We start from the raw sequence: 72089 nt of genomic DNA, 5'->3' as shown, positions 1-72089 counted from the left end.
CAAACCATTAATCTTCGGTAGAGGGTATTTGTTCTTGATCGTCACCTCATTCAGCGCACGATAATCAACAACCATCCTCAAAGATCCATCCTTCTTCTCCACTAGAAGCACTGGGGCTCCCCAAGGTGATGAACTTGGTCGAATGTAATCTTTCTCCAGTAACTCCTTTATCTGTGTCTTAATTTCGTCCAGATCCTTTGTGGGCATCCGATATGGTCTCTTTGATATTGGTCCGGTGCCTGGCAATAGCTCAGTCAAAAACTCAATGTCTCTATCTAGTGGCATGCCTGGTAACTCCTTCAGAAATACATCTGAATAATCCTTCACCACCGGTACTTCCTCCTGTACAACTCCCGATAAGGAATTCACCTGAGTCCTCCTCGGCGCATGCCATGATACATACTTGATCCTCTTTCCTTCTGGGGTGGTGAGAAGAATTGATTTACTGGCGCAATCGATGTTTCCTTCAAACTTGGATAGCCAATCCATGCCTAGTATCACATCCAATCCTTGTGACTCCAGAAAAATTAGGTCGGTGGGGAAAACATGTCTACCTATGGTTAGTGGCAACTGATAGCATCCCCTACTAGCCATATACTCCGCTCCTGGGGAACTTACTAACATAGGTGACTTAAGGGCTACGGTTGGCAGGTTATACTTATCCACAAATCCCCTTGATATGTATGAATGCGATGCACCAGTATCGAAAAGAACAAGTGCGGTAAATGCATTAATCAAAAACTTACCGACAACTGCGTTGGGTTGATCCTCAATCTCCTCCACGCTGATGTGGTTCACCTGTCCTTTGGTGAAGGGGTTGGGCTTCTTGGTAGAACCTCCATTGCCATTTCCATTCTTTGCTTCAGGACATTCAGTGGCGTAATGTCCGGTCTTCTGGCACTTGAAACAGGTAATGTGGCTCAGATCCCTCTTGGATGGCGTTGAGGGGTTGGAACAGTTCTGGCTGTTGCTTCCTCCATTCCCATTGCCATTCTTGGGGCCACTGTGGTTGTGCGAACTTGCTCCATTGTGTGTGTGTCTTCCATGGTTATGGCCTCCATGGTTGTGGTTATGTCCTCCCGAGTACGGGGAATAGCAGGGCTTCTGCTGAGCTCCTGAAGTGTACCTCCCTTTTCCATACTTCCTCTTGCGATTATCAATATGTTGCTGCTTGCCTATGATCATGAGAGCCCTGTCTACCAACTTCTGGTAGTTGTTGAAAGTTTCCACCATCAACTGCATGCTCAGCTCATCATTGAGTCCTTCAAGAAACTTCTCCTGCTTAGCGGCATCTGTGGCTACATCATCTGGGGCATAGCGTGCTAACTTGCTAAACTCGTCCACATACTAGCCCATTGTACGTCCTCCTTGGCGCAAGTTGTGAAACTCGCGCTTCTTCATGCTCATAGCTCCTACTGAAACATGGGCAGTGCGGAAGGCCTGCTGGAACTGATCCATGTAACAATGTCAATGGGGTAAGTGGCGGTGAAATTCTCCCACCAAGATGTTGCGGGTCCATCAAGCTGATGTGCGGCAAAACGCACTCTCTCTGCATTTGTGCATCCTGCAGTGGTCAACTCTCTTCCAATCTTGTGGAGCCAATCATCCGCAACAATCGGCTCGGTGCTACTAGAGAACACCGACGGATTCAACCTCAGAAAGCGGGCTAGGTGGTCAACAGGGTGGGTGGTGGTGGGTTGTTGTTGTTGTTGCCTTGGTTCTGGTTCTGAACTAGTATCTGCATCAAGGCATTCTGCTACTGGATCAACTGAGTGAGCTCCGGTGGGAAGGCAAATCCATTGTCATGTCTCGGAGGCATCTGATGGGTTAGAAGGGGTGACAAAAAATAGAATAGAATGAGGTCTAAGATATATTCACTACCCATATGCTCATGAGACAAACACAATCAATTTCACTTCATTCAATAGCACACAAAATTCACACAATCAGTCTAACCTATGATTACAAACTCGATCGTTGCTAACTACTTGGAGGAAATACTACTAGTTACATGGTGGTCATCTAGAAATTTTCATCAGAGGAAGACTCCATAATATCTGCTCCAGCTTCGTCGATGTAGTCGTCATCGCTGTCATCATTTGCATCACTATCCATGTCGGTGTCGTCCAGGATGATGTAGTCCTCTGAACGGATCTCCTTTGCCGGTTCTCGCTTGATATTCTCCATTGGTAGTCCTACCTTCCTCTTCAGGTCTTCTTGCTTCTCTAGTAGTACGGCAATCTCTTCCTCGTATCCATCGCGTGTAGACTTGAGTTCCTCTTCTAACTCGTTGTTTCTCTTTACCAGCTTCTTGATCTTTTTCATGTGGATAATTTGTTGATTCTCTTGTCGACGAATATGATCTCCCATCTCTTGAATGTAGGCTGCAATTGATCCATCCCTCCTGGTACGAACCATATCCCATTTTTCATCTCGGCGGCCACATATCTGATAAATGGTATTCTCCAGCTCCTTGTGATACACTTCACGTACGCGTCCAAAGGTGATATGGGCTGCCATGCTCTTTCCTATACTCAAGCTTGGTGCATCCAGGTACAAATCAATAGGCTCCGTTGTTGGTGCAGATGTCCTCCCAGGTACCTAGACTTTGATCTTCCAGTGCTCCTCTTCCGGTACAGATGTAGAGAAAGTCCTCGTGAAGCTTGGTAGTCCGATATTCAAATACTTAGTGACTTCCTTCAAGTGTCGTCCGAAAGGGGTGTCATCATCCGTCTAAGTGAACTTGTTCCTGGGATCCGCCATCTATAGAGTAGAATTAGAGGAGAACTAGAAATGAGCAGAGAAGAGAAATCCTGTGGCTTATTCTAGTGGTCGCGTCCTACAGACAGCGTGTGCTCTGATACCATCTTGTAGCGACCCGACCTCAAACGGTCAACTCTCTATGCATCAGTGTCATCCCTGGATCGGTAATGCTGACACACACAGTACTCGAGGAATTATAACAGAGTTCAATCACACATTTATTACATCGAGTCCTCATAAAGAGTATGATTACATAATAATATCATGGCTGAAGGCCATCTAAACTAAATAACTACGTAAGCTTCAAAGGTAAATAAGTCCATCAACTCCAACGGCATAGCTGAGTGCAAAAACAACAACCTATCGCACCTTATTCCTAGTCTGAGTAGTCTGCAACATGAGACGTTGCAGCCATGTAGGTCAGCACATTGAATATGCTGGCGGAGTTACACTGTAAAGCAATGAAATGCAAGAACTATATCTACATGCAGTATTTGGCTGGTGGAGCTGTAAGTTTGTGATTTTGCATAAAGCTAGTTTTTTCCTACAACAAAGGAATAAATTTATTTAACTACTCCCAAGTTTGCCCAATATTTGAGAAGGTCACCCCAACTCAAATCCCAATTAAAAGTATCATCATTAACCCAATAAATTCATAAGTAAAGTGATGAAATCACATCAGTAGATTCAAGTACTAGATACTCAAGATGTCCATAACCGGGGACTCGGCTAACCATGATTAGTTTATACACTTTGCAGAGGTTTGCGCACTTTTCCCCACAAGACTCGACCGCATCCATGATCGGATGATCGAGACATAGTCTTTCTGAAGCATTAACTCTCTACTCCGGGCGGACCGGTACACCTACTTTCCCCTACATCTGCTAGTCCACCTCTTCAAGAGCTCACGCAACTTACTCAACTATGCCAGAGCCCATAATGACTTGTGGTTGCACACAGAAGTTTCTAGCGTGAATAATCTTATGATCCCTTTGAGCCTGGGTGGCGAACCATAGGAAAAATCACACGGGTACTCCGGGATTTCCCAAAAATAGGCAACATTGGGTTCCCTAGGTGCCTCAACCCTCAACCAATCCACCCAAATGTATATTAAAGTTGCCACCTTAATGTTATGCATGATTAAATAACTCTCAAACTTCCATGTGTGAATCACGATCCAATCCCCGTCTACGAGCATGGCTAAGCAATAAATAAGCATAATGTATATTCCCAGGGTGCTCAAAAGGTATTAGGTTCCTACCTCAAGTACTACAACCAAACCACATGTTGCCAATCCTACTCATGCAAATATTTGAGGGCAATACTAATGCATAGTAAAAAGTGGGTATAAAAGAGTATGATCAAAGTGTAACTTGCCTTGCTGATGATCTGCAAACTCTAGAGATTCATAGTAACAAGCTTCGCACTCTGGGTAATCTAGCATAGACAAACAGTAGCATACATAAGCAATCAATCAAACAAAACAACGAGAAAACCATGAGAAGATGCAAATCAAACACGAAACAAGCAAATGGCTTAAACTAACAAGAAGTAAAACCTAACAGCATTATTATCAAGTGGATTAGATCTCAACAGTAGGTACATGTGATTAGCTACGATTTGCAAAAATATTCCACTCAAACAGAAAAATGAAACTCAAAATACGAATGAAACAAGATCGTTTACTAATCTGTACTAAACTCAAATTTCACAGTACCAAAATCATGTTCAAGTTGGTTAACTGGAAAGAACAGAACAAAACGAAGATTTAGGCGCTAGTTTCATCTAATTTGGACAAACGAGTAAAAATTTATGCTGGTTTTAAGATCAGGGGCTAAATCGTGATAAAACTATTCGTGGATAAGTCACTGGCCGAAAATAAACTAAAAAGAAAAAAATACTACGGCGCGAATGTTTGCTAACAGAACAAATCTAACGAATACCATGTGTTAAAACGAACGAACGAACGTTCATTAAATAAGAAAACCCTAACGAAAATCGATCTAACTAAACCGAACCGAAATAAACCGGGAATAAACCAAGATCCGACCGGTCTTACCGATTCGGCGGCGACGGCGGTCAACGGCGGCGGCGCGGCTTGGCTTGGCGGCGAGGTGGCTACGGTTCGGCGACGGCGCGAAGGCGGCGTGGGGCGACGGCGCGGGCAGCGGGAGGCGGGAGGCGGCGGGCGGCGCGCTTATAAAGGGCCTCGGGGGGTTGCCTTGGGCGAGGGGGCGCGCGGCGGTGGTGCGGACGAGGAGTCCGGCTCGGACTCCTCCGGCGGACGGCGGCGGTGGTGCTCGGGACTTCGGTCCCGAGTTGGTTCTGGCGCGCGGGTGAAGCTTGGCCGGCTGAGTTTCGGTCCAGTCGGTTTGAAACTTAAAAAAAATTCGCCGCGAAGGAAAAAATCCTAAATAAACATAAAAATATTCTAAAAAGTTTCAGAAACAATTTTCATCATCCAAACCTAATATTTAGGACAGGATGAACATTTTTCTAGACTAAGATGCAATTTTTAAAAATGCAATATTTTTCTAATGCAAATAAAATAGCAAATAAAATACCAATAAAAAAATAATCTGATTTTTAAATTCTTTCTCCAATATTTCTCTTAGGTTGAAGAAGTCATATTATCTTCCCTCATTTATTTTTAATATTGGAAATAATTGGAGAGAAAATAATAAAATCAAATTGATCATTTCTTCAAATTTGAATTAAATTCAATTATGAATTTTGTGAAACCTCCAACTCTCTCCGTGGGTCCTTGAGTTGCTTAAGATTTCTAGGATCACACCAAAAATGCAAGAATAAATATGATATGCATATGATGATCTATGTATAACATCCAAATTGAAAATTGGGATGTTACACACTTCTTTCGAGAGAAACTCCTTCTCTAGAAAGGTTCCATTCTTGGCAACAAAGATCTTGCCTTCGGATCTGTGGTAGAAGGTGTACCCAGCAGTTTCTTTTTGGGTATCGTATGAAGACACACTTCTCCGATTTGGGTTCGAGCTTATTAGGTTGAAGCTTTTTCACATAAGCATCACAATCTCAAACTTTAAGAAACGACAGCCTTTGCCAAACCACAGTTCATACGGTGTCGTCTCAACGGATTTAGATGGTGCCCTATTTAACATGAATGCACCTGTCTCTAATGCATATCCACAAAACGATAGTGGTAAATCGGTAAGAGACATCATAGATCGCACCATATCTAATAAAGTACGGTTACGGCGTTCGGACACACCATTACGTTGTGGTGTTCCAGGTGGCACGAGTTGTGAAACTATTCCATATTGTTTTAAATGAAGGCTAAACTCGTAACTCAAATATTCACCTCCATGATCAGATCGAAGAAGCTTTATTTTCCTGTTACAATGATTCTCCACTTCACTCTAAAATTCTTTGAACTTTTCAAATGTTTCACACTTATGTTTCATTAAGTAGATATACCCATATCTTCTCAAATCATCTGTGAAGGTCAGAAAATAACGATACCTGCCACAAGCCTCAACACTCATTGGACCGCATTCATCGATATGTATTATTTCCAATAAGTCATTAGCTCGTTCCATTGTTCCGAAGAACGGAGTTTTAGTCATCTTGCCCATGACACATGGTTTGCAAGTATCAAATGATTCATAATCAAGTGGTTCCAAAAGTCCATCTGCAAGGAGTTTCTTCTACTTTTATTTGCATCTTTACTTTTCCTATCTATATTATAGAATACCAAAAATATATTTATCTTATCATATTATCTCTATCAGATCTCACTTTCGCAAGTGGTCGTGAAGGGATTGACAACCCCTTTATTGCGTTGGTTGCGAGTTCTTGTTTGTTTGTGTAGGTGCGTGGGACTTTTGAGGAGCCTCCTACTGGATTGATACCTTAGTTCTCAAAAAACTGAGGGAAATACTTACGCTACTATTGCTGCATCACCCTTTCCTCTTTCAGGAAAACCAACGCAAGCTCAAGACGTAGCAGACATCTTTCAGCACTCGCCCTTGGTGACGTGCTAAACTCATTAAAATCTCTCTCCTTTTCAGGAGACTCTTGGCCGAACTATGTACGGCTTGAGTGGGAAAGGAACGACGAAGGAATTCGTCACCCAACCACCACCCACTTAATAGCCACTGTCGACGACTTGACCGACACGCTTGATTTCGACTCCGAAGACATTGACGGTACGGACGACGATGCAGGAGAAAAACAGGAACCACCGCCCGCAGGGCGCTGGACCGCCACCTCATCGTACGACATATCCATGCTGGACACACTCAAAGAAAACAATGGCGAGGATCAAAGGGATGCAATGGAGGATAATCCTCTCGAGAAGCAGCCAAAGCACTGACGTCAGCGGCGCCGCTCTAAACCCCGCCATAGCAAAAACAACGATACCGGCACAAGAAATAATAACTCCCTGGACGATGCTCAAGGCCCCGCAGACCCAGCGATGGAGCAGGACGAGCAAGGAGACGGCAAACATAGTCCGGGGCCGCTGTCCGATCACAGCGATGCCAAAGACAAAACTTATAAACCTGTCTCCGGAGAGGAGAACAGTCCGGTCGACGATGCACATATCATCCCGGAAAAACACTTGGAACAAGAGCACCTCCACAAGAGGCTTATTGCCACCGCGAGGAGCTTGAAGAAGCAGAAGCAATGGCTTAAAGCCGCGCAGGATACGCTCAACCACAGATGGAACGAAGTGCTCGACACTGAGGAAAAATACAGCGGTGATCGCCAGACAACGAGCTATCGAAAATGTAAGTTGCTGCCCGAATTCGACGACGAGGCTATCACACTCATTCCGCCAAAAAACAATACGGCCGATCTGCCAGACCGACCACCTCGTGGCCGAGACAAAGCGGCTAATGACGCCGCACACAAATCAGCACACAATCTACATGAGCACCTGGACAAACGAGCTGGTATAACCAGGTCCATCTACGGATCTAGGAAACTGTTCCTATGCAGAATCACGGCCACCAAACCGGATATACTGATCGACTACCAGCTCGGAATCAACACCGAATACTACATCCGTCGGGCTCATGCCACGACACAGCCAAGTACAAGGGTGCCGCACACCCCCTGTGCTTCACCGATGAGGTGTTGGATCATAAATTTCCAGAGGGGTTTTAACCCGTAAACATCAAGGCATACGACGGAACGACAGACCCTGTGGTCTGGATTGAGGACTTTATTCTTCATATCCATATGGCTCGCGGAGACGATCTCCACGCCATCAAATACCTGCCCCTCAAGTTGAAAGGACCAGCTCGGCACTGGTTGAAAAGCCTCCCCGAAAATTCCATTGGAAGCTGGGAGGAACTCGAGGACGCTTTCAGGGCTAATTTTCAAGAGACCTATGTTCGACCTACGGATGCAGACGATTTAAGTCACATAATCCAACAACCCGGAGAGTCAGCCTGTAAGCTTTGGAACAGATTTCTCGCCAAGAAGAACCAAATCGTCGACTGTCCGGATGCCGAAGCCCTAGCAGCTTTCAAACACAGTGTCCGGGAGGAATGGCTTGACAAACACCTCGGCCAGGAAAATCCAAGGACAATGGCAGCCCTAACAACCCTTATGACCCGCTTTTGCACGAGCGAGGATAGTTGGTTGGCCCGCAACAGCACCAGCGATCCAGGCACATCCAAAATCAGGGATGGCAATGGAAAACCACGACGCAATAAAAACAAACGTCGTACCAATGAAGACAGCCCAGAAAACACAGCGGTAAACGCCGGATTCAGGGGCTCTAGACCCGGTCAACGGAAAAAGCCGTTTAAAGAAAGCAGAGATGGTCCGTCCAGCCTAAATAAAATTCTAGACAGGTCCTGTCAGATTCATGGCACCCCCGAGAAACCTGCGAATCACACCAACAGAGAATGCTAGGTCTTCAAGCAGGCCGGCAAGCTAAACGCCGAACACAAAGGGAAGGAGCCGCTAAGTGAAGATGAGGATGAACCTCGCTAGCCGAACACGGGGGGACAGAAAAAATTTCCACCGGAGGTAAAATAGTGAACATGATTTATGCCACCCACATCCCAAAGAGGTAGCGCAAACACGCACTCCGAGACATATATGTTGTAGAGCCCGTCGCCCCCAAACTTAACCCATGGTTGGCCTGGCCGATCACTTTCGGTCGCAGGGATCATCCGACTAGTATCTGTCGGGGGGGGGGGGTCGGTTGCCTTGGTGCTCGACCCAATAATCGACGGATACCATCTCACCCTAGTCCTCATGGACGGCGGCAATAGTCTTAATCTGATATATCAGGACACTGTCCGCAAGATGGGGATAGACCCGTCAAGAATCAACCAAAGCAGTACTACCTTTAAAGGAGTAATACCAGGCGTAGAGGCCCGCTGCACGGGCTCTTTAACATTGGAGGTTGTATTCGGTTCTCCCGACAACTTTCAAAGCGAAGAACTAATCTTCGACATTGCTCCGTTCTGAAGCAGCTATCATGCACTACTCGGAAGAATGGTCTTCGCTCATTTCAATGCAGTACCGCATTACGCTTATCTCAAACTCAAGATGCCCGGTCCACGTGGCGTCATCACAATCAGCGAAAACACAGAGCATTCTCTTCGTATGGAAGAATACGTGGCGGCTCTAGCAGCCGAATCACGGAATGGCCTTTCCAACCCGAGCAATTCATCGGTCTCCAAGACCACGGACATGGCTAGACGAGTTCGGCGCACACCTAGTTGTAGCAGCTCAGATAAACCTGAGCTTGATTAAATGGCTATGCCCCCATATGTGGTGCGGGGGGCTGCCCGCATGTAAAAGGTCCATAGTTCGGCTTGACCCTATTTACACTCAAGAGATTGAATGTTCACGGTTCATTAAGATCAACCGAATTTACGCACGGTCACACCAGATTCTTTCACCTGGGTTTTCTTTCTTTTCAGATGACCATCATGCTATACCCTTCAAAGATACGGCACAACGGAGATAAAGGTGCAGACGTGCAGCAGGGCCCTGTCCAAAGGTTTCTTTTTAGATTAAGACCCTGTGTAAACCTTTTTTATTGTCTCTTGTTGTCTCACACCCTCCCAGCACTTAAAATGACCAAGAGGGATACCGGCGTTATTGGCGAGCGTATGATTTGCCATTCTAAAATAGACGTTATAGAGGCAGCAACCAATGTGTTTTTTGAGATCTATGCTCTCACCACAGGCGATCTCTCATCGTGCCGGATTGATGCACATACCTTGAAATTCAGGGCTCATCATCGAGGGTTGTATTCAGCCCAGTATATGTTGTAAAGTCTGAATACCTTCGGGAGTGTTCGGCGTCGCGAGTTTGGCCTTATATGCATCAGCTCTGAATCATGTCTTTGGTCAATAGTTGTGTTTGCCCGGCTCCCGTGTTTTGCTACCTTACGTTCCGCTCTATCGGCTAAGGTGGCATAGGGAGAACTGCTGCAATTGTGCCCTGGTTCATCCAGATGAGCACCTCAGTAGAGAAAGCCGAAAACTGACTGTCATGATAAAGCGAGAGACTGGTCAACCACTCGATGACTCAATGGAATCTTCGCGATTCCTCCGCATTAACGAAGGACCAGTTTTCCGGTCACGTATGTAAACGCATCGTATTCGGATAAACACGGACATACCAGGGGCTATATAGTAGCCCCACCGTCAAACTCCTATAGCTAAGTGAAAGTGTTAAAGCTATATAGTCTGATTGCCTCGTTCACCGCGCTACCACCTCCTTAACGGACCAAGACGTTGGACCAAGTGTGATTACGCACTTTTACCGAACACCCCCGCGTTATACGCGAGGGGGCTGAAGCCGATGACTGCAAACTTTCAGGAGGCCGCACAGGAGGCACTACAATACCTCACGGGCAAAGGTACAAATATAGCCTTTATTATCAAAAGAATTGTTTTTACAATCAAGAAACATGTCATTTGAACATGACATTCTTTGAGCACTGAGCCTCTATTAAACAGGAACCTTCTAAGACCTCTTCAAAATAGTGCTTGGGCGAGTCCTGGCCCCCGGGTGGACCCCTGGTTGCAATATCGGTGGCCTCCATCCTCGCCCAGTATGTCTAAACACGGGCTAGGGCCATCCACGCACCCTCTATGCACGCCGACCGCTTGACAGTGTCGATATGCGGCACAACACGAATAAATCGTTGCACCAAACCAAAATAACTATCCGGACTTGGTTCCTCCGGCCACAGGCGATCCACGACAACCTTCATGGCAAGCCCGGATAACCTATGGAGCTCGGCCCATTCGGCCATTTGCTCGTTCAACAGTAGCGGACGCCTTGGAGCACTGAACTGCGACCAGAACAATCTTTCCATTTGATGATCTTCTTGATCTTGGAAATATTGTGCCGCATCGGCAGCACTCTTTGACAAATCCAAGTATGCGTCGGGAGAGCTCCACAATTGATCAAGAGGGGCATAATTCGGATCGCCAAATTTAGTTCACAATAAAAAGGGCTTTCCAGCCGCGATCTTACCGGCTTGCTGGAGCTCCTCCCGAGCTGCTCTGATCTCAGAGCGAGTTTCCTTCGCTGCTTGTAAGGCCTTTTCTAGGTCAGCCGTTTTCGCTTGGTTTTCCCTTTCGAGAAGCTCATATCGGCTAGCGGCATTCTGTAGCTCAAGAGCCATGTTGGCCATTCTATCCTCACTTTGGCGACAAGCAGCATGTTCGGCTTTTAATTCATCAGCTGCCTTCTTGGCAGCCGCATTGCTTTTCCTGGCTTGCTCCTTGTACTGGGCAAGCTTAGCCCGAAGGTCTCCACGGTGGCAGCACCATCTGCAATCAAAGCATATTATAAATCCCAGCATCATGCTCTTATTAATATTCGCTGACCACTCAAATATACATACCCTATGCCTCGTCAAGCCGCTTATTCACAAGTGTGATGTCTTCATCCGCCACATCAAGTTGTCGCTTCAATTCGGCAAATCCGGCAACCCGGGCAGCTGCCGGGGCTGCAGCCGCCTGTGTACAAAATTGGCAAAATCATTACCTGAGATTATTTCTACTTTCGATCCTCTGATCGCCCCGTTTGGATGGCAACCAGAGTCTCAGGGGCTACTATCTATACATAGTGCACCTTGCGTTTGCGGTACAATCAAAAAATATCACATTGCGTACCTCAAAGCCTCTTAGCAAGCTCGTAAAAGCTTCATTCAACCCGCTTTTTGCGGACGAAATCCTCTCAATCACCGTACCCATTAAGGTACGATGTGCCTCTGAGATAGGCGCTTGCCGCAGAAGACCCGTCAATGTGTCCGGCTGTATATCGGACAGTCCGGGGCTTTTTCTGTTGGTCTCTTCAGGAGCCGAACACCCCAGACCTCGGCGAGCCAAAGAGTTGCCTTCTGACCTTTGCGGATCGGGAGAGATCCTCCGGGACGACACCTCAGGGTCGTCCGCCTCATGAGGCGGAGAAGTAGGAGGAGGCGTTTTGCTCTCCATCATCTCCAGAAGAAGATCGCCCGAGGACGAAGATTGTTGAGGGAGGCTATAAGCCGAACTGCAAAACATACGTCTTAGTTGCTATTCTCAGAAAAAGAACGGGGTATGCTTACAAAGCACCTTTGTTCACTTATGGCTCGGTTGACGGCTGGCCCCCCTATGGTCGTTGTATAGCAATGTTGCCCTCCGGGGCAGGCCCCCTGATAAAGGCTTCTTCCCTCGTTTGGAGACCTCTGCTTCCAAGTCTTCGGGGGCGGCCCTTTTCTTCTCGTGGGGAGAGGGGATACTAGATTCTCCTCCTCGTTCATCCTCCGACCCGGGAGTACCAATTTCCCCGGTTACAATGCGTAACGTATCTCCAGCATGAAGTCCGCTTGCGGCTTCCCCATTCATCTCCTTGTCCTTCCCTGATGGCACTTGATAAGGTGCACGGGCCAGCATCCTGGTTGATACAGGGTCCGCCGAATCTTCAGGAAGAGGAGCCGAACACCTGATCCTCTCCGCCTTTCTTATCCAGCCCTGGCCCAGGATGGTTTTTCAGGATAATGTTGTGGCAAATATAATGACAGCATGTTCGGTTGTGGAATTATTTACCTGGGTATCTGGATGGTTGCAATCAAGGCATGCATCCTCTGTTGTGTCCGGACACTTTATTCATGATCCGAAGAATAATTGATACATCCCTTCGAGCGTCATGCCGAAGAAGTGCTGAACAGTTCGCGGTCCTTCCGGGTTGAACTCCCACATACAAAGGGGTCGACGTTGGCATGGCAGGACCCGACGAACTAGCATTACTTGGATTACTTTGACAAGGCCGATGTCCTTCTTGATGAGATCCTAGATGCGGCTTTGCAATGTCTGCACGTCATCGACTGATCCCTAGTCCAGCCCCTTGTTGACCCATGATGCAAGCTGTGGCGGAGGAGCAGAGTGGAAGGCTGGGGCGTCCGCCCACTTTCTACCTCGGGGTGCTGTGATATAAAACCACTCCCGTTGCCATAGGTCACAAACTTCCAGGAAGGTACCCTTTGGCCATAAAAAATCGGCACCTTTGCTTATTATAGCACCTCCGCACTCCGCGTGTCGCCCGTTGATCATCTTCGACTTCACATTGAAAGTCTTGAGCCATAAGCCGAAGTGTGGGGTAATGCGGAGGAAGGCCTCACACACAACGATGAACGTTGAGATGTGGAGGAAGGAATCTGGAGCTAGATCATGAAAATCTAGCCCGTAATAAAACATGAGCCCTCTAACAAACGGATGAAGACCGAAGCCTAGCCCTCGGAAGAAGTGGGAGACAAATACGACACTCTCGTTGGGTTTGGGAGTAGGGATAACCTGCCCTTGAGCAGGAAGCCTGTGAAGGATTTCGGCGGTCAAGTACCTAGCCTCCCTAAGCTTCTTGATGTACTCCTCTGTGACAGAAGAGGCCATCCACCAGCCTTGAAGGTTGGATTCGGACATGGTTGAAGGTCTGAAGCGCTTGGACTGAACCTTTGTGTTGGAACTCGAGGTAAGGAAAGGGAAGGATCAAGTGTGGAAAGAAAAGGACTGGTCTTGGCCTCTTTATAAAGGGGATGAATGTCAAGCGCCCTCCGCGCGGCCGTTTGGGACTTGCCTAATCCAAGGAGTCATACTAATGGAGCAGTTGGGTTACCCACGCCTGTATTGATGAGAATCCCATGATAAGGGGACACAATCTCTGCTTCGACAAGACGTGCCAATGAAACCGCCTCGCGAAACACGTAGTGGCAGGTTGAGAAAACGGTTCGAGTAATGACCGGGCCACGGCGTGACGCTGTGAAAAAATTGTCAGCAGATTAGATTCGTGGAATATTGTACTCTCTACGGTGGTATGTGGAATTTGTTTTGCAGAGCCGGACACGATTCTTGTGTTCAAAGTCTACTTTGAAGTATTCGGAGAAGGAATCCGCCTTGCAATGCCGAAGACAATCTGCACGCCGGACTCATCGTCATTGAAGCCTGGTTCATGGGCTACTGAGGGAGTCCTGGATTAGGGGGTCCTCGGACAGCCGGACTATGTGCTTATGTCGGACTGTTGGGCTATGAAGATGCAAGATAGAAGACTTCGTCCCGTGTCCGGGTGGGACTCTCCTTTGTGTGGAAGGCAAGCTTGGCAATTCGGATATGTAGATTCCCTTCTCTGTAACCGACTCTGTGTAACCCTAGCCCCCTCCGGTGTCTATATAAACTGGAGGGTTTAGTCCGTAGGACAACAACAATCATAATCATAGGCTAGCTTCTAGGGTTCAGCCTCTACGATCTTCTAGTAGATCAACTCTTGTAATACTCATATCATCAAGATCAATCAAGCAGGAAGTAGGGTATTACCTCCATAGAGAGGGCCCGAACCTGGGTAAACATCCTGTCACCCGCCTCCTGTTACCATTAGCCTTAGACGCACAGTTCGGGACCCCCTACCCGAGACTGCCGGTTTTGACACCGACAGAGGGAGGGGGAGAGAGGCAGCCCTAGGCGCGCCCAAGTAGGAGGAGTCCTACTTGGTCTCCTAGTAGGATTCGCCCCCCGCTTTCCTTTTACCGAAAGGGGGAGAAGGGAAGAGAGAGGGGAGAAGGAAAGAGGGGGGCGCCGCCCCTCCTCCTAATCCTATTCGGCCTCCTTCCTTGGGGGGGAGCGCCACCCCTTTGTGGGCTGGTGTGCTCCCTCCTATGGCCCATATGGCCCATATCTTTCCCCGGGGGGTTCGGTAACCCCCCCCCCCCCCCCCCCCCCCCCCCCCCGGTACTCCGATATGTATCCGATACATTCTGGAACACCTCCGGTGTCCGAATACTATCATCCAATATATCAATCTTTACCTCTCGTCCATTTCGAGACTCCTTGTCATGTCCATGATCTCATCCAGGACTCCAAACAACATTCGGTCACCAAATCACATAACTCATATAATACAAATCATCATCAAACGTTAAGCGTGCGGACCCTACGGGTTCGAGAACTATGTAGACATGACTGAGACACATCTCCGGTCAATAACCAATAGTGGAACCTGGATGCTCATATTGGCTCCCACATATTCTATGAAGATCTTTATCGGTCGAACCGTTACGACAACATACGTTATTCCCTTTGTCATTGGTATGTTACTTGCTCGAGATTCGATCATCGGTATCTTCATACCTAGTTCAATCTCGTTACCGGCAAGTCTCTTTACTTGTTCCGTAATGCATCATCCGGCAACTAACTCATTAGTCACATTGCTTGCAAGGCTTCTTATGATGTGCATTACCGAGAGGGCCCAGAGATATCTCTCCGATACTCGGAGTAACAAATCCTAATCTCGATCTATGCCAACTCACCAAACACCTTCAGAGATACCTATAGAGCATCTTTATAATCACCCAGTTATGTTGTGACATTTGATAGCACACAAGGCATTCCTCCGGTATCCGGCAGTTGCATAATCTCATAGTCAGAGGAATATGTATTTGACATGAAGAAAGCAGTGGCAATAAAATTGAACGATCATAATGCTAAGCTAACGAATGGATCTTGTTCATCACATCATTCTCCTAATGATGTGACCCCGTGCATTAAATGACAACACATGTCTATGGCTAGGAAACTTAACCATCTTTGATTAACGAGCTAGTCAAGTAGAGGCATACTAGGGACACGGTGTTTTTTCTATTTATCCACACATGTATGAAGTTTCCGGTTAATACAATTGTAGCATGAATAATAGACATTTATCATGGTATAAGAAAATATAAAATAACAATTTTATTATTGCCTGTAGGGCATATTTCCTTCACCTTTGTGGATCTTGTGTGGATATTCACCCTGTGCATTTCAAAACCGAACCGAAAAACCATACCAAAAATAAACCGAACCGAACCGATTTTATGATTTTTATGGTTTCTGGTTTCGGTATGGTATGAACTTTTCATACCGATTTAAACTTTGGTTTTTATGGTATATACCGAAAAACCGAACGGTTAACCGAATAAACCGAAGTAAAAATAAATTTATATTTCTTGAGATGAACAACCATACAAGTTGTCATTTTTCTTGTACATGAGTCAAATTCACTAATAAGCATGTAAAATTTTCTTGTAACATAGTCACTTTTCTCTTTTTAAAATGCTAAGCATGTCGATAACCATCAACAGATGAATTAATGCATGCATATATACTTATATATATAGTCATATACTATTTGTGTAAAATAGTATGTGTTTTGAGTCATAAATTTGAAATTATTATTACATCATTTTCAAATTCGCGTCAATTTTGGTTTTTATGGTATATACCGAAACCATACCAAAATAATTTGGTATATACCGAAACCGAACCGTATTTTAATTTCATACCGTATTTACCGAAGTATTAATACCGTACAAACCGAAAAACCGTATAAACTGAACCATGTAAACCGAATAAACCGAACGCACAGGGTGAGTGGATATGAGTCTAGTGGGTGTGTGATTTGGGCTTGTTCTTGAGTGTTCCTCTTGTTTTCTCCTTTGTGTTCTTCTTGTTCTTGGGGATTCCCCTTCAATTTATGAAAGATCTCCATCTAGGGTTTCACCCTACAACACATGGACTCATTAGAAGGAAGAGGGGAGGGGGAGGGGGAGGGGGTACTGGGACATCCTCGGAGCCGACGCGGACGCCGCTGGGAAGCTTGGTGATGCGGGTGGGGACGCACAGCGGGAGCTCAAGCCCAGTCAGGAGGACGTACGCCGCCGGACAGCCACCGCCTCGCCGTATTGGCCGCTTCCGCCCTTGGACCTCGCGGCACCCGTGCGGCCGCTGGCCTCGCGAGCGCTTGTGCGGCCGCGGCGCCTCGCCCTATTCGCCGCTGACCTCGTGGTCGCTCATGTGGCCGCGGCATCTCGCCGTATTGGTCACTGCCGCGAGGGGATGTCGAAAGGGAAAAAGGAATAGATAGCGGTCGGTCGGGTGGGCTTTTTGGAAACGAGCAGAAAAGGGAAAGGAAATAGGACGCGCGCCGCGCTCGGTCGGAATCGATCGATCCGATGGATCGCCGAGGAGTCGTCTCGAAAATCAACATCAACGTCACCAAGACACAGCAAGCGCGCATTTATTTAGTACAACCTCGATACATGCACTTAGAGCCGTCCATTTCATGAATGCGCCGCATCTCACACATCCCGACACACACGTGTTTTCCAGCCTACCGGGCCGCCGCATGTGCGTTTCCGGGCTCGCCGGCCTGCACCCAAACGACGCTTAGCTTGGTGAGGAAGTGGCACACAGCGACATCCCCTGGCTTGACATTGTGCAGCGCAAAGAACGGGTGCTTCAGGCTCCACTGTGACGTGTCGAGGTGGCACACCGCCAGCGCCTCCATCGTCGCCGGCGCCGCGCCCCTTTCCATGCTCTCCAGCGTCACCGCGTACGCGGCGGTGGGGTTGGATGTGTGGCAGTAGTACACCGCATACGGGTACGTCAAGTCGTGGCAGGTCATGATCTCCGATGACTTGGAGAGCCTTCGGGCAGCCGTCACGTTGTACCTCCCCCGCAGCGCCGGTGTGCCCGGGGCTTCCACGGGAAGATTGGCGGCGGAGAACGCACGAACGTTGGACGTTCTGAGAAGGGACGTCGTTAGCTCGCCGAGGGTCTCGAGGGAGGTGGTGCATCCTGCCTTTTCGCCGGGGAGCGTCCGTGGGTGCTCACAGGTGTCCAGCGTCCACCGAATGTCTCTGATCATCCCAAGGGACGTTGGCGCAAACATCGCGACGATGTCCGGGAGGCGCTTGGTGGAGAATGGAAGGGAGTCGGCGACGTGGCGGGGAAGAAGCGTCGGGATGGAGTTGGTCGGCGGGATGGTTGGGGTGATCATTGACCCTGGCCGCAGCATGTCGTGGAAGAAGAAAACATCCGCGTGTCTTTTGGTCTTGTGGCTATGAGAGTGGACATGGTGGCTCGGCTTTCCTGTTACTTGAAACACGGGCAATAGTAAAAAAATCATTTGAGAAATGATATTTAATCAAATAGCTAACTCTGTTCTCTGGATATTTATCATCACATTAAAATCACTAAATTAACATGAAAATTCTAAAAATGCACTTTCTTCATAAGTTGAGCTTTCTTTTACCTTCTATGTGTGTCATATGCCCCGTAGAAACGGTCTTTAGGTCATTTTCATGTTCCGACCTATATGACATTGTAGCTTTATTTGGATCCACTTCATCTTCTGACCCATATGTCATTGTAAGTTTATTTGTATGCTCTTCATGGTTTGACCCGTATGACATTGTAACTTTATGTGGATCTTCTTCTTGTTGTTCTGACCTATATGTCATTGTAGCTTTATTGGGATCATCTTCTTGTTCCAGCCCATATGACATTGTAACTTTATGTGGATCTTCTTCATCTTGTTCTGACCTATATGTCATTGTAGCTTTATTGGGATCATCTTCTTGTTCTGACCCATATGACAGTGTAACTTTATGTGGATCTTCTTCTTGTTCTGACCTATATGTCATTGTAGCTTTATTGGGATCATCTTCTTGTTCTGACCTATATGACATTGTAACTCTATGTGGATCATCTTCACCTTGATTTAAGACTTCAATATGTTCATTTTTTCCTTCATCTAACCCATATGACACTGAGACTTCTTTTAGGTCTTCTTCTTGTGCCACAAAGTCTTTCTTTGGAACATATTTTCCATCTATTCCATAAGATACTGAGACTTCTTCCAGACTCTCTCTATCTTTTGATCCATATGACACAGATACTTCCTTTAAATTATTTCCACCTTTTGATACATATGACAGAGAAACCTCCTTTACATCTCCTTCTTGTGCCACGAAGTCTCTCTTTGGAACATCTTTGTCACCTACCCCATAAGATACCAAAACTTTTTTAGGTCTCTCTCCAACTTTTGCCCCATATGACACAGAGACCTCCTTTAAATTGTCTCCACCTTTTGATCCATACGACAAAGAGACCTCCTTGAAATTATGTTCAGCTTGTGATGCAGCATGACTATGGTCTTCCCCTTGATCAGCTTCTGACTTGAGTTTCTTATAATATGGTCCAATTTTTCGTAGTCCTTTGACAAACTTGAGGTCAACACCATCTAGAGAGGCACGCACTGAATTCACATGTGGCAACCATGTTGATAGACTTATTAGTAGGTCAATTGTGATAAATCACAAGTCATATAAAATCAAATTGAACGGGGTGATGCATGCATGCAAAGACAACAAATTAAAAAAAAACTACAAATAGAATATGCTAAATACTACTCCCTCCGTCCCAAAATATAAGATCATTTTTGACACTAGGTTGCCCTTCTGAACATTAGACCTCTGAACATCAGAGTCATATATCACAACAACGAAATAAAACGAGACTCGTGTTTGCGGTATGCATAGACACAAACAGATCGTTTATGTTGTGAATGACAGGCTACATTTAAACCTAATCTTTTGTTGAATATCCGGTCTCTATTAAAAGTTATGTTTAGTTTTATCTAATTCCCATTCCCCCCCAAAAAGGTATACCTTTTACTTTACAACTATATTCGATTTACACACTCGTGCGTATTCGAGAAAAAAAAAGAAAAAAAATTTACACACTCAGCTTCAGACCAATCAGGTCTACGATTTTGGAGAGAGAGAGGGAGAGAGAGAGAGAGAGAGAGAGAGAGAGAGAGAGACCTTCTTGTTGGAGTAACAGGTCGCTGACGGCTGGGGGCATTGGAGTTCCGGGAAGCACCGCCTCCCAGTACGCCCTCGGCGTCACCGAGTTCGCCGTGGCCGCATTGGCGAAGCTCACATGATGACTGCCTCCTCCAGTAATCTGGATGCATCACAACAAATAAACGAACGACTGTTACAAGTTGCACAAATACACACACACACACGTGACATAGGTATGCAATTAGTGTATGGACAGAAATATCTGATGAGATTGTGCCGTTTGCACTGACCAGAAGAAGCGAGACGAGTGGCAGGAGTAGATCCATGGTGTGCGCGCGCTGCGGTGCAGTGTGTTGCGTCCAGTGCTAGTGGGTAGTGGTGTGAAGCAAACCAGCTGGACATGGGTCTTATTTATAGTCGTGATTGGGCAAGGAGTGGCATAAATTTACTGCTCAACAATTATACATATGCATTTCAAGTATCTTGCTAAATCCATGATTCATGAGCCATGCAAGGGCCAACGTATGACGGCATTGGACGCTGACGACTCAACCGTTGCTCTCCTATTGTAGTACGTGGTTATTAAGAAAGAGCAGCGTGAGTTCCTCGTGTTCATTTCTTTATGGGTATGGAGTATGTCAGATCTGGTGGCGCAAATATGGCCAAAGTGCAATGTTACGGACTACAAAAGTCCAAGCCGAAAGGCCTTGTAAGCTTGTCTGGGAGAGGAAATAATCTGTTTGAAATGTGCTGAATATGATTCTACTTGTATTCCTTAGGCTGGTCATAGTGGGGAGTAACTTAGACTAGTGTCGTATGCATGACACTAGTCTAAGTTACTACCTTCATAATGCAAAGTAACATAATAGTAGTATCATGGATGGCTTCATTTATTAACTTGTAGACTCATCTTGCCTCGTGAAGCGCTATGTTACAGTAACATATTATGTTACCACCTCTCATTAACTACTTGTCACCTAAGCAAATTTTTTTTGAAATGCGCTATGTTACTACCTAAATTACTCCCATTATGACTAGCCTTACATGGTTGAATTGGCTGGCGTTTTACGTACGTAGTATTATAAGAGCATCTCCAGCAATCCTCGTATACCATTCCCAATACTAAGGCTAGTCATAATGGGGAGTAACTTAGACTAGTAACATACATATGTTACTAGTCCATGTTACCACCTTCATAGTGGGAAGTGCCATAGGTGTAGTAACGTGCATATCTTCATTTATTGCTTTGTAGACTCATTTTATATTGGAAACCGCTATGTGATGGTAACATATTATGTTACTCTATTTGTCTCTCTCCTCTTTAATTACATGACACGTCATCTTTTTTGCTTATGTGATATCTATGTTACTACTTATGTTACTCCCACTATGACTAGCCTAATAGGGTGATACTGAGGCAATCCTCTAGCAACCCAAAAGTTGGTACTTTAAACTGTTTGAGTGGTTCCCCGAAAAAAAAATTAAAAAAAATGCTTGAGTGGTTAGCGGAAATTATTACTTATTAAGAGTAGTACTACTCTGGTAGCTGAATGCCTGAATCTAAGAGCATCTCCACTCGCCCCCCCCCCCCCAACAAGAGCATCTCCACTCGCCCCCCCCCCCCAACAGGCCCCCCAGGGGGCCTTTTTTAGCGTCAGCGGCGAAAGAACCGGCCCAGCCGTGCCCCCAGATCCTTGTTTATCGCCGGTTTGGCCCGAAATTACAACCGGCGAGCACAAGCCGAACCCAGCGCGCCAAGAGGCTCCTGGGGGCGCCGGCTGTAGCAAAAAGGCGCGTGGGCCAGTGTTGTCGGCGACACCGGCCGAATTCCCGCCGTTTTCTTCCCCCTTTCCCACCATTTCCCCAGTGTCGCCCCCTTCTCCCCCGCCCTTCCCGCCATTCTCTCTCCCGGATCCGCCCGTCATGCCGCCGAAGAAGTATGTCGCCCCTCGCCTAGCCGCCGATTTCGTTCAGCCAAAGAAGAGGAAGCTGAGGGCGCCAATGGCAAGACCCCCAGGCTTGTCGAACGCCGAGTGAAAGGCCGACGTTGAGCATCGGGAGGCGGTGACCACCGCCCGGCGGAACATGCTCATCATGAAGAAGGCTAGGGACGTGGCGGCGACGGTGGAGTAGCAGGGAGAGGTGGCTCGCGCGGGGATGGCGAACCTTTTACCTGAACAGGACGCCCAGTGCCCCCAAGCCGCGTGGGGAAGCCAGTAGAGCGTCGCGTCGCCGTTGCCGTCCAACTTCTCACCGCCGCTGTGGGGGTACGCGGCCTCGCCTGGCTATCCCGATGGCGACGCGCATGGAGGCTTCAACCCCAACATCACCTTCCCACATGGCGCGGCGCCGTGCGCGTCCCTGTCCGGCTTCAACCACGACCCGCGTACTCCCTCCCCCACATTCGCCGCCGGCCTCAACACCCAGTACAGCTACTCGCCGCCGACTCACTCAAGTTCGCCTGCATCGTGGCGCCCTCCCATTCGCATACGACTCGGCGGCACCGTTCAGCATCGACGGCGACATGGACGAGATCATCACGATCAGCTCGGTCGCTGCCGCTTCGTGCCCTGGGTTTCGCACACAAGACGAAACTTTGGACGACGCCGTCATATCGAGAACGAGCTCGACGACACCGAGGAGGAAATGGAGGAGGAACCAACGGAGGTGGAGCCGGCGCCCAAAGCGAAAAAGAAGAATCGGGCGGCCAACGCCAGGCTGGGCGAGCCTAGCGTGAAGTGGACGTTCAAGGAAGACGAGTGCCTCGCCGAAGCATGGAAGACCGTCAGCATCGACCCGATCACCAGCTCGAATTAGAACGCCGACACGTACTGGAGAAGGATCAAGATGGCGTTCAACGAGTGCAAGTTGGTCGACCCGGACTTCGCCAACATCCACATGGACCGCGGCGAGAAGGCCATGGCGAACCACTGGGTGACAATCCAGACAACCTGCAACAAGTGGCATGGGATTCAAGAGGAGGTCGCGGACCGCCCGGAAAGCGGCGCCAACGTCGAGGGTCAGGTATGGCCATCGTTCGCCGGCCCAGTTCCTCGCCATGTACTTCGTCGACACTTTGTCTTTGGATGTGCAGATGGTTCGGATGTTCAACATGTTCCGCCAGGACAACAGCGATCAAGAGTTCAAGTTCCTTCATGTGTTCACCAGGATCGAGTCGTGCGAGAAATGGACGGAGGTCGGGCTCACTCTCGCCAAGGCGAAGGACACCTACAACCCGGACGCGCCTGCCCCAACGGCGGCAGAAGGGCGCCCTGATGGCAACAAACGAGCCAAGGTGGCAAGGGGACGCGGCACCAGCTGTCGAACGATTGCAGTCGTCGATCAAGCAATGCATCACCGACGCTAAGAGCAACGCCGCCAAGAGAGGGTAGAAATCCGACACGAGGTGGTCGGCGTTGATGACGAAGCAGGACGCCAAGCTCGACCTTCTCAGGACCAACGTCACCACGAAGAAGAGGAACATCGAGTTGGCGTTCTTGATGGGGGGAGACACGTCGACTATGGACGAGCAGGTGAAGGCGTGGTACCTGGCGGAGCGCGGCCTCATCTTGAAACAGATGTCAGGACCGTCGGCGACCACCACACCTACGCCAACCGCCGAGCCCGAGCATTGGAGCTGCGCCCACATCGATGCCGAGCCCGAACACTGAAGATGTGCCCACACTGACACCCACGCCGACCTCGGCCAGCCCTGCGGCAGAGGAGCCTACCGCTTGAGCTCCATATCTATTTGTTCCTACCCTTTTGATCGCGAACTTTGGCTATGTTCGATCGCCGGCCCTGTGGCATGATTGCCGGACTGTGTCGTTTTTTGTAGCGGGAAAATGGACTTTGAATTTTATATGCGTTTTGGGGGCCGAAACATTGATCGTCCCCAGACCCAAAAAAACGGCGGCGCAAACGCCAAAACCCTTCGCCCGGTGTCTGGGGCCAAACGGCCGGAGATACTCTAAGATTCGTGAGCAGCACAAGGTCGGCTGGCTGACTCAAGGATAAAGTATGCCGATGGCATAAACCGGACACACATGGTTATTCAGATGTCCATTTTCGACTCCATTTTAGCTAAGAGAAAGATACAAATAATGAGTTTTTAGTTCTCAGGCATTTTGGTTGGCTGTACCTTTCTTTGTTCTTTCAGCCAAACGATTCTCCTCGATCTGATAAGAGCGATCTTTCCCCCTAAAGACTGATGACCAGAGCGTAGTGACAATACGCAGCCATCACGTCTGCTGATTCCTGCAGAAAGTGGGCCTTTTGTCTTGTCGAAAGAACTCAAATTTCTTTTCAAGTGTCTTAGCTACGATGTGCATGCATATCTCCCCTTGCCTGATCTAACCATAGCCTATAAACAACACACCATGTGGAACTCGTTGTTGCATATTCAATTTGGAAGGCCGATTGGCTAAGATCTGACAAGGGATACTGCATCCTATCAGCAGGCAGCGTGCGACGGCAGGGTTAACCGCGATGGAACGGAAGGACCAGATTGAGAAATAAAGTAACCACAAGAAATTTCTTTTTTAACACCGTATAATTGCAGATGCTCACATACACACATCAATTGATACAGAGATCGGCATCCTTTCAAAGGGGAAACAAGGCAATGCAGTCGATCCCGTCGTTCTAGAACATTCTTGGCATCGGGTACAGCCAATCAGACATTGCAAAATTACGGTTTACCAATGTGTTGCCCTTTGCAGTACATGATAACGGACCGCCCGAGGTTGGGCCGTTGGGGCCGGCTAGCATGAGTAGGTAGGCACACAGTTCGCCATGAAAGCAAGGACAATCAGCCGCGGCGATGACAGGATGTCATGTCGGCCATGCATGTGTGGTGAGAGAGAGTGACCGGAGGGTGACGGCTAGGGAAGGACTAGACGACAGGCGTGATCGATTTCGCAGAGCGGGAAATCATGGCGGGGCCGGCGCTGTGCTGAAAGCTATGATCAGCTATACGGATGCATATGGTGGTTGGTGGAGTAACGAGGGGCATGCTTGACTGAACCATGCCAAGGGCCTCTTTGATTCGTAGGAATTTTTCTATGATGGTGTTTGATTCCTATGATTGCGTCCTATAGGATTGCTTCTTAAAAATTCTTTGTACTACCTCCATCTCGGTGAATAAATCATTCGCGTAGTTCTAGGTTGACGATTTAACTATCTAAATATGTATTATATGTGACAAAAAATATATATTTAGAAACTACATCCTTGTAAAAATCTAGTGATATACTTTTCATGACATATAACACATATTTAATTCCTCAAATCGATGATCTAGAACTACGCGAATGACTTATTCACCTAGACGGAGGTAGTACTACACTTGGAGGAAATTTAGAATCACTCAAACCTCTTGAAAGAAAATCCTTTTGTGGTATTCAGATGAGACGAGATTGCAATTCTATATTTTTCCAATTCCCACGGTTTTATATTCCTACGGATCAACGAGGCCTTGACTCTTTGTAGATGGCGCATATCGATCCATCTCCTAGTACTGCCAAAATGGCACACTATCCAAACTGCAACTTAGGCGTAGTAATGTGAAATATCATTGGAGAAGCCCAGTATCCAAACTAAAACCTTGAATTTTTGCTAAGCAACGACAGGACATGTTGGAGGTAAAGACCACATGCTGCACCAGGCATTACCAAATCAGCAGACTTTCGCCTACTATTTCTAGTAGGCGAAACCGATACGTGCGTTCAACCAGCAGTGCGCCTGCGAGTTCTTGCCCGCTTCTGCTATCCCGGTGCTTAGCAAAAATAATAATAACTGCAGAAGCGCATTCCATATATATACTAATTCAAGTCCATATATCAAAGGTATCGCCTGTATGAAGGAAACCGTTATTGACGGAACTACAATACACGGTATGTAACTATGAATATATGATCATCACTGGCAGTTCATCGATTGAAAAGAAAATGAAATTTTCTGTCACCAGTGCAACTAGTCTTCTTCCTGGCCAAATTCATAAAATCTGCTACCGCTGTATTGGAAAATATCAGTCTCTGAATCTAAGCAAAGTATGATGACGAGGACGATGTATCACGGAGGACCTGCAAGCGCAAATAGAGCAAAACTGTGAGAAATGACATCAACTTGTGCAGCAACCAGTAATTGAAGATATTGAGCTTGCCTCCAATTCGTCTTCTGTGAAGGCATCCTTCTGGATGCTCCAAGTGTCGGCGTGTGTCCTCTTAAACTCAGCAACAGCCTTTGTCACAGTAGATTTTACAGGAGACGGCTCGCGGATGAAGTGGGCCAGTAGTGTTACATGACCAGGAAGCCAGCTGCAAAGACCAGGGCTGACGTAAGTGTGGATTATGGAGCAATAGAACTATCAACAAATCTGTTGCTAGTGCCACCTGCCATACTATGCAACAAAAGGTAAGGCCAGCGAGTACCTTGGCATGTCGTATGGGACAGAAAGCACCGAAGCTGTCAGAGCAAGTACTGCACCATGGATCGTAGCAACAGAATGGCCTGACTTTGGAGTTCTGCAAGGTGAAAAACATTCACATGCATTAGCCAACTATCTGCTCAACACTCAGTGACACAAAATACTACGGTAGCATCGGAATTCAGTACAAAGTTTACCTCCTTCTCGTATCAAGGATACTTTGGGCTTGTGCATGTGATCTATCACGGAAATCCTTCGATAGATCTTTATCTATACCCTTCATTAAGCTTGCAAGAACACCAGCAGCATGCTCCCTGACCTGAGTATAGAATGGTAAAGTTCATACAATTAGCAACAGGTATCTTCACTTAGAAGAGCTTTAGTAAGAACAACACTCATGTGTATGCATTATACCAAGGAAACGGCTAGAAGTAGAAATATTGATATTCTTCATGCTTTTCATGTCAGGAGTACAAATTGTACACATTTTTTGAATAACACAACAGGTGGAAAGAAAATATTGAGTACAGGCCAAATAAAGATATATACTTGCCTCAACTTGGTTATCCACAAGTAACTTCTCGATTGTTTGCCAAATTTGTGATTTCTCTGAGCCAGAAAGAATGAATGTGTGCCTGTGACAATTAACTTTCCATTAGTTCCAAGACCACTGGGAGAATCACAAAACCACACGACAACTAAGAAATATTAACCCATCAAGAAGACTATAGATCTGCAAGTACAAGATAACGTAAGTCCCTATCATCCTCAATGAGAAAAATACGTCATAATACACTTCACAAGTCACAACACACTATGATAGGAACAGTCAGTGAGCTGTTTGCAGCAATGACCTAGGTTTTGACACTGACGGTGTAGTATCAAAGGTAACTTTTTCACACTGAGAATAAAACTAGAGAAGAACACATTGTGGACTAAAAAAACATTTATTCTAATACTGGAAAAATAGCAATCAGAAGAGAGGGTATGAACCTGTATGTAAAGGTCCTGAGATATGATAACAACGCTGATCTGGTTCGCCAGTTGGGATCATTGACTGAAGAAAGGATAGCCATAATAGCTGTTTCAAGAAAAGGGCGCGGCAAAGTCCTCCATTTAAGCAATTCAAAAGCTGACTTTGCAAGCAATGACAAATCTTTATTTGATGTTTCCTGCAAAAACATAGCATGGCAGTCAAATTGTTAGAATTCCTAATTATAACAATTGCTAGTACCTGTCTCTACAAACAAAAAAGATGACCTCCTGGAAGGTTTACAATATTTTTGTCTTCTGCTCAAAAGAAAATCTCAACTTTCAAGAATTTTAGTAGGTAGGATCAAACTTCAGTTTTTCTTCAGAAAGATAGAAGGATTTACTGGACTTCTAAGATGTGGTTAGCAAATCAAAAGAGAAAATTCTTCCCCTTCATTATTCTTGTTTCTCTCAAAATACCATGAAAACCGAGTGTTCAGGCAAAATCCCGTTCATGGAAGATTGGGTTATGTCACTACAGCGAAGTTACCACAATGCATACCTGTAATGATAGAACAGGGTAGAAGAGCGCAATAATAACATCTAGTAGAACGGAAGATCTCCCAGACTTCAGAGATGCAATCATGAAATGGAAAATCTGCAAAAGAAAAGCGTAAGCCTAGAATGAAGCAACGGAATAGTACGCTTATCAACCTGGAGAAAGTTATGAAATAACACCGTTTCCATTCTTTTAGTGTCAGCCTCCTCTTTGTTGTCCAAGCCATTCGCAGTGGATGAATCGGATGCCAATTCTAGTTGCTTAGATTGACTATTGTTCTGTATACTCACAGACAACTCAGTAGCTCCATCTGTCAAACGCTTAGACCAATATTCATTTCCGGATTGTTCTGTCAGGACTCCCGGTGAACGTGCACCAGCTAATCTCACATTCGAGCATGCGACACACATAGCAACACCAATCGCCTCTCTTACCTGGAATCAAAATGAAAGGAAATGGATAAGAGTTTGTTTTCTTTCGAGATAACTATATATCTTTACACATCTGGGCTCCATTTATTATCAAAAGCTTGTCATTACTTCAGAAAATTTTGACAGTGCCAATTGGGAATGAGATGGGGAGTTTAGCGGGAATTTATGGTGAGTAGCCATGGCAATTTGATTCTGCCATAACCTTTGATAGGCTTGAATCTGAAATGTGTGGCAGTATATGTTTATTTCTTTTCGTTTTTCTCTTGGTACGCTTGCTCTATCCATATTGCATTTTTTTCGTTTTTCTTTTCTTATTGGCCTCTTTTTATATGGGGGGTTTGAGAACTAGTATGATTGTCAGAGGAAATATCTAGTGTGCAAGATTTTAAATTCATTTCTCACTGCAGCTCTATTCTGTACAACCTCACTTATCAAGTCAGTTTGATTTATGTTTAAATGGAATGTGAACAAACACATCTAAACATATTTGATCATTTGTATATTTTGTCAGTTGCTAGTGATCATTGTTTTCTTATTTTTGCATGAGTGTATCTTATGTCACATTTCCACGTTTTTTTGAACATTCGAATAGACATGCGTCCTTAATTTGCAATTAATAATATAGGCTACATTTTCAATTGAGGTTATAGTGTTACACTTGTGCCAGCAGCAATGAAATGAATTTTTTAACCGAATTTCACATGCAAAGGGTGTTTTGTCAAGTAGCCGAGAGGGTCCAAGCCAATAAGTCCTTTATGTCCCAAAGCTGGTTCGGGCACATCTGATAATTATGCCAGTCACCCACGAAGATAGTCCAAGAGTTAATATAAGTGCAATTCAGTTTACAGGAACCTAATCCAGCACATAGCAAGCCTGGTTACAAAATATCATACCATTGATATAGACCCTGAATCCTAGTGAAGATGCTCAGGCGTGAACATGTTCTATACAACATGCAACACTCAATTAAGTCCTAGGACAGAAGAGCAGCCGATTTTGCTAGATATGTCAAGGAAGTATTCTTTAGGTGTGACCATAGTATCAACTTAATTAAAGACAATGGAATTAGAAAAGAAAAAGGTACCCCCACATTGAAGTGATCTAACATTACCTGCACAGATGAGTGACTCATATTGTCAAGCAGTTCGTTGAGAATTGTAACGTGGTACTGCTCCTCTTCTGGGGACATTTTATGTGGAGAAATTTCAATTAGAGCAACAGACAGAAAAGAATATCTCTTGGCAAGTACGCTAGTTGCTACAGAGTGAGGAACTGCTGTACATAAGCAATCTAATACTTTTTGCCTGAGAACAGGAGCACGAGTTCCAGATCTTTCTTTGCCAGTAACAGCATATCTAATGCAAGATGCCCATTCAGGAACTGATTCCACAGATGGAGTTAACACAACCTTCTGCAATTGAAGCATCAACCAGTCACTCCCAGACTCCAAATCCCCACTGACATCAGAGTGAAGCATGCCTGCCATAGCTTCAGCCGCCACACATTGCCTTGATCTTTCTTTTGAACTCAGAAATTCTTCTAGTGCAGTCTGAAGTGAGGACATTACTGGCATTCCACATTGTTGTATAAGCCTTTTGAATATCTTAGCAAAGCTGGAATAGAATGTGCCACCGCCCACTAAAGAAATCCAACTAGGGGTACATGGCCACGAGGCAGAGAAATCAAAATAGAAGTAAGTGATTGCTTTATCAGATCCGCTTTGAAACGATGAAGCGCCATAACTTGCTTTTGATGAACCATCACTATCAGAAATAATATGTACATGTGAGAGACTGTTTAGTGTGTCATTCATGAATCCTTCCTCCTGGATTATGTCATTCAGAAGCTTTCCTGTGGACAAAATGTTGCATTCTTCAGGGTGATCTAATGATTGTTGTGGATCTTCCACAGATGCCTTGTGAGGTGATCCTTCTAATAGTGTGTTCAGAGCAGATATTGCAAGCATCCTTGAGTGGGGGAGTTGACTCTTCAAATTTCTTAAGAAATGACCTAGCATAAAACAGACATTTTAAACAATGGACGACAAACCCATGAAAGTAATACAGAAGTTCTTTCAGGAACGTGCAGCTGGAGAAAATGACAATGAAAATATGGCATACATAAAGGGCAACCTGGTGCATGTAGCTCCCGCTTGCGCAGGGTCCAGGGAAGGGTCCGACCACTTTGGGTCTATAGTACGCAGCCTTTCCCTACATTTCTGTAAGAGGCTGTTTCCAGGACTTGAACCCATGACCTCATGGTCACAAGGCAGCAGCTTTACCACTGCGCCAAGGCTCCCCTTCAAAATATGGCATACATGTTCATTTCAATGTTACGAAAAGAAACTACCGACAGGAGAAGCTGTGCATACCAGCAGTCTCTGCCAGGATTTGTGAATAAATGTCAGGCTCACTTCTAGATGCCAAAATTAGCAACAGAAGTACTCTATTAGCCATCAGGTTGTACCTGAAAGTATACAGCTTACAAGTTTAAGTAAAATGCATGTAAATAGCAGGGAAGATAGTCATTTTATCCTGACAGAACGGCATGACAGTTATTATTGAGATTAAATTATTGGGACGAATAAGGAATAGTAGATTTCACGCTATTGTCTTTGTAGGAGTGCTACTACATATGGAATGCTTCTAATGACAAATCAGTTCAGAAGAAAGCTTTAGAGAATTATCAAATTCCTCCAGTTCCACCAGAATTATGAGAACCATGTATCATCATCCCATCACAATTCACACGTCATGTTACCAAAAAGAAGAAATGTTGTGCTCAAGTAGACAGCTGCATATATGGTTATGTTGCAGTGGCAGGAGCCCACCTCTCTCTCGGTAGCCTTTTTCTGTGTGTGTGGCGGCTCAGCTTGGGAACGGGAGGACTGATGCCTCCTTCTAGGTCAGCACCTCCTCATGGGCTTGGGCCCTAAGTGACAAAGCTAGATGGGCTTGGCCCATACCGGTTCAACACTCCCCCTCAAGATGGGTGGTAGATATCTATCATCCCCATCTTGTCACATGCCAAGTTACAGTCCTTCGTTCCCAGTCCCTTTGTCAAGCAATCTGCAAACTGTTGCCCAGAGCTGACGTGAATAAGACTGATGATCCCAGCATCAAGTTTCTCCTTAATGAAGAAGCGATCAATTTCCACATGTTTTGTCCTATCATGCTGAACTGGGTTATTAGCAATGGCAATAGCTGACTGATTGTCACACCACACCTTCAAGGGTCCCTTCCTCAGAAGTTTCAACTCGCTCAGTAGGTACTTCACCCAGAGCATCTCACATAACCCTTGAGATAATGCTCTATACTCGGCTTCTGCTGTTGATCTAGACACAACAGCCTGTTTCTTGCTTCTCCATGACACCAAGTTTCCTCCCACAAACACACAGTAGCCAGAAGTTGATCTTCTATCATCTTGACAACTGGCCCAATCAGAGTCACTATAGCCATCCACCTCAAGATGTCCACTCTTCGCAAACCACAACCCTTTACCCGGAGTCCCCTTCAAGTATCTCAGAATTCTGTGCACAATATCAAGATGCCCACTCCTTGGTTCATGCATGTATCTGCTCACCACACCCACGGCATACGTAATGTCAGGCCTGGTATGACACAAGTACAATAACCTCCCAACCAGTTTCTGATAATCTTCCTTATTCACCAGCTCGCCTGACTGAGCTGTCACTTGATGATTTTGTTCAATCGGCGTAGGGGCTGCACGACATCCCATCATGCCCATGTCACTCAAGAGATCCAAGGTGTATTTCCTTTGGCACAAAGATATTCCCTTCTCTGTCCGGGCCACTTCAATCCCAAGGAAGTATTTTAGGTTGCCCAAATCCTTCACCTCAAACTCATAGCTCAGACACCCCTTCAATCTCTTTATTTCCTCCTCATCATCTCCGGTGATGATAATGTCATCCACATAAACTGCAAGAATGGTGATCTTTCGATTAGAGAGTGAGTGTCTGTAGAACACCGTGTGGTCACCATTACATTGACCATACCCCATAGCACGGACAGCACGTCTGAACCTATCGAACCAAGCCCTCGGCGATTGCTTCAGTCCATACAAGGATTTCTTCAGCCTACATACCTTCCCCGTGGTCTGTGAAGTACCAAAACCTGGTGGTATCTCCATGTACACTTCTTCCTGCAACTCACCATGCAAGAAGGCATTCTTGACATCTAATTGATGCAATTTCCACCCAAAGTTTGCAGCACAGGAAACCAATATCCTTACTGTGTTCATCTTTGCCACTGGAGCAAACGTCTCGTCATAGTCAATTCCATAAGTTTGACTATATCCTCTGGCGACCAATCTGGCCTTATACCGTTCCACCTTCCCCTCAGGATTCTGCTTCACTGTATAGATCCACTTACAACTCACTGCTTTCTTTCCTGCCGGCAATGTAGTTAGCACCCACGTCTTGTTTTTCCTCAGTGCTTCCAACTCTTCTATCATCGCTTCACGCCACTTCGGATCTTGCTTTGCAGCCTTCCAATCCTTTGGGATTGACACAGTTTGAAGAGAGGCAACAAACACTCTATAGGAAGGAGACAAAGCCTGATAAGACACAACATTTCCGATATCATGATCATCAAAAACCTCCGGTGGTAAAGCCTTCTGTGCCGCTTCACGTGTCCCCTTTCGCAACGCAATAGGCAGTTCCACTGTGTCAGATGAGCTTGCACCACTGCCTTGTTGCTCCCCCTGCACTGACTGCTCCCCCTGCACTTGTTGCTCCCCCTCCTGCACAAGTGGCTGCCGCCGAGAATATACCAGACGAGTGTCAGATGAGTCATGCACCTGTGGCACTTGTGGCTCTCGTCGAGAGTACACTAGGGGGGTCTTCTGCCACCGATCTCGAACAGGGAGCTGGAGATTACCAATCTGAATGGAACCCACTGTTGGCTGGACCTGAACCTGCACATCACCATCAGTGAGAGTACCAATCGGAATTGTACCCACAATTGGCTGGACTTGAACATGCACATCAATCAATGTTAGTGCCCACAGAATCCTCCTGAGTGTGAGATACAACCTTCTCCCCCTCTTGACCATCTTGCACAGAGTGTAAATGGTCAAGCCCTTGAAACAACACACTTAGATCTGTTGGCTCACCATAGAATGGCTCAGACTCCCTGAAGGTTACATCCATACTGACAAACCTGCGTTTCTCTAAGGGACACCAACATTTATACCCCTGCAGACTAGAAGAATAGCCCAGAAAAATACACTTCACCGCTCGCGGATCAAGTTTTCCAACAGAAGGACGGTGATCTCGAACAAAACAAGTACTGCCAAACAACTTTGGGGGAACAACAAACTTAGTTTCTCCATATACTAGCTCACACGGAGATTTCATGCTTAGTATTCTTGATGGTGTCCGGTTGATCAAGTATGTGGCTGTCATAACTGCTTCACTCCACAAGAATTTGGGCACATTTATCGTAAACATCAATGACCGAGCAACCTCAAGAATATGCCGATTTTTCCTTTCTGCCACTCCATTCTGAGGAGGGGTGTCTGGGCATGTAGTTTGATGAAGAATACCTTGATCAGACAAATAGGCCCCAAATGTGTTGTTCACATACTCTGTCCCATTGTCAGTCCTGATCACGTGCACCTGCACTTGAAACTGATTCTTCACCAAGGCATGCAAATTCTGAAAACAGCTAAACACCTCATCTTTGTGACGCATCATATAAATCCAAGTCATACGAGAATAGCAATCGATGAATGTAAAAAAGTATTTCATTCCATTCATTGATACAACTGGGCTCTTCCATACATCCGAATGAATAAGCATAAAAGGAGAGATGCTCCTAAGCCCCTTGCTCACATATGAGGCTCGTGTGTGTTTGGCATATTCGCAAGCATCACATGTCAACTTGCCCTTGCCTATCCCACACATAACATCCGGAAAGATTCTACTCATCTTATCAAAAGGTACATGTCCCATCCTACAGTGATGGATCATCGCCTCCTTCTCCTTGTCCTCCATGGTCGCAGCACACACCAAGTCCGGCTGCACCTCCTGGTCCATGTACCAGAGCCCCCTACGCCTGGTGCCAGTCCCAACCGTCTGGCTCGTCTGGCGCTCCTGAATCACGCAACCGAATTTGTCAAGGATCACACGACAGTCAATTTGATCAATTAGAGCACTGAAAGAGACCAAATTGACAGGAAAAGCTGGCACATGTAACACTGAGGATAGGGAGATGGTCGGAGTGCACTTGACTGTGCCAACCCCTATGACAGGCTGGTTTGTGCCATCAGCAGTTTGCATTGTGCCCGTGTGAGACGGAGGGTGCTTATGGTAAGACTCAAATACGCAGGAATTACTAGCAACATGATTAGATGCTCCAGAGTCAAGAACCCACTCTGGAGCACTCTCATTAGAAGCAAGACATGCCTCATCCGGATTACCTTCATCAGTGGAGGCCCAAAGAGCAAAGTCTCCATAGTCAGCATCAGCTGCATCTTTGCCTTGTGACGTCCCAGTGTCTCCTGCAACTGTCATGTGAGCCCTCTGATCCCCTAAGTGTCCTGAGTAGCCACCTCTACCCATAGAAGCCTGACCCCTTGAGGTCCCTGAGTATCCACCTCTGCCTCTACCACGCCTGCCTCTGCCAGTTCCCCCTCTGTCGTATCCCCTGCCTCTGCCACGAGTTGGACACGCCCACTTTCAGTGACCTACCTCCCCACAGATATGACATTTGTTGGGATCGCTCCACTCCATGCGCTCAGTGACTGCAAATGTCGAAGCCGGCACAACCTTCATGTCTGCATGCTCAAGAGATAGCCGCACCTCCTCTTGAGACATTGCAGCAATAGTCTCCTCAATAGAGGGCAGGAGAGGTTGGTGCAACAGGGATGCCCTCCTGCCATGAAAGCAACCTCTAAGCCCCTCCAACAGTTTCAGCACACGCCTGCGTGCAATCCACTTGCGCCCTGACTCGATGCAAGCCGCATCATAGAGTTCCAGAGGGTCGCAGTTATCCTGCTCTGCCCACAAAGCCTGCAGCTCTGCCACATATGTCATCACTGACATGTCATCACCTTGATGCAGCCGACTGATCTTCCCCTCAATCTGAGCAATGAGCATGACATTGCCCTTACCTGAGTACAAGGTGGACAGAGTCGTCCATATCGCAGCGGATGTGGATAGCCCCTCCACAGAGCGTCCAATGGGGGGCACCACCGAGTTCAACAACCAGCCAATGAGCACAGAGTTTATGACCTTCCATCTCTTTCCCTCCACAGTAGTCTTGTCTCCTGGTTCAGCAACAACACCCAACAAGTGCCCATCAAGCTCCTTCTGTTCCACAGCCAGCAACGCCCTTCGGGACCAGCTCAGATAATTGGTAGCCCCCTCTAACTTCATGTCCATGGGCGACAGTTCGATCTTCTGAGCCACTTCCTGTCGAGGAACGATGGCCCCAGATTTCGACTCCTCGAGGATCTTAGCTAGCTTCTCGAAAGCCTCAGCAAGGCCTGTTGGCTCACTCATCTTCAGATACAGCCTACACAGCCAACAATAGCAGCAAGCACAGCCGCACACAGTCCTCTGCAGAATCAGCAGTCTCCAGTTCCCTTTCAATCAGCAGCACAACACTGCCCCACTTCTCCTTCCTCAGCAGCAGGACAGCAACCAACAGCAACCTCAGCTTCAGGCAGCTGGAGCACACTTCTCTCCTCTGACTTAGCCGCTGCACACAGCAGCAGTTCCAGCAGCACACCTCCTGTCAGTCCCCTCTACAGCCCCTCCCGCATGCGCACCTCCTCAGCTCGCGCCGCCCCCTTGTCTTCCTCACTCGCACGCAGCTACTGGCGCAGCTCCCCTGCAGCTGCGAGAGGCCAGCCAACGCACAACCGCGAGAGGGAACAAGAAGGGAATGAGGGGAAGAGGGAGGAGCCCGCGCCGAGGTGAGCCCACTCCGCCTCCTAGGTCCGCCGTCGCCGCCCTACTCCCGTCAGGCCCCGTCGTTGCCGCCTAGCTCTGATACCATGTTGCAGTCGCAGGAGCCCACCTCTCTCTTGGTAGCCTTTTCTGTGTGTGTGGCGGCTCAGCTTGGGAACGGGAGGACTGATGCCTCCTTCTAGGTCAGCACCTCCTCATGGGCTTGGGCCCTAAGTGACAAAGCTAGATGGGCTTGGCCCATACCGGTTCAACAGGTTACAACATATTCAGACTTCCCAGTGTACAGATACCACCCTTTTTCCATACGCCCTGCATCATCTGGTTGGGACACGAAATTCTAGAATTGTTGCAACAATGCAGCTATATTACAGTCTTGCAGTTACAGAGCAACACTTTGGACAAACATGTCAGCAGATTTGTGGTTCATGTAACAAAAGAAATACTAAGTTTCGAAGTCAACATAATCATGCATCTCGGAAATGGTAAGTAGACATATTTAAGCTGACCAGCTTCTAGTACCATCCAAACTGCACAGTGGTCTATATTGAAGTATATGTGGATTGCCCAACCTTTTCCATCAGTTCGGACGTACGGTTCTACTGGTTGGTGCATAAAAAACTTAATGCAGCAGTCAGCATCAGAGCCAAGAGGTCTTGGGTTCAAGTTTCGGCTTCCGCAATTTAGATGAACAAATTGCTTGCCTTCTTTCTGTCCACTTTTAGGACATATCAAGCCTCACGTGGAACTCGTAAGAAATTAGAGAACCAGAAAAATGATAGAGGAAATTTGTTTGACATATTTGTCAAAAACAGAGGTCTTGGGTATTTTTCAAGGTAAGAAAAAACTCAGGTGCTAGATGTTAATACAGATGTGGCAGTGTTTGACATAGAGTTGGCATATAGCTTACCTCCAATGTAGACTGTTAGTCTCAAAGCCCAAAGCATTAATTTGAGAAAATAATCCAAGAAATCCTGGCCTGTCAGCCAGACTTTGAGAATTCTTGAAAAAAGACCTTGATATTCCAGAGAAACGTATGTTGTATTTCACAAAGAGCTGTAAACAACATATACAGAATATTTAGTGGCAAATATCATGTTATAGTTTTCTCCGTCTTCTGTTTATGAAACATACCTCGGTAATAGCTTTCTGACACTTTATCGATTCATGATGAGAGCTACAGAACAAGAAGATAAGATTTTAGTACATACATATCAATAAGGTGCTCTTTTAACAAAGGATACTGCATGCTTCTCTTTCCTTGTTTGTTGAGTGTCAAATACTCATATTCTTTTGTGTGTGTGTAAAGGAACATTACTGGTAAGCTATTAGAAACGATAGGGAAAACCTACAGTATCTGCCAATTACCTTCCCAAAATTCCCATGATAAATGAAGAGAGGGAAGCAGAATCCTACATTGAACAATGATGTTAATATAATTAAAATCACTGATATAACTTATATATGATTGTGAAATAGACATACAGTTGTCAAGTGTCTCAAAACAGTCTGTGATGCGAGAATGCTGCAAGAACCAAGCACCACATGTTCCAGGGCTTTCGAATCACGCAAATTCTCAGTCAGGGTAAGAACACAATCAGAAATTAGAGAAGGCCAGCGCTTCAGCATTTTTGTTAGCGATCTTCCAGCATACCTGCATTAAAAGAATTTAGAAAAATGGAAAAATGGTAAGAAAGTAAAGTAGGTCATTGATGTATGACCACATAACCCTTTGATCAGAACTTCATTTCTGCTATGAGGTCATGATCAATATCAGCCAGATAAAGAAAACTACGAACAAATCAATATCCACAACTGTGCGTTGTTATATTCCAAAACAGAGAAAAACAGAAACATACAGTAGTCAGAATCAACAGTTTCTCGAGTTACTATGTATTGCAAATGCTGATGGTAATATTCGAATGAAAATACATACTAACAGCCTAAACAGAAGTTGCAAACTATATGGTCACATGTAAATAAAGAGGGAAAGAGAGCTTACGAGCGAACAGTTTCGTAGTTGTGTAATGAGAGATCTAGGAGATCCTTCACCAAATTAACCATGAGGCTAGATGGAGATACATTGGCATCTGTACGGTATCTGTGGTATGATGATTGTGAACATCTCCACGTATTATGCAAGTGTGCTTTATCGACAAGCGCCCATCTAGGCCTAATAGAAATAAGAGACTGAATTTCAATCACAATCCATATAATGGAATCAGACTAGAAAGTAGGACCAATATATACCTCTTTTTGCCCTGAGCATGAAATGGAACAATAAAGTTGCATTGAGGCTCAATGATGGCAGCAGACTCTAATTTCCAAGCTTGAACATGACTTGACCATTCATCATATTCCAAGCTACCTACAGCAGTACACTGTCATGTAAACAGTCAAAAGTACAGTGTGCAAGTTTCTAAGATAGCTATCATACCATAGTTTACCAAAGCATCAATCACGCGTACTACAAGTGCTAGGAGAATACTATCATCAGTTCTTTCCTTTAATAAGTACCTGTTAAAAGAATTGTGAATGCTGAGACTAAATAAACTTGCAAATGATGAAAGCAAATAAGCTTTAAGATGCTAGTAAGTAGAACTGGGTGCAGTACGAATGTATGCTACCTGCAAGCTATGTGCACAAGTTCTGCAGCCTTTTCACGCATCTCTGAGCTGCCAACGGTGCTACCAGAAGATCCTGCAATAAAGAAACTGGGCTCTACTACCTTGGACCTCCCATCTTTATATGATGGACGCAGTTCAGGTAAGCACGACATTACACCCTGCAATGCAGAATGAATGCGCAATAGTGTTACTTTTAGGTGCTCCTTCTCATCTCCTGCCAAAAGAACAGAATAACAGGGTATCAAGGGGACACTCAGGCAAAGAGAACAATGACAAAAATAAGAAAAACAACTTAATTATTACTCCCTCCGTCCGAAAAAGCTTGTCCCAAGCTTGTCCCTCAAATGGATGTATCTAGCACTAACTTGATGCTAGATACATCTATTTGAGGGACAAGCTTTTTTGGACGGAGGGAGTAACATACATTGGTGTAATCAGCTTCATGTCAGATTAGCATACATGCTTTAACACGATTCTTGTATACATAAATATATGCACTATGCATAACCAAACCGAAAAGAAAACATACAGGGATATCTCCTTGGTCAGACCAAGAATATATGTACCTGTCTCAGACTGAACTTCCGTCTGGCAAATAGTCAAAAGATCTTCCACAGCCGACTGGAAATGAAATTCTAACAATTCGTTTGCAAAAGATAGTTCATCTTGACTGGGATCATGCCACTTCGGAGGAAAATTAAGCATTTCAACCTCCCTGTCCTGATGAGCTTTTGAACAACCCCATGGCTCAATAATATTAGCAATGGAATGACAAGAAAATGGCCTGTAAAATAACAAGATTTTGTTGGATAAGATCTTTTAAAGATCAAATGATAAACCAGACAGATGTAAATAAGCTAGACATACTTATACTGATCTAGTGGATAAAATGAAACCAGGCTTCCTAGCACAGAGCGAAGGAGATGATCACCAGCTCCATTGACCTGGTTATTCCAAAAGAAAAGGGAATTCATCATTTCAAAGTGTAACATATAATGGGTTACTGTCTGTCGAAATGTATGAAAGATAAGAGGAAATATAAACCTTCCATGAAGGGGCCTGGAATGCAGACATTATTACGTGCTTTAATTCTTCTCTATAGTTCAGCAAGACAGGACCCGCATAACTGATGGATATAGCCAAAACCCTCAGATAGTAGTCCAATGCTGTTTCTAGAGCAGGAGAAAGTGTAGCCTGGATGTGCATACAACGCAGCTGGTGGGTAATGAATGTAAGAGCTCAAGCAATAAATGTTATAGGTTTTGAACGAACCTTAGAAACCATATTGTTAGGAACTTCTCTTCCAACATAACCTGTTGTGGGGGTACCTTCGAAGGAGGACATGATAGTCATTAAGATAGGCTTTACAAGGTAGACTGAAGCCTCCTCAGGATATGAATGAACACAGGCACAACAAAGAAGTCCAACTTCTGAAGTGGCACCAGGAAGGATATTTGCATTGACGAACTTGGCAATTTTCTTAAGGGACTGCCAATTGGAAAATCGAGAAACATGAGCATGACAGAAAATTCACATGTTTAAACCGTTTAGGACAAGGAGGTGGAGCATTTAATTAAAAAAACGCAATACCTGATTAAATAAGGTTTTTGATAACTTTCCCAGAAGTATTTCTAGCATGCAAAAATAGTGAGGGCTGTCCTCGACGAGAAAAGTTCCCGGCATGATTGAGGTCTGGTAACCCTCCGCGCTGCCACATCAAAAAGAGAAAGATATCATTTAGCATGTCCTCCAAAAATAATTCAGTAGTAATGACAACTTAAATACAGAGTTTAGCAACCACAGCTTACATGGCACTACTTGATTCCAAATTCTGAAGCACAGAAAACAGCCGACAAAAGAATTCATCTAGCCAATCCGATAGAGAGGAAGTTTGGAGGAAAGCAGGCACATCATCACTAACACCAACTGTAGCCAGCTATAAGCACCAAACAATGGTTAGCTAAATGTTGCACACCAATATCATAAAATCAGTGCGCAAAGACAAGGTTAAATCATATAAATACTTACATTTGAAAATATTGAGCCAATTAACTGCATCGTAGCTACAGTTTTAGGTGGATCGTTGGCATCCATACCAAGCAATGCATTTGAAAGGGAAGTGACAATAAGTTCATAGAGTGTATCAGTCATGCTACTGTCATCAGATTGAGTTGAGCATAAAGAACTTAGAAGAAGCGCCCGTCCAGAAAATGCGACAGATGTGACAGCATTCTTTAACTGGTGGGTGGCAGTAGTCTGTCAGAAAAAAGTGAAGTCATTAGCTTGCTTGCGAGTTAGCTGAAAACTATAAATATTGGCATATTGTAGGGCTCCTGCACGTTGTAATGACATCCAAGCTCAACAAAAATAGTAACAGGTATGCTGCATATGTTGTCAAAACTTACTGTCTCCAAGGCTAGTTGGAAGTTCGTTGCGACAAACGGAAGCACCAAGGATGGCTCGACATAAGACAGGATTGAAGTTGCAATGGATACTGTTTCAGCAAGAGAATCATCCTTGCTGTACTGACCACGATCCAGTAATTTCAGCACTACTTTGATAAAAACAGCTCTCTCTTCTTTTCCCAAACAGAACTGCTCATTTTTCTCATCCATTGTGTCACTACATTGCCAATATTAAATCAGATGATGCAAGCAATAAAATTCTCATGTGGCGCAAGATACTTCAAGCTGCAGCATGAGTTAAGATTGATCACTTACAATTGTTCATCTTGAAGACGTCTTTCAAAGTAAAAAACAAGATACCGCAGAAAACGCTCCAATGAGTAGGTCCAGCGACCCCCATTTGATGGATGATAGAATCTAAATGCCAGAAAGACTTAAGTTAAAACAAAATAAAGAGCCAGTGCGACAAGCAAAAAGAAGTACAAGGACCAGAAGACAAACTGTTCTAGAAAATTTATGAGCTTCTCAAACTGTTCCAATGCCAGACTTTTAGGCTTCAAAAGGTACACCTGCAAACAAAAATAAAAGATAATATTAGTCGTATCTTGCTTTGGCTAAACAATGCAACAAGCCGTAATGTTCACAAAATATCATACTGTAGCATTTTTTTCTTTGGCAAGTTTTTCCATATGAACTAAAACATGAATAGCAGGGATAACTTTATCAGCAGAATACACAGCATAGATTATTAGCTAGTGACTGAACAAGTGGTTAGAATCATAAGAAAGTTGGCCCCATTACTCATGCATATTTTATGCCCATACCAAGACATCAAATATTGAAGTCTTAAGTGCATAAAATCTTCCACAAGCCGTCAAGAAAAAATAGTTGAAAGGATAAGGATAGCTTACAACAGACTTTGCAATTGCCTTGGAAGGTGATCTGGTCTTACTGGAGAACAAAAATCTTGTGTTCCTAGGCACCTCCACCGGAAAAGGGTATGACCCATTCCCACTGGATATAGGAACCTAGCAACAGAGACAAAAATATATCAATGACTGTGGAGAAGATTCTGTAATCCTACTTAATGGATTTACCATACATAATGCTACTTTAAATCTGACAGCTGAATAACATATGACGAACGTTGTACTGTACCGACCGTATGAATATTTTTGGTATTTACAGTAAACAAAATCTAAGTACCAACTAGATTTGGCTTCATAACCCTGAAGAATGAATAAAAGCTTGACTCGGATTAGCAAGAAATATGATGACATCCAAGAGAACATTGTACTCACCTCAGTATTTGGAATAGTGCACTATAGTACTTCAATAGTCTATAGTGGACAAGGTGTGGTTGGTACTATATTGGTGAAAAACAGTTATCAGAAGCAATGAATCTAATGATGATACATGGACCTTCATGCCCCTTAATACAATATAATGGCCTTTGTTCAGACCTCTAACTATTAGAATTTTTTCGGCAAAAGTGGTCAGGGTATGAAGCCTCCAAGACAAGGAAAGCCCCATGTTTCCTCGTATGTTACATTGCTTCAATCTTGTTGTGACTTTGTACTCATCTTTTAGACACTCCTTCATCATTTATCATTTTTTCCCCATTATTCCTTCTTGAAAGTATTTTAAGAAAGTGATGTTTTCACTTTTATCTCATTATTATTTCTTCATGAATGCAGTTGAAGAAAGTTAGTTATTTTGTTTCAGAGGAAACATCTCATAAATGAGCAAAACAGATGTTAGTTTCTCGCCTTCAGATGAAGAATTACTGATAAGATGATGGTATTAGTTTTATCAGATCTGGAAGCTTTACTCTGAAGTTTTATATACTTTGTATGTTTTGCAAACACAAGCATGCCACATCGTCAATATCACCAATGCCTATTGTAGAAACACTCGACTATGCTTCCAGCACCTCAAAAGAAAACTTTGGCCCACCTTCATGTAAGAGTGAAAAACTTGGATGGAATCCGACAGGCCAATTGCAACAAATAAATGAAACTAGTAACAGCTTCATTTCAATGAACACATATTCCAACCCATATGAAAGCTTGAGCAATAAAAAGTAAGTTGCACAATAAAGACGTATAAGATGAAACACAAATATTTCATAGCCCATGCACCCTGTGCGGTGTTGCCGGCGCACTCAGATCCTGTGCGCCCTGGCAGTGGCCAGGTGTGCAGGTGGCAATATTGGGCTGTACTCTAGTGCAAGTGGTGACTGTGGAGGCTATCATGGCCACCATGAAGTGGTGGATCGGTTGCGCAGCAGCCTGAAAGCGATCAGCGGTGAACCAGCATGTGGTGCGGCAGCGCGGCCTCTACTGCTCTTTTGCCGGCAGCTACGTCAGGGTTGCGTCTGGCAAACTTCTCCGATCCCGACACAAGCAGAGGGCTTGAGCGGGATCCAATGGCACGTCGAGGGACGCACGATGAGCCAGCTAGGACGACAGGCACCGGTCAGCGGAGATGGTGGACAACAGCATTGGTGAATCAGCGCGGAGTATGCGTTTTCTCCGGGTAAAAACCCTTGGTCAGATTCTTTGGCCAGATCAAGAAACATTGGCTTACGTGAGTCGTTTCCTTCCCAAGATGTGTAGCTCGAAGCTCCTCAGGGGGTGATAACCACAGGATTGACCTTTTATAAAAAAAACTCAGCAGCATCGACATATGAGCTGTAATCCCTTCTTGAAGGCGCATTATCTTGGAGTACCATGTACATCGCTCAGTCCCGACTATTTTACCAGAGGAATATGGTCCCCGGTAATAGGTTAGTGGTAGATGATAGAGATGTTGGCTATCCTTCAGTTTTTCGTTTTTTGTAAACCGTTGTGTTCAGTCTTTGATACTTGGTATCTTTTTAATGAAATTATGGTTGTATGCATCTGAGGATGCAGAGGCCGGGAAGCTTGTCCTTCCTTTTCAGAAAAAAAACTTGATGTGTCGGAGGATTCTCCATGCGTGATGCACAATGATGGTGCAAATGTGCAATCACCTATTGTTGGAAAGTGCCTTTAGCATGGTCGGTTGGAGCAGCAACTTCCAACAGACGCTCTTCATGGGAAAAAAAATATAACCGCTGTGTGGCATATATGGGAAGTACAGGCCTGGCGCAGTGGTGAAGTACTCCCCACTTGTGCCAAGAGGTCCTGGGTTCAACGCTGCCTCTCTGCATTGCACTGTGCAGGGGTAAGGCTTGCCTCATATAATCCTTCCCCATACCCCATCTGGTGTGGGAGCTTCTAGCACTGGGTCTGTCCTTTTTGTGTGGCATATATGGAAATAGCACAATGTGAAGATTTTAGACAGTGTCACGCCCAGTGCCATGTCCAGGAAACATTTTTTTAGGAGAGATCAGCTGGGTTGATTCTGTTGCCTATTTTTTTCGAGTCGCTCGTTTATTTAACTGTTTGTACATCTCCACCCACCCCCACCCCCACCCCCACTCCTCTCCACCATCAGGGCCTTCACTACAGTCTTCCCGTAAACAAAGTACCTTGGAATTCAACCTGAAAGCCAGACATACCTCAAACATGTTCAAGTATCTTGTAAACAATAGCGGCAGAAACTTCTCCCATTCAATGGACCTGGAATTTTTTATGCAACGTCCTATGATGGCAGCCCATTGGATATCCCAGAAGTTACAATTTGTGACAGAGTCCCAAATGTGTAGACATTGTGCAATCCAATCACTACAAATCAGTGTCAAAGTTAGTTAAAAAGAATAGATGTTTGGCAACATAAGGAAGCTCACTGATCAAATATGCGACCGTTTCAATTACGTTGTAAAGTGATCCTGGTTCCTCGAGTTTGCAGGAAGAAACAGCCTAACAAATCCAACACCTTCAAATGCTGAGTTATGCCATGGATTTTCCAGCAAGGGCCTGTGGTTCCAATACAGTATCAGGTCAGGCAGTTCTATTCCGGCAGAACTCTCAAGCACAAATTTCCAGTTGTGGTTATAAGAAAGGATTGATACACTTTGTGCTGTTTTTCTAATTTATACAATACTAGTAGTATAGAAAACAATAACATTGATAGTAGCAACACAAGGAATAAAAAAACAGTGCAAATAAAACACAAGCATTCAGCTGCTTATGGGAAGGGGAGCCTTGGCGCAGTGGTAAAGCTGCTGCCTTGTGACCATGAGGTCATGGGTTCAAGTCCTGGAAACAGCCTCTTACAGAAATGTAGGGAAAGGCTGCGTACTATAGACCCAAAGTGGTCGGACCCTTCCCTGGACCCTGCGCAAGCGGGAGCTACATGCACCAGGTTGCCCTTTTTTTTTATTCAGCTGCTTATGGATATTTCCTATAGGGCTTATCATTTTTTTAGATTCTATTGGGCCTATCATGGAAAAGGGACAGCGAGAATCGCAGCATAGATCTCTAAAATAGCAGAATCATGACACTCAAGTCTCTAACCTAGCACAGGTGTAGCATAGCACTCGGGAGTCCCTAAAGTTCAGATCCCAAACTTGCATGGGCATGGTACATGTCACCAAACTTGCTTATAATCTAGCATGTACCCAAGTATGCATGGCTAAGCACCATTTCTCCATTAATAAACAGTACGAGAAGATATAGCAAGTGTTACCCTGTCACTGATTAGAAAACAATGCTTCCTTGCTTTTTGGTTCCATAGTTGAGACAAGATAACAACTACTAGTACTACTTAGATATTAGCCTTAGGGAATAAGATAAAATTTGTTAGTGAAGATTGCTTGGAAAGTTTCAGTTACACGATGCATGCAAGTACGTCTTATTAAGGAAAGGAATAAATAAAAGTTATCTAGTCTCCCTCTCTTATTGAGCCGGTCCATCCAAGGAGATGAGTTCCAAGTTGGATTTTGACAGGATTTTCACCAATTCACATTTTCACTAGATAATATGCCAATGAATCAAGAAAAATCAAAGCAGCATAGAAGCAAGAATGCAGCAGTATGCGGGAAAAAAATAAACACTGGTGCTGAATATGCCAAACAGAAACTGCCAAACCTGAATTCCAACCAAATCTCAGCAGCTGCACCTTCAGGAAAGAAAGTCCTAGAGGCACGTACTAAGCCGGTGATGGTCTCGAAGTGTTGCTGCCTTACTTTCCAGCCCTCAGGGCCCATGTTTCTGAAATAAACATGACATTCACCATGTTAATTCATATAGCTCTTTCGACACCCGAAAATATGTGTGTTCCGAACGGTACCTCTTGAAATGGGTTTGTATCAATGTCTCGTAAAGCGGCCTCCATTGCACATCAAGTGAAAGTCTCTCCGCATGCTTTTTGGAAAGCCTGATGAGCAAACCTCCCCATTTTATCTGGTTACCAATTGTTTACCAACCAAAAGCGTACATCACCAAAGAACAAGAGATCATAACTATACATAGATAAATCACTAATTGCAGGCCATTACCTGGACAACAAACTTATTCTGCGATGCGTGAAATATTCCAAACCCAAGCTCTATAAGAGCATGTATGTCCTCAGGAGCAACGTCACTCTTTGCTTTGATAAAACTAAATCCATAGAAAATCAAACATCAACATTTGCTACATAAATCCTGGTAATTAAAGAAATTCAATTACATTGTTAGTATGTTACAACAAAAACAAGTTGCGCCCTTCCAAGTATAGCCTCACTTCAATATACAATTGAAATTGCTGTGTTAATGAGAGAAAGGGAAAATGTGTGGCACGTAACATAAAAGTGCCATTATAATCTCATGTGTACTTTGATATATTAATCAGTGTTATGAAGTGAAGGGTTTTGTAATAAGGTCATGTTAAGAATTGATACATGTTTATCGTTGCATATTCATTAATTGGAGACTCCTGTGGAGTCACGGCCTAATTCCAAAGACGATATCCTCCCAAGGCCCCACATAGAAAATAACTATAAATTCCCATGACAATTAAAAAATATCTGAGGCACTGACATATTAAAAATGAAAACCAAATCCATATATCTAAACTGTATAGTACTCCCTCCGTCCGGAAATACTTGTCATCAAAATGGATAAAGGAGGATGTGTCTAGACGTATTTTAGTTCGAGATACATCACCTTTTATCCATTTTGATGACAAGTATTTTCGGACGGAGGGAGTATTTTGTGTCTTAGATCTCATATGTAGCCCATCAACTTTGCAGTTTAATTCATTAGCCCCATCAACAAAACAAATTCTATATTTTACTCATAAAACACATGCCCAATTAATAAGTCATAGTCGTTATAATACTACTTCACAGATCAATCCAGAGTATTAATATCACAACCCAGTATAATTTTAGAAAACACAACTTGGGCAGAACATTGCATGTAAATCTGAATGAGACAGGCTATAACACAATTGCAAAAGCATACAGTGTAATATAAATATATAATACAGCTTTTCTCGCAAAATAAATTAACTTTAAAGCACACATGCACGTTCAAAATCTATCTAAATAGAAACTGAATTGAAGCGATATGATTGCTTTTCTCTACCGTATGTAACCAAAGTAACTGTTCCATATCTTGAATTGAAATACTTTTACAGGAACCTTAGGTTTTTCTACAGTTGTACTTCCTACAAATCAAATGTCACAACGACAATTTTAGAATTTATATGTTTTGGAGTTGCTGTGCAGAGGCACAGGTTGAAGACAACTTTATCCAACTGTAACAAAATCATTCAAATCGAAATATACAAAGGGGCAGAATATAGTGTATATCCACCTTTGGGTACTAACATGCTAACTAATCAGGTGGGTCACAGTCTATTAGATGGCATTTGCACTGATTATATTCAAAAGAAAGCATAAATAAATATTTACAAACAGACCCTAACGCTTCAGTATTTGCAAACAAACCACTGACAGACCGAGAGAGATAATTTCAGATGGACCCTGCCTCCTGGCATCCCTCAATCTGATCCACCAATTACATATGACGGACACCGCTACATGCTAGTGCCCAAAAGAGTTCGTAGTAGCTAATTAGCACCTCATGAACTAATTAATCATCAAAACTTTTGTTAAGATGCTAAAAATGGGCAGGCAAAGCTCAGAAACGAGCTTGGTATTAGAGCTTAGGCCGTGAGCCTTGTGGCAAGTGTTTTACCCAAAAACACAGTGACAGTCCATAAATGTACACCAAGGGCAACCAATTCTGACTGTGTTTTACAGTGGTGGACTGCATCGTAAAAGAGCTCATCCCATTCACGGCTTAGCCGAACAAGCTCCAGAGAGTGGATGCTTGATGCTTGGGATTACGCAGCCAACAATTCCACAACCGCGAGCCCCAAGCTAACCCTTCACACAGTCATGGAAATGGAACCGATCAAAACCTCTCCAGATTACGTGAGCAACGCGACCGGCGATTGTCCATATAAAATCCCAAAAGCAAATCGAATCGCACCGCATCGAATCGAATCGAATCGGTACGGAGGAAAGGGCGCGAGGGAATTACAGGTCGAACACGGAGATCCACTTGAGCGTGGCGTAGGCCGAGTCGGGGTCGTCGGGGCGCCACGCGTCCTTGGCCGCCCGCACCGCGCCGGCGAAGGCCGCCGCCTCCCCCCGCGCGGCATCCGCCACCGCCGGGGGCAGCCACGCGTTGTAGAGATGCATCGCCGCTGTGTGCTTGCGAAGCGAAGCGAGGCGGAAATGGGTGGTGGGTTTCTGCTTGGGGTTTAATCGGGGAGGGTATTTATGAGCGGCCGGGTTCTTTCTTCGCCCCCAAGACGAGCGGGGGCGAGGGGGAGACGACGACCAGAGAGGCCAGAGGGCGACTTCGGCGACCGGTGCTCCGCGGCAAGGCAGGGGGGCGCTGCTGTTATCAGTGACGCAGGCTCTGGGGCTGCGTGGACCTGGTGTACGGTGGACTTCTCGAGTTCCTCTTCAATATTTTTTTCTGAAACTCTCTAGTTTCTTCTTAGAGGTCAAGTATGACTGTCGATTATTATTTTTATTTAACATGGTTGTCGATTATTGGTTAAGGCTGTGGCTCAAAAAGAACGGTTTTACTATTTCACATCTAGTAGATGTGAAATACTTATCACCAGAAGTGCTTATCACACATCTAAGTCCAAAACCGTTGAATCTAGATGTGATCCCTAGTCTTTTTTTAATCGCTAGTTCTTTTAGATGAATTTTATGATCGCTAGTTGTTTCACCGTTTTCATGCATGTGCAGCGTGTTGTTGTTTTTGACTTGAGTCTGGGTTGCTTTTTTCGTCTGGGCTTGTTCTTTGTCTTTGTTTGGGTCCGATCTATGTAGAGATATGCTTCTTTTTTTCAGTGGGCTGCCATGAGAATTAAATGATAGAGCCAGCATGTTTTTCCTCATGTCTTTTGTTCCTGTTCGACACTCTCTACTCACTACCCCTCGCATTCCCATCCTTTTTACCAGAAGTTTTGCCTTTTGTTTTTACATTGCATTTTAAGCATACTTTCCAACTTTTCAACTATTATTCTTAGATTTTTTTGGTCGGAAGCATGGTGTTTGTGCGAGAGGCCTAGTGGCCCACCATGTGCAACTTTCAACTTTTTTTATTGTTTTTTTTCTTTTTCTTTTGTCTTGTCTCTTTTTTGTTTTGTGCATAGAACATTTACGTGTTTTTTTCTTCAGTTTCTTTGTTCTATTTTTTCTTTTTCATCCGGCCCAATTCCTATGTAGTTTTTTTCTCCAATTTTTTCTTGAAAACCTTCCTTAAATCGGAGTCCAAAGACATTGAAATTCAACAGGGACCATAGTTGATTTTTTATTCCAGTTGCAACTCCATCTTTGACTCGCAACTAGGGCTTTTATAGTTGTCTCAATTGCATTCATAATTGACTCGCAACCGATATCGTAATTTTGTGTAGTCATAATTGCAAGTCCATCATCGACACGAAACTGGGCCTATAGTTTGTTTTTGTCCCAGTTGCAAGTCCAACATCGACTCGTAACTTGGGCCCAACCTCTTTTTTGTCCCGGTTGCAAGTCCACCCACGACTCGCAACTGGAGCCCGACTTTTTTTGTCTCAGTTGCAAGTCCACCCATCGACTCGCAACTGGGGCCTATACTTTTCTTTCCTAGTTGCAAGTCCATCTTCGACTCGCAACTCGGGCCTGGCCTTTTCTGTCCTAGTTGCAAGTCCACCCTCGACTCGCAACTAGGGCCGGATCTTTTTTTGTCCCAGTTGCAAGTCCACCCTCAACTCGCAACTCGGGCCCGACAATTTTTTTCTTCCACTTGCAAGTTCATCCTTGACTCGCAACTAGGGCCCGGCCGTTTTCTTGTCCCGGTTGTAGTCTCACCCTCAACTCGTACCTAGGAGCTGACCTTTTGTTTTCTCCCAATTGGAAGTCCACCCTCAACTCACGTACGGGCCAACGACCCCCCAAGTCGCGAGTTGAGGGTGGACTTGCAATTGGGAGAAAACAAAAGGTCGGCTCCTAGTTACGAGTAGAGGGTGGGATTGCAACCGGGACAAGAAAAGGTCGGGCCCCAGTTGCGAATCAAGGATGGACTTGCAACTGGAAGAAAAAACTGTCAGGCCCCAGTTGCGAGTCGAGGGTGGACCTGCAACTGAGACAAAAAAAAGATCTGGCCCCAGTTGCCAGTCGAGGGTGGACTTGCAACTGGGACAGAAAAGGGCGGCCCGAGTTGCGAGTCGAAGATGGACTTACAACTGGGAGAGAAAAGCATAGGCCCCGGTTGCGAGTCGAGGGTGGACTTGCAACCGAGACAAAAAAAGTTGGGCCCCGGTTGAGTGGACTTGCAACTGGGACAAATAAAGGTTGTGCCCAAGTTATGAGTTGAGGGTGGACTTGTCCCAGTTGTAAGTCCACCCTCAAGTTCTTCCAATTGCAAGTTCACCCTCAAACCAAGCACACAAGTAAGCGCATTGATTGATCTACAGTAGTGTGCATGCGTAGCTTTTATTTGTTCGAGCGGCCACGGCCAAACTTTTTTTAGCGTGTAGCTGTACGTGAATCATGGCAGCTTTCTTGTGTATATACTATTTAAAAAATACAAAGAAAGCAGTACAGGGGGCACAAACAGATGATGAAGTCAACTTAGATGTGACATAGTCGGACCCTAAAAATAAATATTGGCTCCCAGTGGCCAACTCCTCCTGGTTCGACATTAGACGAGCTCTCAACAGATCCAGAGATCTTGGAGTTTGACCGTTGCTCGTCATACCGGAGAAGATCGAAGATTGTCAGAGAGGAACTTGAGGCGGACTAAAAGTAAAGTGGTGTGGCTACACTTTGGTCCAAGATGTAGATAGGTCCAAGATGTGGATAGGGACGCATTTATGTGAGGTCGGGGTGGGCCAGCATAGGTCGGCTCTAACATGGCGGACGCATCTGGGCGCTCCCATGTTCACCCCACATATGGTTGTGTATGAGAGTGCCGGTTAGCCCGGACGTTTGGGATGAGTATGTGTGGTCGAGTTGGTTGGTAACTTGTTGTCCGGGCAGGCTGCCCGGCTTTAGGAAGGATATGGGGCTCCGCTTAAATATGCTCTTAAGGTTGTACTTGTGAGAGTGTAAACTAACAATCAATTATCATACTCACCGCTTAAATTATGATACAGATCTCATGCTTTAGTAAGTATATATAATACATACTCATGGTAATTAAATAGGTGACTAGATATTTTACAAAGTACTCCTATGATCTTATATTTTGTGTTCTTATATTGTGGGACGGAAGGAGTATTAAAGAAGTAAAATGTTTCGTCTCCTACGGTTTCACGGCAATCTGGCGACCAATGGCTTCATGGACAAGAACTCCATCGGAGAGTGTGATCTACATCTAATCTTTAAAAAAACATCTGAGTTATTCCTCCTTACCCGCGGCTCCCATCTGCTCGGCTAGCTCGCTCCCTCACTATGACTCCTTCCCCGCTTCTTTGTCTGGACGGCTAGCTCTCTCCCTCATTGCGACTCGGGGTGATCAAGGGGTGATCTTAGTTTTCCGAAGGCTTCCGTTTTGGGTTGATGGATGATGCAAAGAACGTTGGGGTGGATGCTTTGTGGGGCGAAGGATTCCCCGAGCCCGAGCAGTGTTGGAACCCCCATGAATCCAGCCCTCATGGGAAAGGGCGTGACAATCGCAACATCAAATTTGCCGGCAACGAAAACAGTGAGTCTGAGTGTTAGGGGCAAGGATTTTATGGCCCGGTTGTGCCTAACCATGGCCGAGACGAAGGCATTTGTCGTGGATGATACAAATGACATCGATTTGTCCGATCCCGAGCGTTCCTCTCCAAAAGGTATTAGAGCTTCATACCCTTCACATGCAAACTATCTCCTCGGCCATGCAGCCGGCTTGGGGAAATCCTAAGGGTTTGATGCTCAACTTTTCGGGGCTTAACATCTTCCTCGTGAATTCTAGATGCCGAGCTAGGGTTTGTACTGGTTTGGATTTAGGGGAGGTTGTAAAAAGGAGGGTCTTTCCTTAAAGTTGCCCATTTATGGAGGGCCCTGATTACTATAATTTGAATCATGGTGTTAAATTTGTGTAGTACATTGCCTTGTCCATTAGGAATTTAGGTAGTATATGTGTTGTGGATATGAAAACCTGAAGTACATTGACCCTGCATATGGTTTAAAATTTGGGCATTTTTGTTCAAGTGGTTGGTGCTTCTCTATTAAGCATATTTTAATTCTAGGTTCAAGATAAGCATCATATGGATGGTTCTCTGTGTAGCATGTTTTTGTTAAGTATCATATGATGGTGGTGTACTTTTTGAAGCATTCATTTTTGTTCGGTTCCATGCAATTCTCTATCGACTGTCACATTGTTCATTTAAGATGTTATATTGACCCACTCCATTTATGTTATGCAAGTGAAGATGATCCACTTTTTTTTGTTCAGATATGGCATGGAGGGTTTTTCATGGACCAAGGCAGAAGTAAAAAGGTACTATGGAGGCCAGAGTATTTGGTTTTGATCACATGGACAAGAACACTTGGGCACCCTCAGATGTGGATGATCTAATAGAGCAGATAGGGTATGAGAAGGAAGGATGACAATTTATTACTGCATGTCTAGTCTGCAAGTAAGCACAAATGGGCTTAGAGAGATCAATGGAGAGGATGCCATAGACAATATGAAAGCATTTGTGACATGTGTACATCACATCATGGATATTTCCTGGACCATGATGAATCTATCAGGAATATTGATGATGTGGTCAAATATCCTGTTGAAGACTGATGAGTCCCTTTGGTGATTCGGTAACGAATAACAGAAAGGTTCTCAACCTCTTTCCACAAGGAGTGACCCTGAGTTATCGAACCGACGAGATGACGTGCACATGTGACAAGGATTTCTACCAAGCTTTTTCGAGAGTATTGAATTCCAATTTTTAGACCGATTCGTAATCAAGTTGTAGCTGAAAACACTTATAATAAAAATAGGCATGGGTATAAGGACTTGATTCTTACAACTGTATGTTTATGATTGGGATCATTATGACCTTAATTTGTGCTCTAGAAGACACCTGCTGAGAGGTGCTTGCAACGACTCGAAGTCGGAGATGTGTCTAAATTACGTATTGAGTGAAATGCGCCCTGTCAGTTGTCCAACCATAGCCCCTATACATCGCATGGGGTTGCCTCGGTAATTAAGATAAATCAGACAAAAGCATTGGGCGTTTAATGACTACACCTCATGTATCCCCAGAGAGTGAATCCACGCTACCGTACTGAACCTTTCTGTCACTAGTGTTCATAATAGCGCTTCACGTTCTCCTTACTCCTAACCTCCTTGTGGCTCGAACTCCATGATCCTGATACCTACAGGACGAAGAACACAAGAGAGACAAGAGGCAACTACGATGCAATTTTATTTCACACATACATGACATTCATTCAAAGTCATTCCATCAATCCCTCATACAAGTGCATCGGGTTGCAAGGCTATGCCTCAACCCATTGCCTTACCCAAATACTCACACATGGCGATCGGATCACACAAAGAAATCATTGAAGAAGACATAAAGATGAAAGCTTTATTGATAATATGTCTTACAATGGTTGCAGGATGCGATACATGATTACAAGTATGACTAACTTGGAGATGGATGGCGAAAGTGGTGAAGATGGTGGTGCTATGGAGATGAGATGGGAATTCACGGTGGCTAGGGTTTGTGAATGGCTTCTGGTGCGGAGATGGAGGTTCTAGCGTCTGCCCTTCGCAAATCAGGTATGGGTCCCTGTATGAAAGTTGTTGTGGTGGATGCCACGGTGTTGTGGGCACCTGGTACGAGCGCTTGCACTCGTACCAGACATTGCCTTGGACTCTGTTGCCTCTTGTGTGCCTCACATTTGATTTCTTCTATCTCCATTTTTGCATCTTTCCATGTATATGATTGATTTTCATCATGTATAGCCCTTTTCCCTATAGAAACAAAATAAAGAGAGAATTTCACAATCGCTTGCATTCATTATTCATTAGTGGCAATATCGGAGGGAATATCTCAGATTTTATGAAATAAACCGGTTTAAACAATGGTGTGATGAGCATAAAAATACACTCATCAACTCCAGTGATATTAAAACTTGATCATCCTTGAGCAAACATATAGAGACTCAGACTATAAGGAACTCAGTTGTTTAACTTTAAACCGAAATAACGAGAAGGTTTTAGTTCACTTATGTTTTGTATTCCTAGATAGCCCTCTGCTTCTTCTGCCTGAAAACTTAGTATAGTTGTAGCGGTGGCATGGCTATTATGCAAGTGTTAGGGAAGAAAGGATAATCAACACAAAACTCTTACTCATCTAGACAAAGTAGAGTAGCTCTTATTCTATTTACTCTAGTTAACACTTGCTTGTGGAGGAACACACGGGAGAGATTTTCTTTCTTGAGCGATGAAAACATAAATTACGAGAGTGAAAGGTATGTAAAGACAACATGATACTATAGTAACTCGCTAACACCCACGAGTGTCTCCTTGTCAAAGCTCTCAAGCACTTTACTTCAATCATTGATTGTTGAAACTTTTGTTGTCCCTTGACGATATTATGCCAAAGAAATGATACATGCATGGGTTATCTTTGTGGCTTAAATTTGAGTTATATGGACCAATATGTTGTCTCTTTAGAGCTCTTGCGATTAGTACTCGTTTATTACCACATACACACCTCAAGAGAAAAATGAGTAATATTAGATGTGGTGTTTCCAACACGAACATTAACAAACTCATGGACGAAATCCAAGCTGAGGCTTAGGTGGATCATTCATTGGCCAGCGGAATTCTCAGCATAACATCAAGATTGGTGATGAATTCGCATTTATGCACGTAAGAGCGCATAGAGTGACAAGGCCATGGCACTAGCGAGAAGCTGAAGCACCATGTAAAAATGCAAAACATATTTTAGCATAATCTCGATCACCTTTCAACTGGGTTTCTTTGGACAACTTTATCCACAAGTGCCATTGAGTCTATTAAATTTAAAACTATGGGGATGGGCATCTTCTCTAACAACTTTTTTCTCAACGCCCAAGTCTTTCTAAAGACTTTTTCATATGCATGGTTGTTCTTTGCTGACATCACTTTCTTTAAAAACAAGTCCCATGACAACAGTCTTGGTTATCTAGATTAAATAGAGCAAAAGTTACTAAATTATTTTACCTACAAGAATAAAACTTCTATTTCAACTATCGAGACTTAATCCCACTTGAATAATTCACACATACTACTACTATAACTATTCTAAGTAATCCAAGTGCAAAATACAAGAGTCGTAGGACATACCTTCACGATCATGAATTTCCATGCTTCTCTTCCTTAAGAATGGGTTCCCTATTGCCCAGAGTAGATCAACTCCTCCGAAAATATAAACCAGAATGCAAACGAAATCCAGGACAAAAAGGAAAAGAGCAAAGCAAAAGAAAACTTATTCTATTTGGGAGGGGGGGTGAAAGCTAACTTGCAAAAGAAATTGCAACCGGCGAAAGAAAAACAAACAAACGAAAAACAAACCAAATTAGAAGCAAACTGTTGGAACAAACCAACACGAGTGTTTGAAGCTTAACAAGCTAAAGTACAACCTTGTTAGAACTTAAAATGAATTCCACCACATCTTAACATAGATGTGGAAGTAAACTCCCCCAAGTTTAAGATTTTGCAAGCCCAAACTCAGTGAGATCATTATGGCGGTGGGTAGTACGGAGTCCATCCTTGGCTCCACTCGAAGAAGTTGTTGTTCATGTACGCAGACATGTCTCGAACAGATGCGGTGAGATTGCTCATATCATTGATGGAGCGCTCGAGATTGTTGATGTCGGTGTATATGGTGTAGTGCAACTCCTCTTGTGCATCTTCTTTGGGATGCTCAACCTCCTCGTTGGTGGCTAGTTCATCTTCATCAACTTGTTCCAATTTGGGCGTCTCTTGTTGAAAAGTTGCATCTCCTTCATATGGCACATAATGCAAAATTTTGTTCTTTATATAGAACCAGTTAGGCATGGGAGTGGGTAGCATGTACGCCACTCTTGGAATTCAGATGCAATGGAAACCACGGCGAACCACGACCATTGCATCACTAGTAAGAACACTCATATTGAGAAGGGCGTTACCAATAATGGGGCAGAGGTTGGTGAAGTTCAAGCCAACAGATGTGGCTAACATGGTGATCAACCCGCCACACACGATGTCTCCTTGTGTGCAATTTTCTTGGTGTGCAAGTGCTACTTCTTGAGCTTGCGTTGGTTTTTCCCTTGAAGAGGAAAGGGTGGTGCAGCAAAGTAGAGATAAGTATTTCCCTCAGCTAAGAACCAAGGTATCAATCCAGTAGGAGGAACACACAAGTCCCCAACGATTGCACCTACACAAACAAATAAATGCTGGCACCCAACACAAAAAGGGGTTGTCAATCCCTTCACGGTTACTTGCAAGGATGCGATTTGATAGAGATAGATATAAAAGATAAGTAAAAGTGAAAATAAAGCAAAGTTAAAAAATTGCAGCAAGGTATTTCTGTGCTTTTGATTTTATAGATCTGAAAATAGTATGATAAAAATAGACCCGGGGGCCATAGTTTTCACTGGGGGCTTCTCTCTTGAAAGAAAGCATACGGTGGGTAAACAAATTAATGTTCAGCAATTGATAAAAAAGCACAAAATATGACGATATCTAAGGCAATAATCATGAATATAGGTATCACGTATGTGACAAGTAGACCGACTCCTGTCTGCATCTACTACTATTACTCCACACATCGACCGCTATCCAGCATGCATCTAGTGTATTAAGTTAACAAGAACGGAGTAACGCCTTAAGCAAGATGACATGATGTAGAGGGATAGATCCAATCAATATGAATAAACCCCACCTTTTTATCCTTAGTGGCAACAATACAAATACGTGTCATGTCCCCTTTTTTCACTGAGTATGAGCACCGCAAGATTGAACCCACTACAAAGCACATCTCCCATTGCAAGAAAAATCAATGAAGTTGGCCAAACCAAATCAATAGATCGGAGAGAAATACAAAGCTATCTTAATCATGCATAAAAGAGTTCAGAGAAGACTCAAATAATATTCATAGATAATCTGATTATAAACCCACAATTCATCGAATCTCAACAAATGCACCGCAGAAGAAGATTAAATCGAATATATCTCCAAGAATATTGAGGAGAACATTGTATTGAAGATCAAAGAGAGAGAAGAAACCATCTAGCTACTAGCTATGGACCCATAGGTCTGTGGTATACTACTCACACATCATCCGAAGGGCAGCAAGGTTGATGTAGAAGCCCTCTGTGATCGAACCCCCCTCTAGCGAAGTGCCGGAAAAGGCCCCTAGATGGGATCTCATGAGAATAGAAGCCTGCGGCGACGGAAAAGTGTTTTTGGTGTGCCCTCTAGTATACGAGGAATATTTGGGTATTTATAGAGTAAAGATTAGGGTTGGAGGAGCATCAGGGGGCCCATAAGCCTGGGGGCGCCCCTCTGGGGCGTGCCTCCCGAGCTTGTTGCCAACTGGTGGCCCCTCTGACCTCCTCCCGAAGGTTCCTGGGTGTCTTCTGGTCCAAGAAAAATCCTCAAAAAGTTTCGTTCTATTGTGATATTGATTTTCTGTAAAGACAAAAACAAGGAAAAATAGCAACTGACACTTGGCACTAGGTTAATAGCTTAGTCCCAAAAAGTGGTATAAAATAACGTAATAATGCATATAAAACATCCAAGATGATAATATAATAGCATGGAACAATCAAAAATTATAGATAAGTTGGAGACGTATCAAGCATCCACAAGCTTAATTCCTGCTCGTCCTCGAGTAGGTAAATGATAAAACGGAATTTTTGATGTGGAATGCTACCTAACATGTTTATCAAGTAATCTTTCTTTTATGTGGCATGAATATTCAGATTCATAAGATTCAAAGCAAAATTTTAATATTGGCATAAAAACAATAATACTTCAAGCATACTAAAAAGCAATTATGTCTTTTCAAAATATCATGTCTAAAGAAAGTTATCCCTACAAGATCATATAATATTTGAAGGAAATATGCCCTAGAGGCAATAATAAAGTTATTATTTATTTCCTTATTTCATGATAAATGTTTATTATTCATGCTAGAATTGTATTAACCGGAAACATAATACATGTGTGAATACATAGACAAACATAGTGTCACTAGTATGCCTCTACTTGACTAGCTCGTTAATCAAAGATGGTTAAGTTTCCTAACCATAGACATGAGTTGTCATTTGATTAATGGGATCACATCATTAGAAGAATGATGTGATTGACTTGACCCATTCCGTTAGCCTAGCACTTGATCGTTTAGTATATTGCTATTGCTTTCTTCATGACTTATACATGTTCCTATAACTATGAGATTATGCAACTACCATTTACCAGAGGAACACTTTGGGTGCTACCAAACGTCACAACGTAATTGGGTGATTATAAAGGAGTACTACAGGTGTCTCCAAAGGTACATGTTGGGTTGGCGTATTTCGAGATTAGGTTTTGTCACTCCGATTGTCGGAGAGGTATCTCTGGGCCCTCTCGGTAATGCACATCACTATAAGCCTTGCAAGCAATGTAGCTAATGAGTTGGTTACAGAATGATGCATTACATAACGAGTAAAGAGACTTGCCGGTAACGAGATTGAACTAGGTATTGGATACCGACGATCGAATCTCGGGCAAGTAACATACCGATGACAAAGGGAACAACGTATGTTGTTATGCGGTTTGACCGATAAAGATCTTTGTAGAATATGTAGGAGCTAATATGGGCATCCAGGTTCCGCTATTGGTTATTGACCGAGAATAGTTCTAGGTCATGTCTACATAGTTCTCGAACCCGTAGGGTCCGCACGCTTAAGGTTTCGATGACAGTTATATTATGAGTTTATGAGTTTTGATGTACCGAAGGAGTTCGGAGTCCCGGATGAGATCGGGGACATGACGAGGAGTCTCGAAATGGTCGAGACGTAAAGATCGATATATTGGACGAATATATTCGGACACCGGAAGTGTTCCGGGTGATTTCGGAGAAAACCGGAGTGCCGGAGGGGTTACCGGAACCCCCCGGGGAAGTATTGGGCCTTAGTGGGCCTGAGGGGAGAGAGAGGGCAACAGCCCAGAAGGTGGCGCCCCCCCATGAGGAGTCCGAATTGGACTAGGGGAGGGGGCGCGGCCCCCCTTTCCCTCTCCCTCTCCCTCTCTTTCCTTCCCCCTTCCTCCTTCCTAGTGGGACTAGGAAAGGGGAGACCTACTCCCACTAGGAGGAGGACTCCCCCTCCTTGGCGCGCCCCCTAGGGCCGGCCGGCCTCCCCCCTTGCTCCTTTATATACGGGGGCAGGGGGCACCCTAGAGACACACAAGTTGATCTACAGATCGTTCCTTAGCCGTGTGCGGTGCCCCCCTCCACCATATTCCACCTCGGTCATATCGTCGCGGAGTTTAGGCGAAGCCCTGCACCGCTAGAACATCATCATCGTCACCACACCGTCATGCTAATGGAACTCATCCCCAACGCTTTGCTGGATCGGAGCTCGGGGATCGTCATCGAGCTGAACGTGTGCTGAACTCGGAGGTGCCGTACGTTCGGTACTTGGATCGGTCGGATCGTGAAGACGTACGACTACATCAACCGCGTTGTCATAACGCTTCCGCTTATGGTCTACGAGGGTACGTGGACAATACTCTCCCCTCTCGTTGCTATGCCATCACCATGATCTTGCGTGTGCGTAGGAAAATTTTTAAATTACTACGTTCCCCAACAGTAGCATCCGAGCCTAGGTTTTATGCGTTGATGTTATATGCACGAGTAGAACACAAGTGAGTTGTGGGTGATACAAGTCATACTGCTTACCAGCATGTCATACTTTGGTTCAGCGGTATTGTTGGATGAAGCGGCCCGGACCGACATTACGCGTACGCTTATGCGAGACTGGTTTTACCGCCGTGCTTTGCACACAGGTGACTAGCGGGTGTCTGTTTCTCCAACTTTAGTTGAACCGAGTGTGGCTACGCCCGGTCCTTGCGAAGGTTAAAACAACACTAACTTGACGAACTATCATTGTGGTTTTGATGCGTAGGTAAGAACGGTTCTTGCTCAGCCCGTAGCAGCCACGTAAAATTTGCAACAACAAAGTAGAGGACGTCTAACTTGTTTTTGCAGGGCATGTTGTGATGTGATATGGTCAAGACGTGATGCTATATTTTATTGTATGAGATGATCATGTTTTGTAACCGAAGTTATCGGCAACTGGCAGGAGCCATATGGTTGTCGCTTTATTGTATGAAATGCAAACGCCCTGTAATTGCTTTACTTTATCACTAAGCGGTAGCGATAGTCGTAGAAGCAATAGATGGCGTAACGACAACGATGCTACGATGGAGATCAAGGTGTCGCGCCGGTGACGATGGTGATCACGACGGTGCTTCGGAGATGGAGATCACAAGCACAAGATGATGATGGCCATATCATATCACTTATATTGATTGCATGTGATGTTTATCCTTTATGCATCTTATCTTGCTTTGATTGACGGTAGCATTTTAAGATGATCTCTCACTAAATTATCAAGAAGTGTTCTCCCTGAGTATGCACTGTGAAAGTTCTTCGTGCTGAGACACCATGTGATGATCGGGTGTGATAGGCTCTACGTTCAAATACAACATGTGCAAAACAGTTGCACACACGGAATACTCAAGTTAAACTTGACGAGCCTAGCATATAACAGATATGGCCTCGGAACACGGAGACCGGAAAGGTCGAGCGTGAATCATATAGTAGATATGATCAACATATTGATGTTCACCGTTGAAACTACTCCATCTCACGTGACGATCGGACATGGTGTAATTGATATGGATCACGTAATCACTTAGAGGACTAGAGGGGTGTCTATCTAAGTGGGAGTTCTTAAGTAATATGATTAATTGAACTTAAATTTATCATGAACTTAGTCCTGGTAGTATTTTGCAAATTATGTTGTAGATCAATAGCTTGTGTTGTTGCTTTCATATGTTTATTTTAATATGTTCTAGAGAAAATTGTATTGAAAGATGTTAGTAGCAATGATGCGGATTGGATCCGTGATCTGAGGTTTATCCTCATTGCTGCACAGAAGAATTATGTCCTTAATGCACCGCTAGGTGACAAACCTATTGCAGGAGCAGATGCAGACGTTATGAACGTTTGGCTAGCTCAAAAGGATGACTACTTGATAGTTTAGTGCACCATGCTTAAACGGCTTAGAATCAGGACTTCAAAGACGTTTTGAACGTCATGGACCATATGAGATGTTCCAGGAGTTGAAGTTAATATTTCTAGCAAATACCCGAGTTGAGAGATATGAAGTCTCCAACAAGTTCTAAAGCTAAAAGATGGAGGAGAATCGCTCAACTAGTGAGCATGTGCTCAGATTGTCTGGGTACTTCAATCACTTGAATCAAGTGGGAGTTAATCTTCCAGATAAGATAGTGATTGACAGAATTCTCTAGTCACCATCACTAAGTTACTAGAACTTCGTGATGAACTATAGTATGCAAGGGATGACGAAAACGATTCCCGAGCTCTTCGTGATGTTGAAATCGACGAAGGTGGAAATCAAGAAAGAGCATCAAGTGTTGATGATTGACAAGACCACTAGTTTCAAGAAAAGGGCAAAGGGAAAGAAAGGGAAACTTCAAGTAGAATGGCAAACAAGTTGTCACTCCCGTGAAGAAGACCAAAGCTGGACCAAAGCCTGAAACTGAGTGCTTACACTGCAAAGGAAATGGTCACTGGAAGCGGAAATGCCCTGAATATTTGGTGGATAAGAAGGATGGCAAAGTGAACAAGGGTATATTTGATATACAGGTTATTGATGTGTGCCTTACTAGTGTTTATAGTAGCCCCTGAGTATTTGATACTTGTTCGGTTACTAAGATTAGTAACTCGAAACAAGAGTTACAGAATAAACAGAGACTAGTTGAAGGGGAAGTGACGATGAGTGTTGGAAGTAGTTCCAAGATTGATATGATCATCATCGCACACTCCCTATACTTTCGGGATTAGTGTTAAACCTAAATAAATGTTATTTGGCATTTGCGTTGAGCATGAACATGATTTGATCGTGTTTATTGCGATACGGTTATTCATTTAAAGTTAGAGAATAATTGTTATTCTGTTTACATGAATAAGACCTTCGATGGTCATACACCCAATGAACATAGTTTGTTGGATCTCGATCGTAGTGATACACATATTCATAATACTGATGCCAAAAGATGCAAAGTTAATAATGATAGTGCAACTTATTTGTGGCACTGCCGTTTGGGTCATATCAGTGTAAAGCGCATGAAGAAACTCCATAAAGATGGATTTTTGGAATCACTTGGTTATGAATCTTTTGATGCTTGCGAACCGTGCCTTTTGGGTAAGATGACTAAAACTCCGTTCTCCGGAAGAATGGAACAAGCTACTGACTTATTGGAAATAATACATACCGATGTATGCGATCCAATGAGTGTTGAAGCTCGTGGCAAGTATCGTTATTTTCTGACCTTCACAAGATGATTTGAGCAGATATGGGTATATCTACTTGATGAAACATAAATCTGAAATAGTTGAAAGGTTCAAAGAATTTCAGAGTGAAGTGGAAAAATCATCGTAAAAAGAAAATAAAGTTTCTATGATCTGATCACAGAGCCGAATATTCGAGTTACGAGTTTGGTCTTCAATTAAAACAATGTGGAATAGTTTCACAGCTCACGCCACCTGGAACACCACAACGTTATGGTGTGTCCGAACGTCGTAACCGCACTTTATTGGACATGGTGCGATCTATGATGTCTCTTACTGATTACCACTATTGTTTTGGGGTTATGTATTAGAGACAGCTGCATTCACGTTAAAAGGGCACCATCTAAATCCGTTGAGACGACACCATATGAACTGTGGTTTAGCAAGTAACCCAAGTTGTCGTTTCTTAAAGTTTGGAGTTGCGATGCTTATATGAAAAAGTTTTTCAACCTGATAAGCTCGAACCCAAATCGGAGAAGTGCGTCTTCATAGAATACCCAAAGGAAACTGTTGGGTAATCCTTCTATCACAGATCCAAAGGCAAAACATTTGTTGCTAAAAATGGATCCTTTCTAGAGAAGGAGTTTCTCTCGAAAGAAGTGAGTGGGAGGAAAGTAGAGCTTGATAAGGTAATTTGTACCTTCTCCCGAATTGGAAAGTAGTTCATCACAGAAATCAGTTCCAGTGATTCCTACACCAATTAGTGAGGAAGCTAATGATGATGATCATGAAACTTCAGATCAAGTTACTACAAAACCTCGTAGGTCTTCCAGAGTACGATCCGCACCAGAATGGTACGGTAATCCTGTTCTGGAAGTCATGTTACTAGACCATGATGAACCTATGAACTATGAGGAAACGATGATGAGCCCAGATTCCACGAAATGGCTTGAGGCCATAAAATCTGAGATGAGATCCCTCTATGAGAACAAAGTATGGACTTTGATTGACTTGCTCGATGATCAGCAAGCCATGTTAAATAAATGGATCTTCAAGAGGAAGACGGACACTGATAGTAGTATTACTATCTACTAAGCTCGACTTGTTGTGAAAGGTTTTTGACAAGTTCAAGGTGTTGAATACGATGAGATTTTCTCACTCATAGCGATGCTTAAGTCTGTCCGAATCATGTTAGCAATTGCCACATTTTATGAAATCTGGCAAATGGATGTCAAAATTGCATTCCTTAATGGTTTTCTTAAAGAAGAGTTGTATATGATGCAACCAGAAGGTTTTGTCAATCCTAAAGGTGCTAACAAAATGTGCAAGCTCCAGTGATCCATTTATGGACTGGTGCAAGCATCTCAGAGTTGGAATATACGCTTTGATAAGTTGATCAAAGCATATAGTTTTGTACAGACTTACGGTGAAGCCTGTATTTACAAGAAAGTGAGTGGGAGCACTACAACATTTCTGATAAGTATATGTGAATGACATATTGTTGATCGGAAATAATGTAGAATTATTCTACAAAAGCATAAAGGAGTGTTTGAAAGGAGTTCTTTAAAAGAAAGACTTCAGTAAAGATACTTACATATTGAGCATCAAGATCTATTGAGATAGATCAAGACGCTTGATAAGTTTTTCAATAAGTACATACCTTGACAAGATTTTGAAATAGTTCAAAATGGAACAGTCAAAGAAAGAGTTCTTGCCTGTGTTGCAAAGGTGTGAAATTGAGTAAGACTCGAATCCCGACCAAGGCAGAAAATAGAAAAGAGAATGAAAGTCATTCCCTATGCCTCAGTCATAGGTTCTACAAAGTATGCCATGCTATGTACCAGACCTATTGTATACTCTGCCCTGGTTTGGCAAGGGAGTACAATAGTGATCTAGGAGTAGATCACTGGACATTGGTCAAAATTATCCTTAGTGAGAACTAAGGAAATATTTCTCGATTATGGAGGTGATAAAAGAGCCCGTCGGAAAGAGTTACATTGGTGCAATCTTTTACACCGATCCAGATGACTCTAAGTCTCAATCTGGATACATATTGAAAGTGGGAGCAATTAGCTAGAGTAGCTCCGTGCAGAGCATTATAGACATAGAATTTTTGCAAAATACATACGGCTCTGAATATGACAGACCCGTTGACTAAGCTTCTCTCATGAGCAAAACATGATCACACCTTAGTACTCTTTGGGTGTTAATCACATAGAGATGTGAACTAGATTATTGACTCTAGTAAACCCTTTGGTTGTTGGTCACATGACGATGTGAACTATGGGTGTTAATCATATACAGATATGAATATTGGTGTTAAATCACATGGCGATGTGAACTAGATTATTGACTCTAGTGCAAGTGGGAGACTGAAGGAAATATGCCCTAGAGGCAATAATAAAGTTATTATTTATTTTCTTATTTCATGATAAATGTTTATTATTCATGCTAGAATTGTATTAACCGGAAACATAATACTTGTGTGAATACATAGACAAACATAGTGTCACTAGTATGCCTCTAACTGACTAGCTCGTTAATCAAAGATGGTTAAGTTTCCTAACCATAGACATGAGTTGTCATTTGATTAATGGGATCACATCATTAGAAGAATGATGTGATTGACTTGACCCATTCCGTTAGCCTAGCACTTGATCGTTTAGTATATTGCTATTGCTTTCTTCATGACTTATACATGTTCCTATAACTATGAGATTATGCAACTCCCGTTTATCGGAGGAACACTTTGGGTGCTACCAAACGTCACAACGTAACTGGGTGATTATAAAGGAGTACTACAGGTGTCTCCAAAGGTACATGTTGGGTTGGCGTATTTCGAGATTAGGTTTTGTCACTCCAATTGTTGGAGAGGTATCTCTGGGCCCTCTCGGTAATGCACATCACTATAAGTCTTGCAAGCAATGTAGCTAATGAGTTAGTTACGGAATGATGCATTACATAACGAGTAAAGAGACTTGCCGGTAACGAGATTGAACTAGGTATTGGATACCGACGATCGAATCTCGGGCAAGTAACATACCGATGACAAAGGGAACAACGTATGTTGTTATGCGGTTTGACCGATAAAGATCTTCGTAGAATATGTAGGAGCCAATATGGGCATCCAGGTTCCGCTATTGGTTATTGACCGAGAATAGTTCTAGGTCATGTCTACATAGTTCTCGAACCCGTAGGGTCCGCACGCTTAAGGTTTCGATGACAGTTATATTATGAGTTTATGAGTTTTGATGTACCGAAGGAGTTCAGAGTCCCGGATGAGATCGGGGACATGACAAGGAGTCTCGAAATGGTCGAGACGTAAAGATCGATATATTGGACGACTATATTCGGACACCGGAAGTGTTCCGGGTGATTTCGGAGAAAACCGGAGTGCCGGAGGGGTTACCGGACCCCCCCGGGGAAGTATTGGGCCTTAGTGGGCCTGAGGGGAGAGAGAGGGCAGCAGCCCAGGAGGTGTCCCCCCCCCATGAGGAGTCCGAATTGGACTAGGGGAGGGGGCGCGGCCCCCCTTTCCCTCTCCCTCTCCCTCTCTTTCCTTCCCCCTTCCTCCTTCCTAGTGGGACTAGGAAAGGGGAGTCCTACTCCCACTAGGAGGAGGACTCCCCCCTCCTTGGCGCGCCCCCTAGGGCTGGCCGGCCTCCCCCCCTTGCTCCTTTATATACGGGGGCAGGGGGCACCCTAGAGACACACAAGTTGATCTATGGATCATTCCTTAGCCGTGTGCGGTGCCCCCCTCCACCATATTCCACCTCGGTCATATCGTCGCGGAGTTTAGGCGAAGCCCTGCGCCGGTAGAACATCATCATCATCACCACGCCGTCGTGCTGACGGAACTCATCCCCGACGCTTTGCTGGATCGGAGCCCGGGGATCGTCATCGAGCTAAACGTGTGCTGAACTCGGAGGTGCCGTATGTTCGGTACTTGGATCGGTCGGATCGTGAAGACGTACGACTACATCAACCGCGCTGTCATAATGCTTCCGCTTACGGTCGACGAGGGTACGTGGACAATACTCTCCCCTCTCATTTCTATGCCATCACCATGATCTTGCGTGTGCGTAGGAAAATTTTGAAATTACTACGTTCCCCAACAATATTGTCATGCTCCATCTTCTTAACACAAAGTATTTATCATGCACAAGCCCGATGACAAGCCAAGCAATTGGTTCATACTTTTTAACGCACTTTAGCTTTTTCAACTCTCACGCAATACGTTAGCTTGAGCCATGGATATAGCACTATGGGTGGAATAGAAGGTGGTAGTAGACAAAAAAAGGAGAATGAAATTCTCACATCAACTAGGCAAATTAATAGGCTATGGAGATGCCCATTGATATCAATGTGAGTGAGTAGGGATTGCCATGCAATGGATGCACTAGAGCTATAAGTGTATGAAATCTCAAAAGAAAACATAGTGGGTGTGCATCCAACTTGCTTTCTCATGAAGACCTCGAGCATTTGAGGAAGCCCATCATTGGAATATACAAGCCAAGTTCTATAATGAAAAATTCCCACTAGTAATATATGAAAGTGACAAAATAGGAGCCTCTCTATCACGAAGAACATGATGCTACTTTGAAGCACAACTGTGGAAAAGGATAGTAACTTGTCCCTTCTCTCTTTTTCTCTCATTTCATTTTTTCTTCTCTTTTTTTTGTTGGGCACTTTGGCCTTAAGTCCGGAGTCTCACCCCGACTTGTGGGGGAATCATAGTCTCCGTCATCCTTTCCTCACATGGGACAATGTTCTAATAATGATGATCATCATAGTTTTATTTACTTACAACTCGAGAATTACAACTCGATACTGGAACAAAGATATGACTCTATATGAATGCCTCCGGCGGTGTACCGAGATGTGCAATGATCTAGCATGACATGTATAAAAATTATGAACTGTGGCCACACCACAAATTCTATGCCAACTACATGATCATGCAAAGCAATATGACAATGATGGTATGTGTCATAATAAAACAGAACAGTGGAAGTTGCATGACAATATATCTCGTAATGGCTATGAAAATGCCATAGTAGGTAGGTATGGTGGTTGTTTTGAGGAAAGGTATAAGGATGGTTTAATGCACTAGCGAAAGTTACGTGGTACTAGAGTGGCTAGCAAAGGTGGAAGGGTGAGAGTGTGTATAATCCATGGACTCAACATTAGTCATAAAGAACTCATACACTTATTGCAAAAGTTTATTAGCCCTCGAAGCAAAGTACTACTACGCATGCTCCTAGGGGGATAGATTGTAGGAAAATACCATCAATCGTCCCTGACCGCGACTCATAAGGAAGACAATCAATAATAAATCATGCTCCAATTTCATCACATAACGAGAGACCATACGTGCATGTTTCGGGAATCACAAACCTTAACACAAGTATTCTTACTAAACCAGAATTACTAACTAGCATGACTCTAATATCACCATCTTTATATCTCAAAACAAATGCAAGAAATCGAACTTCTCATATATTCAATGATCTTCATGAAAGTTTTTATTATGTCCCTCTTGAATACCCACCATATTAGGACCAAATTCATAACCTACACACATTGCCATACTATTTATAAGACTCTCAAAATAATATAAGTGAAGCATGGGAGTTCATCAATTTCTTCAAATATAACCACCGCGTGCTCTAAAAGATATAAGCGAAGCACTAGAGCAACTGCCTAGCTCAAAAGATATAAGTGAAGCACATAGAGTATTCTAATAAATTCACGATTAATGTGTGCCCCTCTCCAAATGTATGTACATCAAGGATGATTGTGGCAAACTAAAAAGCAAATAAAGCAAAGACTCATATAATACAAGACACTCCAAGCGAAACACATATCATGTAGTGAATAAAAATATAACTTCAAGTAATTTACAGATGGATTGTAGACAAAAGAGGGGATGCCATCCGGGGCATCCCCAAGCTTAGATGCTTGGTTGTCCTTGAATATTACCTTGGGGTGCCTTGGGCATCCCCAAGCTTAGGCTCTTGCCACTCCTTATTCCTTAGTCCATCAAAACTTCACCCAAAACTCGAAAGCTTCACAACACAAAACTCAACAGAAAACTCGTGAGATCCGTTAGTATAATAAAAGCAAATCATCACTTTAGGTACTGTTGTAAACTCATTCCAATTTCATATTAGCATTATATATACTATATTACAACTTCACCATGGTCCATACCCCCCGATACTACCCATAAATTCATCAAAATAAGAGAGCAATGCATAGAAAACAGAATCTGTGAAAAACAGAACATTTTGTGTAGACCTGAATATTGCTCATACTTCTGTAACTCTAAAAATTTAATAAAAATTACGACAAAGTAGGAAATTTGTATAAATCTTGTGTAAAAAATTAAGTTCAAAGTCATGTTTCTGTGAATTTACAAAATTGCATAACTGGTCGCAAAAGTTTCTGTTTTTCGGCAAAATCAAATCAACCATCACCATAGATCACCCCAAAGGCTCTACTTGGCACAAACACTAATTAAAACTCTTAAACATAATCATAACATAAGTATAATTCCATATTTATTGAAAAATAGAAGAAAAACAAGAAAAACAAAATTAACATTGGGTTGCCTCCCAACAAGCGCTATTATTTTATGCCCCTAGCTAGGCATATTGCATAGATCTAGGTATTATCATCTTTGGTATTCAATCCATAAGTATCCCTCATAATATATTTATATGGCAACTTAATTTTCTTTCTTGGGGAGTGTTCCATGCCCTTCCTTAATGGAAATTGAAATCTAATGTTTCCTTCTTTCATATCGATAATCACACCAATCGTTCTAAGGAAAGGTCTACCAAGAATTATAGGGCGTGTAGGATTGCAATCTATATCAAGCACAATAAAATCTATGGGCACATAATTACTATTTGCAAAAATAAGAACATCATTAATTGTTTAGATAGGTTTTTTGATAGTAGAATCTGCTAAGTGCAAATATAAAGAACAATCATCAAGTTTGTGGAATCCTAGCACATCACATAGAGTTTTTGGAATAGTGGAAACGCTAGCACCCAAATCATATAAAGAATAGCACTCACAATCTTTAATCTTAATCTTAATAGTAGGTTCCCATTCATCCCAAAGCTTTCTAGTGACTGAAACTTCCAACCCAAGTTTTTTTCAAAAGATTTCATCATAGCATCAATGATGTACTAAAAGCCTTATTTTGGTTATAAGCATGAGGTGAATTAAGCATAGATTGTAACAAGGAAATACACTCAATCAAATAACAATTGTCATAATTAAAATCCTTGAAATCCCAAAGAGTGGGCTCATTACTACTTAAAGTTTTGACCTCGCCAATCCCACTTTTATCAATCTTTTCATTAGGATCTTCACCCTCAAATTATTGGGACGCCTTCTAGCTAAAGTTGACTCTTCTCCAGTCCCTTTTTCATCAAGTTTTATATTAGTAAACAAACATTCAATAGGATTCACACAAATCACTTTAAGATATTCATCATGATTATCACGAAAACTAGAAGAACATGTTTTTTCTAGCCAATTTCTCTTAGCTCTCATTCTAGCAATTCCTTCCCTACTTTCATTAATAGAAATTTGAATAAATTTAAGAGACCCATTAATATGAATATTGAGTGTCATAGATCTAATCTTAAAGGAATCAATCTCATGAGAAATTCTATCAATGTTTCTAGCCAAATCATCAATCTTAAGCAATTTTTCTTCTACCATGGCATTGAAAATCTTTTGAGAACTAATGAAATCTTTAACATTATTCTCAATATCAGAGGGTATCTTATTATAATTTACATAAGAATTGTTGTAGGAATTACCATAGTTATTAGAGGAATTACTAGGAAATGGCCTAGGATTAAAATTGCTTCTATACGCGTTATTACCAAAATTGTTCCTACCAACAAAATTCGCATCCATAGATTCATTATTATTCTCAATCAAAGTAGACAAAGACATTCATTAGGATTAATAGGAGCACTCTTGCTAGCAACCAATTTCATAAGTTCATCCATCTTTCCACTGAAAGTACTAATTTCTTCAATAACATGCACTTTTTTATTAGTAGAAGATCTTTCGGTACGCCATTGAGAGTAATTTGCCATTATATTATCTAGGAGTTTAATCCTCATGTGATTTCAATAAAAGTACCACCTGCGATGGAATCTAAAATATTTCTAGATGCAAAATTCAATCTAGCATAAAAAATTTGTATGATCATCCATAACCTTACCATGAGTAGGGCAATTTCTTATCGTTAACTTCATCCTCTCCCAAGATTGTGCAACATGTTCATGATCAAGTTGATTAAAATTCATTATATCATACCTAAGAGAGATGATCTTAGAGGGAAGAAAAAAACTTGGAAATAAAAGCATCCTTAAACTTATTCCATGAATCAATACTATTTTTAGGCAAGGATGAAAACCAAGTTTTAGCACGATCTCATAGTAAGAACGGAAACACCTTAAAGTTAACAATCCATATTTTTTTATTTTGCATATCACACAATTCAACGAAAGTATTAAGATGGGATGCAACATATTCATTAGGACTACCAGAAAATTGTTCTTTTATAACAAGATTCAACAAAGTGGCATTAATTTCATAAGATTCCACACTAGTGGTGGGAGCAATCGGAGTTCCAATAAAATCATTATTATTAGTGTTGGAAAAATCACAAAACTTAGTATTTTCTTGAGACATCGTGACAAAGCCAGCAATCTAGCACACAAGCAAACAAAAAGCAAACGAAAAGACAAACGGAAAGAAAGCAAATAAAAAGGCAAATATTTTTGTGTTTTTCTGAAAACATTTTAGAAGTGGGGAAGAAGAAAACGAGAGGCAATGGC

General features: G+C 43.8%; 2 protein-coding genes across 3 annotated transcripts; both read right to left on the bottom strand.

The window, feature by feature from the left end:
- Positions 1–17291: 17291 nt before the first annotated feature.
- LOC123161351 (BURP domain-containing protein 9) lies at positions 17292–20411 on the bottom strand. Of its 2 annotated transcripts, none has more exons than XM_044579188.1 (4): positions 20179–20411; positions 19907–20048; positions 18334–19338; positions 17292–18176 (listed from the first exon to the last, which is right to left on the bottom strand). In XM_044579188.1, exons 1-4 carry the CDS (start codon positions 20212–20214, stop codon positions 17410–17412), a joined length of 1950 nt encoding a protein of 649 aa, XP_044435123.1. In that variant the 5' UTR covers positions 20215–20411; the 3' UTR covers positions 17292–17409. The 2 variants fall into 2 exon arrangements, with proteins under 2 accessions (XP_044435123.1, XP_044435124.1); XM_044579189.1 differs by having other exon boundaries at positions 17292–18170.
- A 5264-nt stretch (positions 20412–25675) lies between these two features.
- LOC123162586 (proteasome activator subunit 4) lies at positions 25676–49048 on the bottom strand. Its single transcript, XM_044580359.1, has 35 exons — positions 48702–49048; positions 46668–46770; positions 46460–46572; positions 46258–46380; positions 45043–45144; positions 44787–44952; positions 42154–42270; positions 41744–41811; positions 41558–41659; positions 41243–41459; positions 40866–41093; positions 40646–40773; positions 40428–40545; positions 40110–40325; positions 39882–40031; positions 39705–39781; positions 39404–39621; positions 38838–39051; positions 38648–38727; positions 38461–38578; positions 38213–38383; positions 37696–37864; positions 37579–37622; positions 37345–37387; positions 37121–37266; positions 30649–30743; positions 29389–30287; positions 28026–28280; positions 27850–27945; positions 27309–27487; positions 26869–26950; positions 26513–26634; positions 26320–26412; positions 26052–26205; positions 25676–25971 (listed from the first exon to the last, which is right to left on the bottom strand). Exons 1-35 carry the CDS (start codon positions 48860–48862, stop codon positions 25930–25932), a joined length of 5409 nt encoding a protein of 1802 aa, XP_044436294.1. The 5' UTR covers positions 48863–49048; the 3' UTR covers positions 25676–25929.
- Positions 49049–72089: the final 23041 nt, after the last annotated feature.

Source organism: Triticum aestivum, chromosome 7B, assembly GCF_018294505.1.
Source record: "Triticum aestivum cultivar Chinese Spring chromosome 7B, IWGSC CS RefSeq v2.1, whole genome shotgun sequence".
Lineage (NCBI taxonomy): Eukaryota > Viridiplantae > Streptophyta > Magnoliopsida > Poales > Poaceae > Triticum > Triticum aestivum.
The sequence above is the reverse complement of the archived record's forward strand: the minus strand, read 5'-3'. Positions and strand labels throughout refer to the sequence as shown.

Excerpts from the sequence above, each read along its gene's own strand:
- LOC123161351 (XM_044579188.1), bottom strand. The coding sequence starts at position 20,214 with ATGGATCTACTCCTGCCACTCGTCTCGCTTCTTCTG. Across the intron at positions 19,339-19,906 it reads CCTGTTACTCCAACAAGAAG|TGCGTGCCTCTCTAGATGGT; the intron begins GTCTCTCTCTCT and ends ATGTGAATTCAG. Across the intron at positions 18,177-18,333 it reads GCATATGACACACATAGAAG|TAACAGGAAAGCCGAGCCAC; the intron begins GTAAAAGAAAGC and ends CCGTGTTTCAAG.
- LOC123162586 (XM_044580359.1), bottom strand. The coding sequence starts at position 48,862 with ATGCATCTCTACAACGCGTGGCTGCCCCCGGCGGTGGCGGATGCCGCG. Across the intron at positions 30,744-37,120 it reads ACTAACAGTCTACATTGGAG|GTACAACCTGATGGCTAATA; the intron begins GTAAGCTATATG and ends GTATACTTTCAG. Across the intron at positions 26,206-26,319 it reads GTCCCATACGACATGCCAAG|CTGGCTTCCTGGTCATGTAA; the intron begins GTACTCGCTGGC and ends TGGTCTTTGCAG.